The sequence below is a fragment of the Peromyscus eremicus genome, chromosome 20 (genome assembly GCF_949786415.1).
Source record: "Peromyscus eremicus chromosome 20, PerEre_H2_v1, whole genome shotgun sequence".
NCBI classification, from domain to species: Eukaryota; Metazoa; Chordata; class Mammalia; order Rodentia; family Cricetidae; genus Peromyscus; species Peromyscus eremicus.
This window is the reverse complement of record NC_081436.1, coordinates 32680297-32752385: the sequence shown is the minus strand read 5'-3', so window position 1 is coordinate 32752385 and position 72089 is coordinate 32680297. Positions and strand designations below refer to the sequence as shown.

General features: G+C 40.6%; 1 long non-coding RNA gene across 1 annotated transcript; it reads right to left on the bottom strand.

Annotated features, from left to right (window-relative positions):
* Positions 1 to 27490: 27490 nt before the first annotated feature.
* On the bottom strand, positions 27491 to 67702 carry LOC131897046 (uncharacterized). The gene is made up of 3 exons (XR_009375568.1): positions 67492 to 67702; positions 39878 to 39943; positions 27491 to 27989 (listed from the first exon to the last, which is right to left on the bottom strand). It is a non-coding gene; the product is annotated as an uncharacterized LOC131897046 (long non-coding RNA).
* Positions 67703 to 72089: the final 4387 nt, after the last annotated feature.

Genomic DNA, 72089 nt, shown 5'->3' with positions numbered 1-72089 from the left:
TTTGGCAGTGTAATCTGTTCTCAACCTTTCTCTTGGAGAGTGCAAAACTTGTGACAAAGCATTAGCTCAATAAGTCATGAGTTCTTAATTACAAACCTATGTGCATGGTCTTGTGTTCCTTCTACATGCCTGCTTTCTGCTTCCTTCCTAGTCCAATAATATTTATGCTGGCTGGATTTTCTAGGGTCATTTAGGTCATCATAAGGAACTTCAGTTGAGAAAAAAAATGCCTGTAACATATTGACCTGTAGGTGAGCCTTTGGGGAATTTTCTTGATTAAAGACTAATGCAGGAGCATCAAGAGCACTCTGAGAGGTATCACCCTTGAACAGGTGGTCCTAAGTTGTATAAGAATTGCTCAGCCTTGGTGTAGGAAGGAGGGGACTGCACCTGCCTCAACTGAATCTACCAGACTAAGCTGAATCCCCAGGGGAGACCTTGCCTTGGAGGAGGTGGGAATAGGGGGTGGATTGGGGAAAAAGGCTGGGGGGTGGGAGGAGGGAGGACAGGGAAATCCTTGGCTAATATGTAAAATTAAATTAATTATAAAATAAAAATATTTATTAAAAAAAGAAAGGATGAGCAATCTATGGAGAGAAAGCCAATAGATAAGCAGTGTTATTTCATGATCTCTGCTTCAATTCCTGCTTCCACGTTCCTGCCCTGCTCGATTTCCTGCCCTCTGCTTCCTTCAACGATTAGCTGTGATCAGCACATGTAAACCAAATAAACTTTCCCCTCCCAAGTTGTTTTCATTGTTTTATCACAGCAACAGAGAACCAAACTAACAATGTTTGTCTGAGGTTCTCACACCATTTCCATTTCTCCACGGAAACTCTCAGCTGCCGAGCTACCTCAGGTCTTCATGGTTCTCTGCAATGAAATCCTCAATAGCTGTGAATTACGAAGGATGTGCTTTCACAAGACTCACACAGAAGCAGGGCCTGTACCACCTGGACAACTTGAGGTGACTTCCTGAGCTGCACTGGACCTGGGCGTTCTAAAGTTAAATTGCACTGTTAGTTTTTGCTAACTTGAAGCAACGGAGCTCTTGTCATAACAGTTAATGACATGCTGCTGCAAGGCCACAAGATTTTGGTAGAGTTTGCACATGGGAAATGGACCTTCTTTTGAATAAATATTCAGGTGTGAGTGCTTTGGGCAGAAGAAGCTGAAACGGGCCAAGGGATGCTGGGCAGAATACCATAAACCTATACTGTAGCCTCTTACAGTGTAATGCTCCCATGTCCTGCTCAACAAACTGCCTCATCCTCACCATCTCTCTACTGAGCTTAGGAGTCCAGTGGTTCCCCCCTTGTCCAGCTAAGCAATATATCACAACACCCTGAACAAGATCCGTTACATGGGTGGCTCTCCATAAACAGACAGTTTTTAGGCCTGACCTGGACTGTAGGCACTCTTTGAACAGATGAGTGAAAATCATGTCTGTCTACTCTTATCTTGTTAATGCAGCTACAAAAGAACTGTAGTGACATCTGGACCTTTGAGGCCCAGGGAGGCTGTCAGATTAGAAGCAGATGAAATTTGAAGCCTTACAATACAGAATAGTTGCATTTTGGTGTTCCCATTGAATGAAAAATCAGAAGATACACAGTAATGTCTACAGACATGGACACAGATACACACACACACACACACACACACACACACACACACATCCCTTAAAAAAAAATCATAGCTGAGCGTAGTAGCACCGTCCTGTAATCCCAGAGTCTAGAAGCTAAGGTAGGAAAATCTTAAGTTCAAGACCTGCCCTAGATCCTGTTTCAAAAGAAGAAGGAGGAGGAGATGGGAGAAGGGGAGCAGGAAGGAGAGAAGGGGAGGAAAGGAGAGTGAGAGAGTGTATAATGATGAAGTAAGTGGATCAAGACATTTCTTAGGCAGTGACAGTTTCATGACCATCACATAACCAACAGCAGTCAGGAAACTTGCTGACCCAAATAAAGACAAGATGAAATGTGAAACTGTCATGCCAAAGGGATTCACTGAAGTCCTAGGAGACCAAAGGGCAGGGTAGTTCAGAGTACAAAGTCTGTACCTCCCAACCTTTTTGTTGGTACATGCACCCATTCTACAAAATTCTCCTGAGCCTGAGTCCCAGGAGAGCTATTGGAGAGGAGGTTGGGTGGTGCTATGGAAGCACAGAGTGTGGCTTTGGGTTCTTCCACTCCACACCAAGGTCCTTCCCACTCACTCCTTTCCCACGATGTGAGGAAGTAGATGGTTCTGGTAGTCAGAGTGCCTGCCTCAGGTCCTCTTCTCACTAGTCCCCAAATCTTGTTCTGGCCCCAGTTTCTTCATCTCTTGGGAAGTCCCTTTCAGTTGTTCTGGGGAAGAGCTGAGGTTGAGAGTTTGTAAAGATTCCCTGTTGGCTCTGATGTTTGGGCAGGACTGAGAACTACTGATGTAGTTAGTTATGTCTCAGAGACATCTGCACATGTCCTTCCCTCTGCCTGGGTGTAGTGGATAGCTGTTCCAGCTTTGACCTGGAAGTACTACCCCCAGTGAGGCTTCTGGTAACTGCCACGCCTACCTATGACCTGCCCCTGAGGCAGGGCCGAGATGGGAGCCCTTAAGACCTGAGATTAGGATGTGCCGGCTCTCTTGGTTCCTGGTGATTCTGAATGCTGTATGGTAGACTGAGCAGAGTTCTCCAGAGAATACTGCTGGACTGCACTTCACCTCTCTCGGATCCTGTAACCTATCCCTTTACTTGTTGTAAGTTATCCCAAAATAAACCTCCCTTTTAACTACGTGGAGTTGCCTTAATAAATTCCCTAATACCCGGGGTCTCCACAGGCAGATCTTTCCATGTCTAGCTGATTTCATTCAAAGCCTCTGATTATTTGACCCCAGGTGATTCAATTCTAAATTCATGTATCCCTAGGTCTCCTGTGGCTGGCCAGGTTTTAGGGGTCCCACCTCTGCAGTTGCTATGTATTACAGGCACGTATTCAAAAATTCTGTAAGAAGATTCATAGAATGCATGACCTGAGGCATGCAGGATGGAGAGTAGGAAGAAACCCCTTAGGTTCAGACACACAAAGGTCTCCTGGAAAGAGCAGTAATGTCAGCTCTTTTCATCCTTCCCCACTGTCATGATCATAGTTAAGGTGACTGAAGCGGCTCCCAAGCAGAAATCAAGTGCCCACCCCTACCCCATGCTTACGTTGGGGAATAGCTCTTTAGTCATGTGGGTACAGAAGTCCATTTATATCAATAAAACAGTCCTGTAAGCACAATGCAAATTTCATTACTGGTACACCAGGCTGGCTGAAATGCCTCAGTGAATCCTTAAGGGGAGCACCATCATTATGCCTGATTTGTGACTATAGCCATGGAAGATCGGGGCAAGGAGTCAGATTGGCTTTTACAACATTAGCACAGTGGGGGAAAAAAAAAACAGACCTCACCGAACACATTATTGTTTTTTTATGCAAAGCATAATACGGAAAGAAAGCTTTGATCTGTGGGAGCCATGGAGCTAAAGAGAAATAGACCCCGCATTATGTCAGGCGAGCCTGGGGTTAAGGAGCCGCACCCACCCACAGCTCAGGGAGCAGACAGTTGCTGATACAGAAGGGAAACACAGCCTGCAAACAGTTGACTGCCTTTGCCTTTCCCCCTTGCAATTTTCCAAGCTTTGTTTGTTTGCTTTTAATTCCAAGTATTCGCTTGAAATCACCCTAGGATAAGGCTGTGGGATGAGGGACTGACCTGCTTTTAAGAAGCTTAGAAGCCTAGCTAGGCTTGTTTTGTAAAGGGAAGTGCCTGCCTTATAGATTAAGGGAAAAAAAGAAAACTTTTTGGAATGACAAGGTTTACTCTGGGGTCATAGCTAACGTACAGGAAGCTTTTAGAGTGACTGGAGCAGGCCCTGGCTCCCTTTCTTACTGAGCTCATGACTTTAGGCAAGTTAGTTCCCTTCTCTTATCTCAGGTTTTCTTATTTACAGATGCAGGGGCTTTATGTATCCAGTATTCAGTTTCTATCTCGGTGGCACTGTCATCTAGGCACCGTTCAATAGGAAAAAGAGGTGTGGACCTTTGTCCCCAAGCTATCAGCAGATTCGTAGGCAAGATTCTTGCACAGCAGCTCAGGAATGAGGGCATATTCAGTATCTTCTTCAACATGTAAGGTATCTTTCTTTTCAAAATCTTTTCTGTTCTTTTCTTCTTTTAGTGCAGATCTACAATCTTGACTGGACTCTTCAATTAGAGAAGGATTTTAAAACATCTAGATGCACTCCTGGTCCTCTAGGTTAGTTCTTTGAGAGTGAGACTCTGGTAGCAGCTTGTGTAATATTTCCTGTTGATGCCAATGGGTACCTAAAGCTAAGGACTTGATGCTACTCCATGGAAGACACCTGCTTCTCTGTCCTGAACACAAGCCATGTATAATGGCTGAGCGGTGACCAAGGAGGCTCACACATCCTGACCTAAAGGGCTTGCATTGCTCTAATCCAGTGCCCTATAGTGCACTCGCTTGACTTCATCTTTATGGTTGTCTCCTAACCCCCTGCTTTAGCTCCGTGGCACTTCCCATTGTTCTCTGGCACACTAGACTCTGTCTCATCTCAGGAGCCTGGTGGCTGCTCTCTCCTTTGGCTGGAAGTTTCTTCCCTTCAGCAGTAGAACAGCAACTCCTTTTCCTATCCAGTTATCAGCTCAAATTGCCGCCTTTACCCTTTCTTCTCTCTTCCTTCACCTCAACTTCACCTCAAGGTATGCTTACTCAGACATGCCTCAGGTTTTTTGCCTCGTGATACCAGTTGTTCAGTGAAATCACTCATGTCCTCGATGCTGGTCTGCTTTATTGTACAAGAACTTGTGTTCTTTGGGACAAGGTCTTTGTACTCTGTCTGAGAGGGTAGCTCAGGGTTAGGGCCACACTTCTCATAGGTCCTTATAAACAGAGACTAGATGAGTCTTCCATCTTATCACTGAGGCTGAGAGTAAAGTCATTGCCTTTGGTTAATTTCCTTATTGGTCCACAAGGATGTCCCTCTTTGTCCTCTGAAGTGTCTCCCATTGTCCTCCTCTTTAGATATTGTTATGTGCATAGTAGGCATACACCTACTATGATGCATTTTGATAAAGCTGCATTTTCATACACCAAAGGAGGACGCCAGAACATACCCGGCATCTAGATTCTCCCTCTCACAGAAGCAACGGATCCCTTGAAAACATATCCTCTGCTTCCCGTTCCATTAGCAAGTGTGAGGGAAGACTGCACAAAAATGTTTCAGTCATGAGCTGTTTATGTGCTCTGCTCCATTTCCTTCCTTGAGGGGGTTTATTAACTAAAATGGGAACTTTCTCTTTGGAAAGAATTTAATGCATTCTCAAAACACACTGGACCTCAGCACGCAGGTCAGCCTGAACTAGTTCCCATCTCTTCTCTCTTTTGCTTGGCCTGAAGCCTTTCCCCAGGCTCCTGAACCAGGTACTCTCCAGAGTCTTGGGCCTGGATTAAAAGCTTGAGGCATCTTGGTCACAAATCAGACAGACATAAAAATACAAGAGGCTGAAAGAAAATTTTTCAGGCCTCAAATCTGGAAAAGGCTGTAAGTAATGAAGGCAGAAGCCCAGCTCTGGACTTCAGTGTAGCAGACATAATTACAGAGAAGTCAATAACATCACTTTTCCTGGGACATCCACCATGCAGAAGCATCCTGAGCCTCAAATGTTTCTTTTCCAGGTATTGAGTTACTTATAAAACTAACTCTCCATCATTTCTCTTTTATAACCTTCAATGATTCATCAGCAAGTTTATTCCCATACCGTAGTGGTTATTTGCTTAGAAATAAGATAATAAAGACCCAGAATGTCTAGGTGACCCACCTATAATCAACTGGATAGTAGATGTATAAACTGGGCTCTGTTCCCACAATTATCAGTCCTGGTGCTGACAGTAACATACATATTGATTTGGATGCATATTGAGTCCTCTGGCACCAGTGTCCTGGTAAAGCAGAGCAGCATGGAATAGAAACTGATAATCATGCTGAGATTCGATTCCCAACCCTGAGCAAACCTTTCCATTCACTAGTAGCTCTTTGGTCTATAAAATGAAAAAGTCAAAGGTGTGTGCTTCTGAGATTCCTTTTGCTTCCCTAGGCATTATCATGAAGTACAAAGAAATATTCTGGAAAGAATGTCTCTGTCATGAGCTGCTTATATGTGCTGTTGCATTTTTTTTCTGTGCCTGACACTTGGCATGATCGGCGTCATTTTTATAGGTGAAAAAGAATTTAATATGACTACATATGGCTACATTGTAGGCAGTTCTTGGTAAGATTTCCTCTGGGTCAGGGACTAACTTCTTCCTGGGCTGTTGCAGAAACACGAAGGAACAGATAACAAAGGAAATGGAACCAGAAGCTTGCAGACTAGTCCTGGCTCCACTTTCACCAGCTGGTACCCGCTCAGCACTGTTTTCTCATCTGTGAGTCACATTTGGGATGGGTATCTTCCATATAGGGTTGTAAAACATTAAATTAAACAATGAGCATGTAGACTTAGCATGGTGACCTCGTTCAATAGGGAACATGCAGGATGTATCTTGCTCCACCAAACTCATTCTTACTTCCATGTTGACTAGACCACTGAATGTGACATTCCTTGATATTTGTTATATCTGTCTCAGTCAAGGGAGTGATTTTTCTATTAGGCATGATCAGCTTAGCTTGGATTTTACTTTCCTTTCACAAACATAAAATATGAGGATAACAGGTTCTGGAGACAGGAAGAGTGTCCTAGGCCACAGTTGGCTGGGACCAGGGACAAGTTGGTTTTGTTCTGTAGATCAGTTGACAGACTCATTTGGCTGTTCCTCTAAGGCATGTCCAACAGTTTAGACCTTTATGTGAATAAAAAAGATGCTATTTTGACCTCCATCTATTCATCTGATTTCTGTTTGTGGAGACCTTGGGTAGAAAGAGGGAGAGTAATTTACTGCCGGCTCTAGTAGCCTGCAGCCAGAGCTCCCACTCGACTAGGTCTTGACTTGCTCCCCAGAATCTGACTTTGCGAAAGACTTTCCATCTCTTCCCCGGTGAGCTTCAGGGGGAACACACGACATGACCTCATCCGTCACTAACTTCAGCATTTCATAACCCTCCTTGACATGCTCTCCTTCCGGAGCTAACCCACATTCTGCCAGCACCATTTATTATGCCCATTCCCTCCAGGCATGTGGCACCAGCCTTATTCAAGGAAAGATGAATACCCCACTCCTAATCACCCCCTCCTTTTACACAAAGTCACCCCTCTGTTTGCCATTGTTTATTATTTAGAGAACTCTCTTACAATGTGACTTTTATTGGGTTTTGGTTCCCAAGTGTGATTGAATTTCAAACTCACAGTTTGCCAGAATTTGAATTGTATGCCAGGCCCATCTCTTCAGACAGTCCTAGCCTCACTCTGAGCAGTGAGCACCAGAAGAGGCTGGTTACCAGTTTTCCCTATTCCTTTGTCTATCATGGCTACAGGCAGATACAAGCTTTGCAACCTACTAGAAATGGTTTTGATAGGCCTATATCCGTGTTGCAAATGCATCAAGTATTCCAGGATCTAACCATATCATAAAACCACACCAGTCATGTGCCTTTCTGGAAGTTGTTGGGAACCATACGTCTTTATGTATGGAGATATTACAGGGTTAATCTGGAGACCAACTCTGAGACAAGGGACCTACATTTAACTCAATCTCAGTTCTTACTTTCATTCATCTACCTTACGATCAGATTTGTTTCTTTTGTTTTCCATTCTCCTGCCCTCCCTTACAATGTCATTCAGGATAAGCTTTGCTGTACTATGATAATGGCAGTCTCAAAGTCTCAGTGTGTTTAATGTGAGTCAGCACAAGTGGGAGGCTCTGCTCACTCTAGGCACTCAGGGCTGGAGTGATGATATGCTCCGTCTGAAGTGGTTTTGAGATGCTTATTTCCATGCTAGAAGGAAAGAGGGAACAAGAAAAATTGTGCATAGTTCCTCAAACCTTAGCATTGGAAGTGGAGCTATGTCAATTCTCACATTTCATGGGCCAAGACTAGTCACTGGGACAAATCTAACTCCACCAACAGCAGAAACAGCTAGACCACCATACATCTGCCAGCAAGGCAAGAATGATCTGGCAAACAGAATTGGATACTTTTACCTCACACCCCACCCCCAGTACTCTTCTTCTTTCCAAAAGGGCCAAAACAATTCTATAAGTCATCCATTAAAATGAGAAGACTACCCAGGCATGTAGTTTAATTTACTCTATAAAAAGAGAAAATTTTGACTTAATGAGGGAAAATGGTTTGCTCGAGATCACACAGGGAGTCAGTAACACACTTTAACAAGAAAACGGGTCTCTTAATATATATATATATTTTTAATTCTTTCTCTCTTGGAGCACAATATCATACAAATGCAGTGTTTTACTGATCTATCTGTGTATTCGTTTGGGTTTCTAAATCAGTAAAGTTGTTAGTGATTTTAGCATGAATAGCTAAGAGGTAGTCATACTATGGTGGATTATCAGCAAAAAAACTACTTAATTTAAAGATTTCTAGGGCTTGGAAAATGAAAAAGAGGAGAGTTTTATTCTTAGGTAGGTACTGAGTCAAGCAGTGATGCTTCCTGTATCCTTATTCAAATGCCGAGCCTCAGAGTTTGAGCCATGTAAACTGACCATCTATCAGCCATACATACGCAACCTTAGTCATGTAACATGGAAACACAGTAAGATAATTAATTTGGACAAATAGCAATAGCTTTGCAAGTCTCCTGACATGAACTGTGTTATTTGTCATGTTTTCATTAACTCTTTAATCTTCGTGCTAATTTTGCAACAGGGAATGGGGCCACAGGACATAGGCAAAAATATTGATTGTAACAGAGGCAGAAAAAAAAGAAACCAACCCAAACCAACCAGCCAACCAATCAACCAACTAATCAACCAACCAAACAAAAAATCCAAGATGGTAAAGCTAGGAAACAGAAGATATTTATTTTATCTTTATTACCATATTTATTTCTTGGATAGAGACTCTTATTATGGTGGCCATTTGTTTATACATTTCAGTCAATCTTTCATAGTAATGATGGACATGACCTGTGAGTGCAGGGCCCTAGGCTATCTAGTCACCATCACACCCACACCTTCACCACTGTTGAGGTGGTAATCATATCATAGATAGAGCATCAATAGAAATTCTCTGTCACTGTAGGTCTGGGTAACCTGGGTTTCAGGAACCAGCCTTCTCATTGGTTTAGCCACTGTGATGGTTCATCATAGTTGTCAATTTGACACGCTTTGGGAGAGGAAGCCTCAACAGAAGAATTTACATCCATCAGATTGGCCTATGGGCACATCTGTAGGGACATTTTCTTGATTGTTCATTGATGTAGGAGAGCCCAGCCCACTGTGAGTGGTACCATCCATAGGTAGGTGTCCCTAGGCTATGAGAGAAAGGTAGCTGAACTTAAGTCCAAGAGTGAGCATTAAGCAGTGTTCATCTGTGGCCTTTGCTTCAGTTCCTTCTTCTGGGTTCCTGCTTGAGCTCCTGTCCTGGCTTCCCTCACTGATTACCTACAACCTGTAAACCAACTAAACCCTCTCTTCTCCTCAGTAGGCTTTTAGTCCTGATGTTTATCACAATGATGGAAATCAAACTAGAATGGCCACTTTGCTTTGGGAACTGGGTTTGATGACCTGTCACCCCTTCCTCCATTTCTGTGGACTGTCTTTAACTCTGTTCACTAAATGCCTTCCTTTCATAGTTTATATCTCTCTTGTTCTTGCCTCCACTGTTCCTCCCTCTCCCTTTCCTCTCTTCAAAGTTTTTCCTTTGTTTGTTGTGATGATAGAGGTATAGGCACCATCTCCTATTTGTAGTGTGGCTCTAATTCTGAAATGAGAACGCACACTTCAGAGGCAGAGCTGAGCCCAGTCTTTGACTGGGTGTCATGCAATCTCATTTACCATCTCCACTCATTAGGGAACTGAAATTTCCCTTAATTATTTCATTCATCCAATTTTAATTTTGTAATTTCACTTTGCAATATAATAATTGGATTTACCATATCCAGACCTTACTGAAAATTGATATAGCGCATAATGTGTTTTTTGGTTTGGGTTGCCTGTGACTTGCCAATGAAGCAGCAATACCATTAATTAAAAAATTTGTTAAGGACATACTGAGTCTCCTCTGTAGCAAGCATTTGGCTAGTTATGGTAATGTGATGAGCAAGACGTGATGTCTTCCAGAAAAAAAAAGCTTGAAGATTAGTAGGGCAGAAAGATATATAAACAGAAAATCACCATGCTTAGGTAACAAGAATGAAGTTGGACCTGTGCCTGAGGACAATGGGAACACAAAGCAGGGTCCAAAATTCTGCCTTTGTGGATTGTAGAAGATAAATTCTGAGATAATGTTAGGGTTAAAATATGAACCATTCTCCCTAAGGTTCGTGGGTGAAAGGATTGGACTCCTGTGGTGGTGGTGCTGATGAGAGGCTACAATCACGAGAGCTTCATCAATGGGCTGGTAGAAGGGCATCTTGTTGTCCTGGTCAGGTTTTTCTTTTCATTTCATCAATGTGACACAAATTGGAGTCATATAGAAAGAAAAATCTCATATGAGACCATGCCTCCATCTGATTGGTCTGTGGGCAAATCTATGGGGCGTTTTCTTGACTGACGATTGATGTGGGAGGGCCCAGCCCCCTGGGGGTGATTCTACTCCTGGACAGGTGTTCTGGGTTGTAAAAGAAACCAGGCTGATTAAGGGTTGGGGAGTAAGCCAGTAAGCATTGTTTCTTTGTGGCCTCTGCTTAAGTTCCTAACTCCAGGTTCCTGCCCTGACTTCCTTCAGTGAAAAGAGTATAACCCAGGAGTTGTAAGCTGAAACAAACCCTTTCTTTCCCAAGTTGTGCTGTGGGATGCTCTGTATGTTAAATGTGTTGCTCTGATTGGTTAATAAATAAAACACCGATTGGCCAGTAGCCAGGCAAGACATATAGGCAGGACAAGGAGAGAGGAGAATTCTGGGAAGTGGAAAGTGGAGTCAGAGAAAGTTTGCCAGCCACCCCAATGAGAAGCAGATGTTAAGATACCGGTAAGCCACGAGCCATGTGGCAACTTCTAAAGATTAATAGAAATGGGTTGATTTAAGATATAAAAACAGTTATCAAGAAGCCTGCCATGGCCATAGAGTTTATAAGAAATATGTCTCTGTGTGTTTACTTGGTTGGGTCTGAGGGGCTGTGGGACTGGAGGGTGAGAGAGATTTGTCCTGACCGTGGGCCAGGCAGGAAAACTCTAGTTACAAAGTTGCTTTTGGTCGTGGTTATCAGAGCAACAGAAGCAACCAGAACACTGTCATAGAGCATTCTCTCCTCTCTCTCCTTCCCTTCCTTTATCTTTTTTCCCCTTCTCCTCCTCCATCTCCCTCTTCTCTCCCTTCTCCTTCTTCTCCCCTCCCCCTTCTCTCTGTCCTTGATTTTCTTCCTCTCTCTTTCTCGTCTTTTCTCCTCCCTGACTGACCTGAGTGATTGTGATTTGATACAGTGTTCTGCTTCAACACAGGCTCAGAAACCAGGGAGCCATTCAGTCACTGATCAAAACCTCGGCAACTGTGAGCCCAAACCATTTTTTTTCCCTCTTAATTCCTATCAGATATTTCTGTCACCATGTCACAAATGATCAACACAGATGTCTCTGAGTGACCTCATCTTTGGCACTCAGCCCCTTGTATAGTCACTTCATAAGGACAATGGGAACATGACTGGTGCCACTTCTGTGTTTACAGAAGATGTAATATGCGTCTTGCTATATAATGCTTTTGGTAAAGCAAGTGTCTGTGCTATGAGCTGCTCTTTGGAGAGCCCACATAGTATGGAAAGGAAGGAGGTCTCCAGCCATCAGCTAGGGAAGCAAATGCTTTGGTTTAATAAGGACCACGGAAGGGATTCTGCAAGCAACCATGGATCCTCCCTGTTTAGGTGTGAAATGAAAACAACTAAGACTTAGAATGCAGCTTTGTTAAGCCATGTAAACATTTCCTGGGCTTGTGACCTGACTCATAGAAACTGAGAAATATCCATCCCTTGATTGAAGCTGCTAAGCCTACAGTACTACAGTAACACAGCAGCAAGGGCATGGCCATGGAAACTGTCCTCTGCTAAAGACAATGGGCAGTAGCTGGCCAAGGACATCAGAGAAGGAGAGGGCACGGCAGAGGGGATGTCATTCCTATGTCTGACTTTAAAACAGCAGCATAGCCTGTGTGTAGATTTGGGGTAAGGAAAACAGTGGTTGATAAGGGTGCTCATGTGGTTTGCCAAAAATGCCCATTTCACTAGGTTTGACCTATTTTATGCAGACTAGTGCTGCTGGACCTTACATGGAAAGAGCCTTGCTGGCACTTACTTTGACTCATCTGATGAAATTTTTAACGTAAAAATAAATTAATACGGCCCATCTTGATGAAATCCTCTTCATTTCCTTCATGAATTTCACTGCATGAATTAAGTGAAAAACGTTAGAATTTCTCCAGGCATATGTGAGCTCCATAGACTTTTCACATTTCACACGGTCATGGTGAAGGAGGGTCACAGGATTACAGGGTACTCTCACATCCTCAGTTCATTTCAAGCTGGAAATGTATCCTTCACATTTGGCAAAGGAGAATGCAGCATCCTGGAGAAACTCTGAGTAGGGTGCCAGGCAAGGATTCTGTCAGCTCCCAACGCCCTACCTACAAAATTCCCTGTATGCTCACCTCACCCCCAGGTCAAGTCATCTTCCCCCTGCAACAAGGCCAATCCCTCTTCTGTGTGTGACCCAGGTCTGTCTGTAGTTCACCACTTGCCAGTCACTTCCTCCCCATGTCCTTGACCTTTTGCCTCCTTCCTGAGGGTTTCTTTGTTCCTTACCAAGTTGACTAAACATTTATAACCCCAAAACATTATTCTCTTTCACACCCACGTTTCTCACGCTCTGCTTTTTACTTTTATTCCTCTACTTGGTTTGCTCAATAGAAGATCTTGGGTAAATGGAGATTTCACTGAGTTCATTTTCTGCTTCTGCACTTCTTGCCCTCGCACCCCAGTGCATTATAGTTGAATGGCCTACAGCTCCATCCTCCCAGACCTCTGTGATTCACTGATAGTGTCTGGCGGGCCATTCAGTGACGTGACTGTTAAGCATTTCCATTTTCCTCTGTGCATTTCTTTGGTTGTCTTCCCATCATCCTCTCTTCCTCTTTTCCTGGATCTCTTGCTCTAGCTCTCTTTTATCTGTCTTGCCTTTCCTTGAATTACTCTTTCCCATAATTCATGTTCCTCAGAGTGCATCCTTCCCATCCCATGTGCTGTGTGGACATTCTCTTTCCCTCAGCTCGGCTTCCTCATGCCTTTCAGATCCATGGACCAGATCTGGTCTTCAGATCTCTATGGACCCACCATGTCAGCCTCACTGCTTGATGTATTTCATAGATAATATGCTTGGTTTTACAAACCCACAAGCACTAGCATGCTTAGACATCTACTTTCCATTCCTGCCTTTTCCCTGGATTACCTCTCCCACTCCTTGTCTAGTTGAGGCCTGCGCATCCTACCAGACTCAGCTAAGGTGTCAGACCCTCACAGATGCCTTCATAAGCCTCTGCGGTATTTGGATAACCTTGGTCTCTTCATTTGTATTTCTATTCCGGTGATATGTCTATCTGTGGCTACCTCTTATATTTCTATGGAATCTTGGATTAAAAAAAAAAAAAAACAATATAAAAGTTAAAACATCCCGGGTTGGTGTGCTGGTTCATGAGACTTTGGAGAATTGTTACCTCATTCATACAGGATGGGCCATGGGTGCTGATGGAGGGAGAGGAGTTGGCTCATGAAGCAATTAGAGAACGGATAGGATAGCTGAGGTAGAAGGAACAGTTGTGTAAGGGCCACAGAGTTGAAAGGAAGCCTGGCTTGCTGGACAAAATGGACGTAGCCCTGAAGTCTGATACGGTTTTTGTGAAGTGGGACCTGCAGAAGGGAGAAAAAGAGATCTTAAGATTCTGGTGATTTTGTGAAGAACAGATGGAGAGGGTCAGAAGGTACCTGGGGAGCCCAGGAGAGCTTTGTACCAACTGAGGTGAGAGATGATGGTTCCCAGTAGCTTCTAATTAAAAGTTTATTGATTTGAGCCAGTGTATTCATCAAAGGTGTGATACATAACAAGTGGCAAAGATGGAGCTTGAAGTCAGGCCTAAATGTAGCTGCCTATCACTGCTGCGTATGGGCATTTGTAACTAAGACACATGGACGGCTCCCTGGAATTAACCAGTGGGTGGTTCCCCCTCAACTGAGGCTGGAGTGAAGTTAGCAGGCATAGTTTTTCTGTCTGGCCTCCCGTATTTGGAATTTACTTTTGCACTGGTTTCGAGTGACCACACCGACTGCAGGCTTTTGCTGACTTTAAGTGACAGAAGAGAACAGATGTCTCTGCTTTGCTTTTCTCAGTTTGCCTTGATCAGAAGCAATCAAGGCAATGGGGCTGCTGCTGGGCTCTGTGGGGAAATCAAGCTTCCGCTGGCCTTCGCGAGCTGCCTGAGCCTAGAAACTGCTGCAATCCTGAAGGCGGTCTGCATCCCAGCTGGCCCAGATGCAGCTTCCTAAGGCAGGCAATAAAGGCCGACACAGCAGGACAATTTACAAGTAAATTTGTCTGTTTCTGGAAGCACAGGCAAAAAACAGAGAGAACATATTTATATGAGGAATTATCTTTTCCTGTGTTTTCTTTCACAAGTTCTGATTTTAAAGTGGTGGGGAACACAGGGGAGGAAATGGATGGGAATTAATGGGAAGTGGGTTTGATCAAAATGTTATATGTATGTATATATGTGTGAAGTTCTCAAACAATTAAAAGCGGGGGGAGGCTTGTTCTGATTTCTGTTTTGTGTGGCTACTGGCCTGCCTACCCAGGCAGGAGGGAACTCTACTGTTCTAATCTGGTGTCATGGAGAGAGAGGGAGACGTAGGCAGAAAATAGCGTTCTACCTTTTTAAAAATAGTACTCTTAAATCTGCGTCTTTCCTCCGTTCATCTCTCCCATGTCTCCTTTTGGTCCCTCATGCCCCAGCTACCTGTGCGCACTGAACAACCCACTAGGCCTCCTCCCTTGCTTTGTGTCTGTGTAGAATGATTGCCCTGCACTTTCTGCCCAGTCACCCAACCCCCAAACCTGAGGTCAATGTCACACATCACCTTTTCATTACTGTTATGTCTTCACAGAAACAGTGTAAGGTAGCTAAGCTTTGTTTTGGTTCAGGGTTTCAGAGAGCTTTCATGCCATCATTGTGGGGAAGGCAGGGAGGAAAAGTTCATACATGGTCTGATTATGACAGAGCCACTTGTTCACATGCAGTAGATGGGAACCAGAGTCCACTCTAGCCATCAAAGCCTAGCCCTTAGTTACCTACTACCTTCAGCCAGACCTCATTTCCTAAGGGCTCCACAGCCCTCAACAAAGGTACTATAAGCTGGGGACTAAGAGCTCAACGTATGAGCTTCAGATTCAAAGCATTTCAGATTCAAAACATAGCAAAGACTTGGATATAGTTCAGAAATGTTTGGGCAAGGACAGACACTGGCAGCCGTTTCTACAAGAGATCCAAGACCTGACTGTTCTGGCTTTAGAGGGTGGAGTGACAGGATGTTCCATAACCCACAGCACAGGGAAAGTGCCCTTTTCATTCAGCATCCTCAGATGTGTGGAGGGCCAGTAGGAAGTACACCTGACTTTTACTTTGACCTTGAAGGAAAGGCTGGGTGGGAAGTTGTAAGATCAGTCTAGCCTGCAGCTGCCCTGGTTCTTGGATGTTAAAGCGGAGAGGTGTCTCATCTGACACATGGAAATGGCCATGGCACTTACCTTCTATTGCACTGAGGATTAGAACAGACAGTGACTGTTAGGGACTGTGTCAGGACCCCGTAAATCAACAACAGATGTCATCAGATATTACTGTCATTCCGTGACACCCTATGAAGACTTTGATAGCTATCACCAAATCTGTAGCTAGTGGTGGAGAGTTTGTGGGGTAGATGAAATTTGAGTATTGGAAAGTGAGTCCAGGAAAGGATATTACTTCTGTCATGAAGTCCAAGAGTCTGTGTGAAGTCAGGAAGGTTGGAGGTTCCTATGGAAACACAGCTATGATGACAGACAGGAATGGGGAAGCTAAGTGGGATAGGAAGCCTTATAGCATGGGAAGATCATGTGACACAGAGCAATAGTAAGCAGACTACCTGGCTTGTAGGGGCAGAACTGGAACGGAGACCTGGAATGCTCTGACAGCAGGATTTCATTGGGGTCACCTCAGTGGTCCTAGAAAACTCTGAGACACACTTCTGTGTCTCAAATGGGAAGCTGACGACAGAGATTTGGGGCAGAGGGGGCTCAGAACAAGGATCCAGGAATAAAATGAAAGAAACGAAAAAAACCTTTTGGTTGATTTTTTTTTCCTCTCTTAAGTTTGAAAAACAAAGTTCTACAGGGCTTTGGGCTAGTGAATTGTGTATGCTTCTTGCTCTCGGGACCTCCCCCAAATGGATCTGCAACACTGTCTTAAATGTCTTTGATTTCTTTTTTTTTTCTTTTTCTTTCTTTTTTTTTTTTTTCAATATAATTCAGTTCTACATATCAGCCACGGATTCCCTTGTTCTCCCCCTCCCGCCCCCCTCACCTTCCCCCCAGCCCGCCCCCCATTCCCATCTCCTCCAGGGCAAAGCCTTCCCCGTAGACTGAGATCAACCTGGTAGACTCAGTCCAGGCAGGTCCAGTCCCCTCCTCCCAGGCCGAGCCAAGCGACCCTGCATAGGCCCCAGGTTTCAAACAGCCGACTCATGCAATGAGCACAGGACCCGGTCCCACTGCCTGGATGCCTCCCAAACAGATCAGGCCAATCAACTGTCTCACCCACTCAGAGGGCCTGATCCAGTTGGGGACCCCTCAGCCATTGATTTCTTGATGAACCTGTGAACTCCTGCATTGAGCAGTTTCAAGCCCCTTGGCCACTCCCTCTCTTCTCTTCTGAGAGAACTGTCAGGCAACAACCTCAGGTCAGGTGGCTGATATATCCAAGCCCCTGCCACACTCCTGGGTCTGCTTTATAGTTTTGTTTGACCTTATCTTTTCACCTTAAATAATCAGTCCCACCAGGGAGAATACATTATTGTTTATGTTTTGCAATTGGCTAAACTCAGCTTTTGAGGGGTCTGGGAGATGGCTTAGCTGTTAAGATCCCTTGCTGATCTGTTAGAGGACTGGGGTTTGGTCCCCAGCTCACAAAAGCCTGTAACACAAGCTCCAGGAGATGCCCTCTTCGGGCCTCAAGAAACACTCGTACACATATGGGCATGCACATGTAGACACACACAAATAAAAATAACAAATATTTAATTGAGAAGAAAGTAAATTGTTTGAATTTTTATTGCCAAATTTTAATCCAAGGTTGTGATAGGTCCTGGGTTAACCATGTTCCCATATGTTGTCTCTTTACTGTGGACCAAATTAAGCACTTTTTCAGTCCTGCCCCTATCTGACCATGAAAGGTAGGAAGGACTAGGAGGTCTCTGAGGGGATCCAGGCCTGGTCTTGGTTGAGGAAGAGGCAGGACTTGAAGTTCATGGTGGTTTCACTTTTCTAGGCTGAGATTAGGGACACTTTCCTCAGTTTTCATTGATCAGAGAAAAAAAATGAGAGGATTTTTGTTGTTGTTATAGACTTTTGCCGCCCACTCCTGTGATCTGTGAACACAGAGAGGGAGCACTTGGAAAGGGTGTCTAGACTTTGGTTGGAGATAACGATGCTCTCCAAAGAACAGGCAGCCTGAGGACTAATCTCTGCAGACTGGATGTCTGAGTTCTGATAAAAGTTGAAAACACCAGGCTGGCAGGGGAGAGACCAGCAAGTTTTGGGGACTCTGGTCCACAGCCCCAGGATACTGTCCTAGTGTGCCACTTCATGTCTTGAAAGCCCCATGGCCCCTGACTTCAAGGCAGAATCAGGATTTTTCTTGGGCCAGCATTTCTGAGGCTTCACACCACACAAACACATGTCCGAGTTTGGGTAAATCTGCACTGCAGTTGACTCTTGACTGTAATGGGATTGGGGTGGATGGGTTCCTGCCTGTGTGTTGCACATGCCAAGTAGAAACACAAGGAAATGCATTACCCACCCAGGGCTGTTTCTATTGCAACTTAAAAAAAAAACCTACAGCCAAAATATCAAAGTAGAAAAAGATGTTTTGGGGTCCCCTGAAGAAAAGTTATGGCATCTGTAAGCTCTAGGCATAGCTTGATACAGATGCTTAAAGTTGCCCCTAGTATTCTGTCCTTCAGATGCTTCTTTACAGACTTTGTGAGACGGGAAAAGAGGAACACCAAGGGCTTCAGGCTGCTCTATTTCTAGGGTCACGTACCTGGGGAGGGAAAGAATGGACATGTTGCTCAATAGCCATGTGAAGGGGGAGGTCGTAGGAGGACTTTGATTAATTGGGTGATGTGTCCATCTTTTAAAGCATTCATAATGTATCTCAGAGATCAGAGAGTATAATTTGATTGCCTAGAACTATCTCGGAGGTTAAAGGGTTGCAGCCACACACACCACAAGAGCAGAATAATGTTCTACTGAATGGTTTCCTGGGAATTGAATTGAATAGACTGATGTACCCCTGCATGTAGAATATGTATAAAGGAGCAAGACTATTGATCATTGGCTGCATGTTAATTCTGCTGTGGTTCTTTTCCTCACCTGTGAGAGATTAATTTGAGTGTTAAATGACATATTAGCTATAAAGTATATCTGAGCACAGTGTGTTGGTCTACTTGGATTTCTGTAACCATGTAACCCAGGTTACTTACCTACCACAGGTTTCACCTCCTATCATTATACTGATGGTTAGATCTCACTCTTTGAACGGTGGGGGCATGCATACATTCAGAACAAAGAATACATGGTAAATATTGGAGGAACATTTGTTTTTTATTCCTGGTGTTTCCTCCCTGGAGAAGGACATTCATTAATTTGGAGAGGGACATTTATTAATGTAACACTCTGGCCTCTCCTACTAGATAGTTAGGCTTGGAGCAAGAATTGCTGGTCTTTAGCTCAATGTATTAATGTTTGTGTTATAATATACTTTTTATTAATCTGAGAATCTCATATAATGTATTTTGATAATATTCACTCCCACTCCTTACCCAGCTCCTCCCAGATTTATCCCTACTTCCCTAACAACTCCTAATTTTGTGTCTTAAAAGAAATAGTCCACTGAGTCTAACTTATGCTGCCTATATACTCATGGATATGGGACCATGCTTGAACCCTTAAAAGAGCTGGTCTCCCCAAGCCCACACCCCGGAAACCATCCACTGCCCATAACTCCTCCATTGGGAGAGTGGCCTCATGAGCCCCCGCCCCCTCTTTGTGCTAGAATGATGACTGGCTTGATCTTGTGCATGTCTGGTGAGTTCTTGAATACAGTGGTCTTGGGATGTGCAGAAGACACTGTCTTGTTCTGGTCTTCCTCTGACTTCTAACTCTTATAATCTTTCCATCCTTTCTGTGATTTCTCTGAGCTGTTCATGGGGGATAATAAGAAGTGCCGCTTGTAATTGATCATTCTATTGGCACTTATGCCTTTATCTATCTATGTATCTATCTATATATCTATGTATTTATCTATGTATCTATCTATGTATATATGTATGTATGTATGTATGTATGTATGTATGTATCTATCTATCTATCTATCTATTTATTTTTGTGAAGGGGTATCATCGTTGTGAGGACAGGAGCTCTGTGATTCCATAGCATTTTTTTTTATAGGAACAGGATAATTGTATAGAAAGAAGATAGATGAATGAACTCTTCTTTTAAAAATTTTTCATTAAAATTTTCCATACAGTATATTTGATCATATGTGTTCCTTTTCCTGGCCTCCTCCTAGATCCTCCCATCCTTCTAACCACCCAACTGCATGTATTCCTTTTCTTTCTTAACAAAAATACAAAATCAAAACAAGCAAGAAAAAAAAAAATTAAAGACACTAGCAACAAAATACCAAAAACAAAACAAAAATCCCACAAAAATCTACCCTGAAGTCTGTTTTGTGTTAGCTAGCTACTCCTGGAAATGAAGCTTGCCCTGGAATGTGATACACTCAGTGGCACTCAATCAGGGAAAACTGATTTTCTCTTTCCCAGCAGATATCAATTACAAATAGATCTTTGGTTAGGTGTGAGACTCCATGTCCACTTTCTCTTCTCAGTGCTTGGATTTTGTCTGGTTTGAGCCTGTACAAGTCTTGTGCCTGCTGTCACAATCTCTGTGAGGACATATGTGAATTGGTCTTGTGTATGGAAGACACCATTTCCTTGGAGTCATCCACAACTTCTGGCTCTTACAATCTTTCCACTTCCTCTTCCACATAGATCCCTGAGCCTGGAAGGGAGGGGTGTAATAAAGACATCTAGGACTGAGTGCTCCAAAGTTCTTTCTAATCTCAGGGTCCATCTTTAGGAATTCTACTTGCTTGAAGAAACTACTAGGTACGTTGTCTATTACTAGCTCTTATGTACAAATGAAGGTGACACTGTGGCCAATGCCCATTTTATAACTTCTTAAGAATTTTGTTTCTGGAATTGAGTAGCAAATTGAAGAGCTGTTTATTAGGCCACTATGTCTTAATTTGGCTTTATAACACCAATAATTACTAATAATCGTTAGTAATTGTTATGACTCTGCACCTACGTTTTTCTCAAAGATTGACACCTTGAAATATCTCCATCAGGTCACATATGGGGTTGAGGTCTGCTCATTAAAATGCAGATTCCTGGGCGTCTTTCCAAATTTAGCATTCTTGAGGAGAACTGGAGGAAGACGCTCAGAACTGTTCATCTTTGACAGTCACTCATGTGTTCTTGAGGAAAGCAGGGTTTGGAAGTCATCGCATTTTTCATTTAATTCCCACTTGAGCTGTACACAGTCACTTTTTTCCTTTTAAATGTAAAGAATTTCAGGTTTAAAGAAGAAAATTAATAATTAGGTACTCAAGGCCACGCAGCCTGTGTTCAGCAGAGTCATGGCATCTGCATATTCTCCTTAAGCATGTGCCCTGACCTCCCTGTACTTAAGATATTCCAATGTCTTTAGGACTATGAAATGCTTCTGTGTCTGAACTCACACTGGTTATAATATAATTTGGGGTAGTAGAGCCAAATGTATGTAATGGGAGAATTTTCAATGTGGGAATGTTAAGGGAAAAAAAATGGGACCACTGGGATGGATTCAGGGGCCATCACAGTAGAGTCTCACTGTGTGGAGGACACAGGTCAAGTTCAAATAGATTGTAAGCAAACGGAAATTTACAGTCAAGAGCAGTACAGTGAGGGGCTAGAAAATGGCCACAAGGCAACAGGGTGATGAGGTTCAGGCTAAACTAACCTAACAAAACTCCTGAGTCCCTAGACATTTCCTTGACTCATCCCCTGGACTCACTGGCAGATGTGTCTAACCTGCAACCATGTGTCTAAGGATAGCTAGGAATACAACCCAAAAGGCGGAACTTAGATACTTCTATGACTTTAGTTGTAACTCAATTACAAAGTTCTCAAGTGTGAAATTTGTGGATGAAATATTATGTTGCAATGTCAAAAGGTTGGAATTGCCTGCTGGAGAGTAGCAGAGGATGAAAGACTTGACCAAAGCGGATGGGTTGCTTCCTATGCACAGATTTTATGAGGAGGTACACACAGGTAGGCCTAGGAACAGACTCAGAAGGCTGAGAAAAGAAAGAAGGCTTAGCAGTTAAGCAGTTAAGAACACTGGCTGCTCTTCCCAAAGACCCAGATTAGAACCCCAGAACACATATGACATCTCACAACTGTCTCTAACTCTATTATCAGTGGATCCAACACCTTTTAGACTCTGTCTGTTGCACAGACATACATGCAGGCAAAACAACCAGGCATGTAAAATTTTAATAATGTTTAACCAGGTAAACTATTTTTTTTTCAGGTGCTAAACAGCAGACAAGTGACCTATGCCAGGGGATATAGGACTTTGGAGTAAGAAACGATTATCTGGGATCAATAGAAACAGAAGTAGAGGTTGAGGAAAAGCAGGGGGGATTTTATATCAATATCTCAGAATAGGTAGGATCTTATCATTGGGAGACACTGGAGATTACTCTGGCCTCAAGGCAGATACAGAGGTTGGCAACTACAAGCAAGCTTTAAAACCTTGCAGCCTGGCACATCAGTCACACAGCTGGCAGGCTGTAATGACTTGGGCCTGGCTTATTAAGCACATTTGAAAATTGGGTGAATTGCTTGATTTGGTAAAAAATTACATGGTACATTTAATCAGGCCTCCTTTAAGGAACAAATGTCATTAAACACCACTTAATTAGCTGCCCCTGCAGCCTGACTGGGTGAAAATTATATCCTTGACAAACTACAAAACATTTTTAAGGTCAAATATGGAGAATAAAAATACTACTGGATGCCCTCGGGTAATAGGCCCATAAAAGCCTGCCTCATTTTCATTCATTGAAAAGATTCATTTTGGATCACAGCTAATCAGAACTTGATGGGGCTTCTTTGGAACGTCATCTTAAGACAGGGCATGTCGGAAAATAAAATAAGCAGGAAAAGAGATACATATACATTCAATAGTACACTGATTTGTCAGCGTAGAAATAAAGATACACACACATTCAATAATACACTTACCAGATTTGTTATAGGAAAAAAAATGTGCCTACTTGCTCTATTAGCCATGAGGAGTGTGGGATGTTGGACTGGTTTGCACTGTGGTTATACATAGGACACTGAGTACAAACAGAGAATATGACACAGGTAGAGAGGGTGGTCTCATTTGTTACCACACTCTGCACTCTGAGAAAACCTCTGACTGATTCTCAGATTTTACACAGAGATGTGTACATATATGTACAGTGTGCTGACTCTTCATATTTGAAAATCATACTGCAATCAGCACTACCAGGTCAAGAACCACAAGTGTCTTTAATAAGTCAAGGTCCCATGATGCTCTTCCACCTGTGGCACCTGGCTTTCTGACTTCTCTTAGCAGAGCCTGGCTCTCCCAGTTCCTATACTTTCTGTGAATGCCACTATTTAATTTCCTATGCCTGGCATCTATCACTTTTCAGTTTGTGAGATTTGACCATGTTGTGTGGACCTCATTCATGCTTTCAGCTGAGGAGTGGTCCAGTGGATGAATACGCCATTACTTATTTACATGTTTTTGGGGTCACATTGAGGTGTTATTTTGCTTAGTTATTAGAGATATCAGCATGGTGAAAATGCTTTTTGTTGAGAGTGTTTGCCACAGAGTCTGGCTGGCTGCAAGATTCCTATGGCTTAATGCCAGTACTTATTCAGAATGTACCTGAATAATTTTCCTTGAGATATGAAAATGTGTAGAAATATCAACATATTTGAAGGGAGAGCTTAGGCTGGTATCCTCCAACTCACTATGTACCTGAGGATGACTTTGAATTTCTGATTTTTCTGCCTTTACTTCCCATATACTGGGATGATAGGAGTACAGTACCATACTCAGTTATGTGGTGATGATGATTTTTCACAGGGCTTTGTCCATATTTGGCACATACTCTACTAATTGTATTGATAGCAATGTGTGTGTGTGTGTGTGTGTGTGTGTGTGTGTGTGTGTGTGTGTGTGTATGATCTTTTAATTTCCCTCAGACTACTACCCAATGATTTCAAAGGTTAGCTTATGTTTTACCAGGATGAATGCAAATACCATTAACAGAGAAGTCGCTCTGTACATTTTAAACAAAGGAGTTAGTAAGCACATAGCTCAGATGGCCTAGATCTGAGGCCTTCAGCTCTTCTGAGCCTCTGTATCTACATAATGGGAAAGACTGCTGACAAAGGGGTTTAGGAATTTAGCTCCCCACCCCAAAGAAATTATCGTTAGTGTTTTATCTCCACCCCCACCTTACTATAGTGTGGGTGAGCTTGATTCTTGTTTTGCGTTAGCTATCTTATCAAAGACAGAGTCTACTTAACCTACATTGGGATGCTGACATGGTATCCCCTTAGCAGATAAAACGTTCTAATTGCAATCAGCAAAATCAAGCCATAATTAAATGCTTGCAAATTGTTGTTAGTGGAAAAAGAAGCATTTTCTATCTCATACGGTCAAGTCATTGCTTTTCCACACTACCTTTCTGCCCCACAAGCATCTATATCGAGCATCTTCCTCATTTCACTGTAATTTTTAGGTATGGACTAGCTGCATTCTTCTATGTATTTAAGATAAACTTTAATTCAAAGAAGCCTATCTAGAAAATGTGATTTCTACAGTTTCTCATTTTAAGAAATTGACTAGAGTTTGAATTACATGCTCATATATTTGAATCTCCCATCCTGTTTCAAATATTAGAAAAATAGGACTTCCATGGTAAGGTTGTTTTGTGAGTTAGATCATAAATCACCTCTTCCAAGATGGACTCAGGAGCATCATGAAGTAGATTCCAACCATCATGTCACATTTAAGGCCAGTCCTTTTCTCTATTAAAATGGACATTTCCCCACTGTGCACTAGTTATGCATGGCTGAGTGGTTCTATACTTTCTTCTATGGAACCGTGATTCCTTACTTACAAAATGAAGATTTTGGTAAAGTTACTTTTAGCTCTTGCGTTATTACCAAAATTTTGGGAATAATTTATAATGGGATAGAAAGGTGAGGTAGTTGACAGAATATGATTGATTACATTCTTATCCTTGATTTCCTACCACTCTCTATATCAGTTGCCTAAAGATCTAGCACTTCCACCACTAAAGATGGAAGATATTGCCCTACCCTACTCACATCAGGGTAGTCTGTGATGTGTCATGGGTTTTTGGAAGGTTTGTGGAAGGGACCAGTCCTATGTCTAGATGGTAAGAGGCTTCTGTGTTTGAAATCTCCCTTGAGCTCCTGCCATATATAGTGCTGTGGAATAGTCCAGTGAATGAATATGCCATGACTTATTTCCAGATCCATTGGTTTACATTTAAGTGTTATTTCACTTAAGAGTTTATTATGGATAGTGGCACTATGAATGCACCCTTTGCTTAGCATGTTTGCTAAGCTTCTATTTGATTGCAAGATTTCCATTGCTTCATGCAATAATAACTTGTTGAGTGTGTGCCTGAATTCATTGCCTTCAGAGATGAACATATGCACAGAGTAAGGATATGGTGTTGGCTATAGCTGTTCATGTCAATTCTGGATCTCAGAACAAACATGCCTGGTGGGACCGTGATCATAAAGTTGTAGAGAGAAAGGAAGATTGTGACTCAGATACCCAGGTCACAGGCATGGCAAGATGTTAGTCTTCACTGGATATCTAGGTGTGCCTCTGTTTTTCTGTGTATTCTATTGATACATTTGGCAATAAAAATAGTTCTGGATGGTTATGTGTAGGCAAATGTGATATGAACATGCTCATAGCTTATTCCTAAGAAGCATTATGTGGGAACCCTGTAGCTTTTTTCTGCTCTTAGAGACTCCTTAGAAGCCATGTGTTCTAAGCACAACATAGAAGCAACCTGTGACTCTGGATGACACTGAGGAGAGCATCATTAGCCTGACAAGCTCTTATATGTGTTGCTTCAGCATACAGTCATAATGTTTCATGTCTGTCTGTCATCTATCATCTGCCTATCATCTATGTATGCATATATGTATTCCTATCTATCTATCTATCTATCTATCTATCTATCTATCTATCTATCTATCTATCTATCTATCTCTCAGTCTGTCTATCTATCTATCTATCTATCTATCTATCTATCTATCTATCTATCTATCTATCTATGATCTATCTGTCATTTGTTCTCATCTATCTATCAATATTTTTTCTTTCTTCATTTCTTCTTTCTTTCTTTGCCTTTAATCTGTAATGAAGACATTTTCCCCACTGTTTCTGTAAGTGAATACCAAAGACATTTGGAATACTTTGCTAATAATTTTAAATGAAGGGAGACAAAAAAGTTATCCCCATGGTTCTAGAATCTTTGTGTATCTCAGAGTCCCACCTATGCTTTATATATTTGTTTTTTATGGCATCTTCAACAAAGTACCTAGATCTTAACACATGCATCAAATGAAAAATAATGCAATAAGGTGTATTGATCCATGAAACAAAAGGTGATAAGCAAGCATTGGAGAAAATATTTGGGGTAATGATGGGAGCCAAGAGCTCGTTCAAGTGAAAAACATACCACTTTAGATTATTTTGATTTCTTTATGACTTTAGTGGCAGTGGTAGCTAGGCATGGGCTTTATTTTAGAAGTTAGGTGCCCGTGTTTGATTGTCAACTGCTGACTCTGAAGATGCAGATTGTAGTTCCCCTTTTCCAGTGGGAGCTGCCTCTAGACAATGCCACTTTTTATTGCTTTGATCTGAAAACTTTATGCCCCTTGGGGAACTAATTCAAGAGAGTGGAAGAAGAGTCTGTTTGAAATAAGCCTTTCTAAAGTCTGTTTACTTCCTCCTTATTCTGGTGACTGTGTAACTACAACCAATTTTGTGCCGCTTGTTCACTAAGCAATACTGCAGAATTTTGAGAAGAGTAATTTCATTGTCTACTGGGAAGTGTATCAGGTCTGAAATCTAAGCAGGCTTGACCATGAAAGTGGGCAGAGAAGGCTGAGCCCAAAGCCTTGTGATCTGAGAGCGTTATGCACAGAGCTTAGCTGACAGAGCTTTCTGGAAAAAACCAAGCATAAGAGATTCTGCACCCACAGAGTCCTAATTTGAGGAGTTGTATGTAGAGGCTACTTGCTGTCATCGAGGAAAACACTAGAGAAGTGTATTTTATAGTTTCCGTGACTTCACAGAAATTGTCATTTCTGTAATTGTAAAAAACATGAAGATTTCCTATCTTCCAGACCCACTATGATGTGACCTCTTGTAATATACAGAAAACAAACAAAACAAAATCGGATACCCTCCCCCCCCAAAAAAAAAACCCTTACAAGTTCTATCTTGCTCATTGTCTTATTGGTGTGAACTTAACTCATCATGTTCTTACTGAATGAAGATCTGAAGATGGTTCTATTGAGAGAAGTCCAAGGACCATTCTGAATTTTTGCCTCTTGAGCCATCACCATAAAGTGCCACAAATAACTATAACCATTATTGTCCTTACCACTATGACTATCACTATTTCTACCAGACAGTCACTATTAGCACCTCACCCAACATTACTATCATCAGTACCACCACCACTACAAAGTACTGTCACTATCACTGTCACAATGAATAAAAACCTTGTTGCTGTGTCTACCACTGCCATCATTACCAGGGTGTCCCTCAATAAGACAACAATGCTGGTGGGTTGGTAAATGGCACAGAGAGAAACCACTCCGTAGACGACTTCAGAGAACAGTGTCTACTTTATTGCACATGAGCAACCACTTATATAGTGGAAGCCTATTGGCTGTGATTGGTTAGTATATTACCTCAGATTGGATAGTGATATCACCAGGGTCCCTATGTAAATTGGATTCCACAAGGGTCTCTGTGTAGAAGAATCCCATTAAATAAGACATGGGCAGACTCATCCATGGGCCAGCTACAGGCTACTCCCACTACTTCAGAATTCAGTGTTCTGACTTCTGGAGCGCGGTCACCCTCATCATCATCACAACATCACCATCCCTTTTCATAACAGCAATAACTTGCCAACATAATCACCACCAGATCTCTGTTGTCTTCTCCTGGGGCTTCCAATGTTGACAATGGGTGTGACAGCAGTGATGGTGATTCTTGTGCATGAGGTAGGACACTTGAGGATGGAATACTGTTCTGTTTGTAATTCCCTCACTCAACTAGAGAAGAGTTGTACTGCTCAAAGGAGGTGTTCATCAGACAACCTACAGAAGGAGAATGATGGTTAATTTTGGGTCTCCTTGAGTAACCACAAGATATCCAGGTACCTGATTAGACATTATTTTGGGGTGTTTTCTGAGGATACTTCTGTATAGAATTTGAATCACAATTAACTTGGTAGACTAAGAAGAGCAGATTATACTTCTTGATCTGAGTGAGCCTTATGTAGGCCCCTGGAAACCTGCATAGAGCAAAAGTATCTATAAGAGAGAACACATGTTCTCTGTTTATTAAAGTTGGGACATAAGGTTTTCTCTTACTTTTGGGTTTGGAATTGGAATGGACCTATTTCCTCAGCCCCCTTGGGTGTCAGGCTTTCATGCTTGAGAAGAAATTTTGCCATAATCTCCCTTGTACTTCCAGCCTCATCTCAAGAGCTGGAGATCTTGGGTTTATCAGTTTCCAAGAACTATGAGAGAGAAGTCCTAATTTTGTGTGTATGCATATATTTATATCTTATTTACCTCTGTTCCTCTAGTAACTTAGATTAATACAAATACAAAGAATTATCTCAGCTCTGTGTGCAATAGTGTGTATTCATCTGAGAGCACACACAAGTCTGTATAAACCCTGGATGTCCACATGAGTAGCTGAACTGTACACATACTTTGACTCAACTCTTTATCCCATAGTATGTAAATATTTATTTATGTATTTATTTATTTTGTCTCCTCCTCTGTTCTATTTTCTATTTCCACTTTAATTACTTATCTGCCTTCTGCATCTATCTTATCTGCCAACGAGGGTGTATAAACCATGTTTTCAGCAAGGGTAATAAGGAGGAAGGAAAACTTGACTTTTTCAGGTATATAAATTCCACTCTACAGGAAAAAAGATTGCTTTTACCTCCCTTTCTGCTCTTAGTATACCATCTCTTTCTTGAAGAAGAACATGTGTAGACTAGTCTATCTCCTTACTATACACAGTGTGTCTTTAGATGTGCAGATCAGCATCACTTGGTGGCTTCTGAGATCGAAGCCAGGACCCTACCACAGACCTTCTGATTGAGAATCCAAACTTTGACAAGATTACTGAGCACAGTATTTGAGAGCCACTGTTCTAGGTGTGTGCTGGACTGAAGGAATAGGTGGGGAAGTAACTATAATGAAAAGGCATTAAATTACCCCAGGACTTCAGAAAAAATTGCCAGAGAGACAATTGAGGGCCAGAGGGGCATGCATGTGCTTCACATCCTGCTGTATGAGAGGTGACACTGAAAAATGAGACTCTGGACATCTGTCACCTAAGCTCAGGTTCTGTTCATTATGGCTTGCTGCCCCTCACTGCTCAGGCTAGAAAATGGTACTAAGCTGTGGAGTCTAGGGCATTTATATAGCCCAAGCAGAAAGAGCATTCTTATGACATCTGGAGCCTGCAGTGCAAGTTCTAGTGGAACAGGATGTTAAAAGAGTCTTAAATAACATTGCTCCCTTCTGATTCCACCACTGTGCAGCATCCAGGTTGTTTATTTGATTACTAGCATGAATCACTGTCTCCCACTATTTGGCTATTTACTTTTTCTCATGGCTGCTGCCATTAAAGACTCTGATTTCACAAGACCACGAGCCTTTACCATCTGCTTGTCACTGTTTCCCTAACCTCACCATACAGAATGCACATTATAGTTATTTGTAGAATATATCCCTGTAAGAAAATTGAAGTCCTGAAAATAGACATAATCGATTAGTATTTCTTACTTAAGTCACAGAAGTGGGGCATTGTCTGCCAAATATGATCCTAGGCACTCTACATTTGCAATTTTTTTTTTTTTTTTTTTTTTTTTGCAGGCTGGTACTCCATGGGATAGAGTCAAGAGTCATTTTCACAGTTACGTAGTGTCATCTCTGTGTTGTGTAGCCGGTTCCTCTGAACTGAAACATTCCCTCCAGAAGCAGTAGGGAGGATCCTAAGCCTCAGGAGGTACACATGGCATGTTTGGGGAAGCAGATACTTGCAGGATTCACAAGGACCCCTCTCCAAAGTCATAGCAAATGACTGAGTGGGGAGACCCCGAGAAGCTCAGATGCTGAGAGATCGTCTCAAGTCTGTGGAGCTGTGTGCAGATTGTGCAGCAGGCTGCAGGCCTGTGCCCCTAGGGTTTCACCTGTCTTGGGGTGGGCTTTTCAGTGATGCAGCTGTTTTTTTTTTTTGGGGGGGGAAGGAATCCCTGCTTCTGTCAGCAACTGTTCTTCCATATTCCTGCTGACTGCAATCAAATCTCTAGTTTACCACATTGGATTTGGGTGTCATCATTAACTTGAGTGTCATAGGTTCCCTTTCTAGGGTGAATAGAGATGTGTGTTGTGTCTCCCCAGGAAAAAGTCTCACAGAACACCCTGTCAGAGCTGAGACTGACTGACTTATTTGAGTCTATTGACCTTATATGACTTCCATATGCTAGAGGATTAAAAGGGGGAAGAATTCATTTATCCCTACTTAGCAAAAGCCATGGGCTAGAAAGAGAGGGGGCATTTTCTGTGCATTATCTTGTGCAATACACATAACCTCACGTACATAGATCTTACCATCTGTGTTTAACGGAGGAGTTCAACAATAAGGTCTTTTTTTTTTTGTTGTTGTTGTTGTTGTTTTGTTTCTAGAGACAAGGTTTCTCTGTAGTTTTTACACCTTTCCTGGATCTCACTCTGTAGACCAGGCTGGCCTCAAACACACAGAGATCTGCCTGGCTCTGCCTCCTGAGTGCTGAGATTAAAGGCATGCACCACCACCACCTGGCTGATAAGGTCTTTTTTGAAAGAAGCTGATAATGAACTATTTTGATTCCAAGTCCTTGTTTTCTCATAGATGCCACTGTGTGTCCTCATTCCTTCTTAGTTAAAGAAACTGCTTCCTATTGCAGAATATTTCATGCAGTGCCCACTGGTGGGGATGAAGCTTGAACATAAGCTTTAAAAAGTAGAAAGCTGATTTTAAGGCTTCATCTTGATTATTTTATGTTTTCCCTTGGGCCCATGTTCACTCAGTATCCTGTACCTTTTTCTGCTAAGTCATCTGTCCTTCATCCTGACACTAGCTGCCCTTTACCTACAAGGTAAATGTACAATGTCTAGTCTTTACTTCCTGAACTAACGTGATTCTGAAAGATTCTCACTGAGGAATGAGATTCAACACAATTCTGGATGAATGGTCATTGAATAAAATCTCTTCTTGAATGAGAGTGAGATAGATGGTCTTACCCCTGAATCCCATCTTGGTCATGCATTAGCCATGACATCTTGAGTAGCAGGCCATTATTGAGAGTCTTTATCTTGTGGAAACCTCTGCGTGGAGGCAGTGTTGAGATGGAAGAACTCTGGTCTGACTGTACCCCTCTCATGCCCATGATATCGAACCAAGGCTTATTAAGATGAAGCTGGATGGTCACTGCACATTCTTTAAGGAAGGAAGCAAAGTAGCCTCTTGAAACTGTTATGTCCTGAGTGCACAAACTGGCACCAGTGTGTGCAGAAGTAGATGATAAAGGCAGATATGAAAGACTTGTCTCTGCCATCGGACAAGATGCTTGCTAACATTTGGAAGAAGAACATTATAAAGAAACAGAAAGTAACTGCCTCCATAGTCACTTATAAATTCTAAGTATAGAAATGCTCCGTAAGTGGGTGAGAAGAACAGGGCTTTTTCTGATGACGCACAGTAAATGCATCTTAATAAATCTTCAGAAGTGTAAGATTGAAATAGTAGAATTCATGGGACTTGATTACATGAAGACAAGTTAGCAGAGATAAGAGCAAAAAAGAAAAAAAAGCTGAAAGGAGAATTCTGAACTGTATTCATACTAATTTGGAGTCTACTTTGTCAAGTAAGAACTTATTTGGATTGGGATAAAGGTTATCCAAGCCTCAACAGTTTGTTAAGCAGAATATAGAACATTAAAAAAGTAGAGGTTAATATGAAAGAGAAACATAATTAAAAAAAAAAAACAAGCTTCCAAGATATGTGAAGTGACATTTACAAGCATTGCTATGCTGGTCATAAACAAAACTTTTGTTTTTATTATAGCCGGTCTAAGCAATGGTATGGAAAAACAGTCTTCAGGTAAACGCAATACTTTTCCCTTTTCCTTTGAAAATGCACAGCTTTTTCACACGCAGCTTTTGCCAATTTACATCTGTTTTCCTGCGTTCTCAGAAGGTGCAGAGGGTATTTCCTGGATTCTAAATGTAACTTCACTAACTCTGGCTCTTTCCCCTGGGCACTCTTAACTAATGAAGTTTTACCCGACTTGTCGCATACTAGTGAATGTATCCATTGGAAAATTAGCAGAAAGACAACCTGGGGCTTTTTAGGAGTAATTAATGTGTTTGGAATTGTAATGGGATCTAATTGCTGGTTATAAAATGCAGTCTTGCTATGTTGTTACTGGGCTGCTGTGGGTTTGGTGTGGGTGCTGGGGAAGGGCAGAGGGAGAATTAGTGCTCATTAATAATCCTGTTACACAGACATCATCCTGCGGGCCGTGTTGACTCACTGTCCCAATGCCATGTGGAAGCCTGCTTTGGACTTATACAGATGATTTATTTTGGCTGAGTTAATATGAGCAAAGTCACAATGCCTAATGACTAGGTAGTCGTGGATGGCGATAAATTACTCTCTTTCTTTGCTCTAGATAATAACATATTATTTTTCAACATGCCCGAGTCTGAATTATGAAGGACAGCTGCTTCTTCAGCTTCCAGTGCTCCTTACCATGGAGAAGGTTGTGTACCTGAGTCTCCCTTTCCAGAAAAGAGGATTTCATTCATGTCTCTCCTCTCCCTCACTTCCCTCCCTACATGTCCTGCTTTCCCTTCCCATTTCTTCCTCCCTCTCTCTCTCCTACCCCCTTCTTCCTATCTAAAGTTATAAGCTTGAATGAATGAACTGTTGTTCCCTAGTATTTATCTGGGCCCTTAGTCTGGTGGGATGTATTAGGAAATCTGAAAGTTTCCCAGCATCTTTCTGTCAACCAGTTTTGAAAATGACTAGAAATTCAATTTTGTCAACTCTCAGTTTTGTGTTTGTCAGTCAAGGAGAACAATATATTTGCCTGTGCTTTAAATTTACTTTAAAGACCAATGAAAATAAGAATAAAAGCCCCGTAAGAGGGAAATTGAATCAGTGCAATGATTGTGTGCGTGCGTGTATGTGTATGTGTGTGTGTGTGTGTGTGTGTGTGTGTGTGTGTGTGTTTATATGTACATGTGTGTATTCTTTTCTGAAGTATCCTTGTAGTGCAAATTCTAATTAGTCTTAATAATAAAAACCCAAAGTCAGACATCAGGATGAAAGCTGAAAGATCAGAGAAACAGAGCAGCCAGCCACTAGAAAGACTTTTTACCTCCAGGAATCCTCAGTCAGAAAAGGTCAAGCCCCTGTCTCCACCCTGCCTTTTCACTTCTTCTTTCCACCCAGCTGTATCACTTCCTGTTTCACTCCTATCACTGTGAGGTGAGAACCGGGGCTGTTACACATGTGGAACTCAAAGCCTCAGGATGGGATTGTCCTTATGAATGGTGTTTGGAGTAGAAGGGCACCATGTACATTCTTACTTTGTGTAGCAGGTCACCCCACAAAGCTGGTACAGCACTCAGCATCCCACTTAAAGCCTCTGGAAATATTTTCGTATGTGTGTCTTTTGTTGCTATTTTTTTTCTACAGCAATAATACAAATTGCTCAACTTAACATGAATTGGTGTGGAATCAGAACATCTGAGATCTTGTCCTCTGGGGCTGTAGCATATTCCCAGAGGACCTTGGCTTGTCTTGCTCTGGTTACCTCACAGCCCCTCAAGCAATTGAAACAGGGACAAGTCACAGTAGAAAGGAGACACTGGATATGCTCTAGGTTTGGGGTCAGTCCAAGGTGAACTATCAATAAGGGAAAGTCATTTTCTGTCAAGAGAGTAAGTGCTCTGTGAGAAAGCTGAGACTGAAAGGGACTGTGGGCAAGAGGCAGATAATTTGAAGAGTTCTCTGAGGTCTCGCATTTTGCACGTTGGTGACATGCTTCTCTGAGTGCTGTTTGCCATTTCTTCTTCACTTAGCTGATGGACAGAGAACCAAGGGAAATGTCAGACCTGGAAAGGGGGGCATTGATCTGGACTAGAGTGTTTTTCCTCATGTAAAGAAAGGAAAATGCTAAGTGGACAGGAATTCACTTCTGTCTGATGATTAGAAAATCTGCGCTGCCCAAGGCATACCGCTGATTGGGACAGAAACAGATCCAGGATTTAAGACAAATGATAAACCTCTAAGCTGTCTGCAAGGATTGTTGTTACATAAAGATAGAGCTCAATTGTGTGTGTGTGGGGTCAGTGGCTGGAGTCAGTGACAATTAAAGAGGGTAAAGTTACTGAAGGAAAGTAAGAGGGCAGATGACCAGGGACCCCCTTGTGACAGAGAAATCCAGTAACCCAGTGGGAGCTGATCCTAAGCTTAGCCCGATAGCCCACTTTCTCTTTTATTACGTATCATTTACCTACCATCTAGGTTCAAGGACTAACTTTATAGCCAAAGTTTGTGCTTCACACCCAGTCTCTACCCTTCAAGTGTCTGCTGTGGAATCTGCCTAGGTGACCTTGTCTCCTGTCTTGTTTCCCTGTCCCAGAGACAAAGGACCCAAGTGTCTCAGAAGAAAAAAAAAAGGAAACTCCTAGGTGGAAAAGTGGGAGGCTCTCAGAGGAGAGGTAGGCAGGGTGGATTGCTTAGAGGCAGTCTGTACTTGTGGAGGGGGAATACTGATAGAGCCTTTCAGCCACTGTTATGTCAATAGGTTAGGAACTTGGTGAGCAGGGAGGGAATAGAGGCAGTAAACTGAACCCTATGGCATTAAGATGGTAGCCAAGTCAACTACTAATGTGAAATGGTTATGAAGTCCATGTAAAGTGCAAAATAAGGTTGAGATGATGCACAAGCACCAACTCCTGAGGTAGATGGGTAAGGACCAAGAGAGCCACCAGGGCCTGGAAAGAGACTGCTAGGAAAGAGCATCTCCCAGAAGCTAAGGAAGGATTCAGAAAGCAATATACAGCTCACAGTTTCCACTGTCTGGCAAGACTAAGGATGGGACTCTGTAGGTGGAGGGAAAGCTATTCTCAGGAGCAGACTCTGGGGAAATTATATCTTATTTTTGGAAATTATATCTTTTGTCCATGTGACTATGGACCCACCTAAGATCAGGGATGCTTTATGTAATGGGAAGAAGAGGAGAATGCAAGTTGAGGTATAGGCAGAAACTCTACCACAACAAGGCCACATTAAAAAAAAAACAAAAACACCTAATATCCACTGGCCTACACAGCCTACCTGTTATTTACAAGATATAGACATGAAGACTACTTCAACATTCTGCCTCCTTTTTTTATAGAAAAAGGAGATCATTTCTTTTAGCCTATTACATTTAGGTTTGTTACAAAGTTCAACTCACATAAAGTCCTTTAACAGAAACCCTAACAGAGATTTGTTTATTAACACTAGTCATGAAGTATTACTATTACAATTAAGCATGCATGTTGAAAACTGTAGTACTTTCATCTGTTGTTACAAAAGTTCACTGTCTTTTGGAGTTCATCAGAGTCACTGATGGCACGGGGTTGTCTTTGTTGATGTCTAAATGAAGTGCATCAAGGAAGAAGGTAATTCTTCTGTTCATTGATTTATTAACATAAATGAGGTTCTTTTCGCTGTTTGCAAAGTTGTCACAATTATACTTAATCTCTTTAGCCAAGATGACCTCTATCACTCTTGTAATTACTATTTGTTCATGCTATTACATGGGTTGAGTGAGAGAGTGAGTATGGGAGGGAGGGAACGAGGAAAGGGAGGAGATGGAGAGAGAGAGAGAACATCACTTTCTAGTCAAAAAAGCAGGTGTACAGGAAGGGCTGTCCTGGTTACTCTCTCAGATTCTTGTATGAGTCTCTTTTGTTCTTATGTGAAAGTCAGTGGTGGTAACCTTCAACAGTCAGGACTGCAAATTTAACTATTGGTCTCTGGTTACTTACAACTGGTAATTATTTTTTTTCTCAATGTTAGAAGATTCATTTCTGTTTTAGTTAAAGGAAGGAATAAAAAATATATGGTTCATTAGAATTTCAACTAACAATGGCTATGTGTTCTTGCCTCTCTTTAACTTCATTCAAGTCATGGAGACTTGAGTGTCATGAATTAGAGGATTACTTACTATGCTTGTATTTCTCGTCTATCAAATGAATTTTGCTTTTCCTGTTCATATTTTAAAGATAATTAGACACATATTTGGTGAATTAAAACCAACATAAACAGAAAACTAAATTTTATTAGCATATGATTATTAGTTTGGCTGATTTTCTGTCATAATTGGGAGCTCGTAGTTCATAAACGAATCTCTCATTAGATCAATGTCAGTAGTGTCAAATGCAGCAAATGCTTAGTTCAAAACAGGTTTGACATGAATAAAATCAGGCTTCAAGGTCAGCTACTTCCCAAGCCTAGCTCTGGCATTTTGTGTTCCTGCCTGCGGTCTCCAGCTCTCCTACTTTCCTTGAGTGTCCTTTCTAATAGATCACGTGGCTTCATCTTGTGCATTTTGGCTGAGTCTGACTTTCTGCAAACACGACATGTCTGCACTTGTGCTTATCTCAGGGCACGGTGGTGTGATTAGCCTGGTGAGTTCATTTGGTGTTTGCAGCCAGCATCAGTCTCAAGGGCTTTCGTTCTACAGGGGCAAATGCAACCTTTGTAGCAAGATTTCTTTTGGGTAGTAAGAGAACCAAGGAAAACACATCCTTGTAACTTCAAAAATAATTTCGTGTCTGCCAGCTAGAAACAGCCTCCTAATGTGCCACATCCCACATGCATTTGGATTTAATTTGTTTGCTTTTTCTCAGTGATTGCTCTTTAATTATTGCAATGTTGAAACAACTTGATCTGTCTCCAAAAATATGCTACAGTAGGTGGGGAAGACGGAGGGGTACAGCACAGGCAGGCTGAAGCAGCCTAGTGTGCTGGGTAATAGCAGTTAAGAAGGGAGTAAACGCTTGGGGAGGTTTGGCATTTGCTCAGGACTTTCCAGTCTCAGCATCCTTCCAAAACTTGGGGTACTGGACACCTGCACTGACCTCTTGATGATCCATGATGGGCTTTTGGAAAACTGCAAAGTCATTTTCACAATGGTGACATGATCTATTTTGAGGCAAGTGATGCTGGCTGGAACAGGTCAGCAGCATCAAAAAAATAAAAATCCTACTTTATCTTCAATCTAAATAAAGAAACTCTCGTGTGTTTTTCTTGCCTCTGTTCTCCCGCGTCTACATCTTTGAAATAAAATGGTGAAAGCTTGAGACGATGCCAGGCTTTTATGCTTTTTGTTAATGATGTGAGAGTGTTTCAGAAATTCAGTACAGGTTGCACACTCTTAATCTAAAAATACAAAACTGGAAACTTTTAAAGCTACCAGGTCATGCTCAAAAAGTTGGAGATTTTGGAGCCTTTTAGATTTTTGAACTAAGACTACTCAACTGATGAAGGCTATACAAAGATTCCCAAATCTGAAACCCTGAATCTAAAACATTTATTGTTCCAAGCATTTAGTATAAAGACACTCAGTTTGTATATCCCTGCAAGAGCTCTGCCTTCCACAACAAGATGGGAGAAGATTCATAGCAACCAATATCATTACACACTCACTGAATGGCTTGTTCTTGCCAGTTTCATTTGGGAGTAAGTTAAGAATTTCCCTAAAGTCACAGAGCTTAGAGCTAGTGTGAACTTAGGCTTAACTGTGTGCAAAGTCTGATGCCTTCCATTAAAATATGATATACTGGCTTCTTTAAAATGTCAATTTAACACAAGGTAGATTTTTCTGAAAGGAGGGAACCTCAATTGAGAAAATGCTTCCATAAGATCTGGCTGGAGGACATTTTCTTAATTAGTGATTGATGGGGAAGGGTCCAGCTCTCTGTTGGTGGTGCCATCCCTGGCCTGCTGATCTTAGGTTCTATAAGAAAGCAGACTGAGAAAGTCAATAAGCAGCACTCCTCAGTGGCCCCTGCACTAGCTTCTGCCTCCAGGTTCCTGTCCTGTTTGAGTTCCTTCAGTGATAGACTATGATGGGGAAATGTAAGAAAAATAAACACCTTTCCTCTCTAAGGTGCTTTTGGTTATGGTGTTTCACCACAGCAATACAAACCCTAACTAAGACATACAAAATATAGTTTGACTTCTTGGTACTGTGGGCTTTGAGTATGGTTAGTTTAAATCAGATGCTTTTAAGAACAACTTTTCTAAAGGAGGATGAGAATATAGGCAGACAGAGAAGAGAGTGAACAGTAAAACAGTTTGAACAGCTAGTCAACTGGAAGCCCTGGAGGTAGTAACGTCTGGAAACTTGTCCAGAAGCCAAGACCAGTTTTTGTCTATGAATGGCCTTTGAGAAGATGAAGCAATGATTTTTAACCAGACATTCAGCTATGAGAACCCAGAAAAATAAGATCCATACCTAGGAGAATGAGTGTTTTGGTACTACCGGGAGTGTGGTGGCATATTCGATTTGGAATACATACTGCAGCACCTTGATCCCTATGATTTACATAGTGTTTGTGTCTTGCTGTAGAAGGCCTCCTTCAGGATACCTGTTGGCTTCTTTTCCACAGAGAAGTTTAAGGAATCCACTCTATCTAGTCTTGAGCAGACATCATGTCTAAACTCTTCTGTTAACTCAGATTCTTAACCTCCAGTAGCCCATCTGACCACTTAGAGACATAGGCTAATACCCACTCCCTCAAGCCTGTGGCTCTTGGTGGCCATGCATTTCTTGTGATGTGGCTGTTGTACTTGCCTATTTACTGTTAAAAATCAGCAGTGTGGATACCAAGAGACTCTCTGGTGTACCGCTTAGGTTCCAAACAATTTTAAATCCTGCTTCCATATATAAGACACGCCCAGTGACTTCTGAGAATCAGAGCCAATTACTTCTGCCAAGATGTTTACTATTTTCTTTGCCTGTTGGACTCCTGGCATTAGGACCTTGAAGTCACTGGGCTATAGCTATAGCTTAAAATTGATTAGAAATCTTGCAATCATGATGCAAACATTTCATCTGTGGTAACTGGACCATTTAGAATAAGTTATCATGACTTTTTTCCAGGGTTCAGAAAACAGTGTCATTGATAGGGATAGTAAGAGACCTCAACCCCTTGTTTTCTGGCTGGATGTATTCTACAGACTGGAAAAACTGCCACATATAAATGCTGTTTTGATTTTCTTTTGCTACCTACCGAATTATCACACATCTAGAATTTGAACCATGACTTCATAAACTTTTTTTACTTGTAACATCTTTCTTTCAAGTTAATCATAAGGAATTTCTTATCTATTACATATACATAAATATATATAAGCTATAATGTTTCATATACGTATATATTTAATAGATATGTAATTCAAACATTTACTGTTAGTGTATCATGAAGAAATTTATTTTCAAACAATTTCTTGCTAAACATATCCTTAATGGATAATTAAAAGGTTCAATTTTCATACTGGAGAGATGGATGGGCTTGTTTATTTTAACGTAATGAATTATGTCTAGGCTGAATATTTGATACTGCGGGACATAGAGCTTTTGCAACATTTTCCAGAGTTGATCAATATTTTGATTTTATAATTGTCAATGCTTAGAATGCTGTTTTGTATAAATACATAGTACAAAATGGCAACAAGTGCACTTAATATCAGAAGTTGCTGAAAATTCTTTCCTAATCCAAAGCAAAAATTCACTTAATGATTTTTTAAAATGAAACTCAAGTCAGCAATGCAAACAACAATTTGTAAAGGCAAATGTTCCAATACAATACAATACAATGCAATAAAAAATGTATTATTTGATACTTACAGACTGAAGGATGATGGCAGGAAAATATTGGAAATTTATGTTTTCCGTAAGTGAGCTGTGATATTTCTGTAAAATAACAGAAAATTTGTACATTAAATGAAAATACTGTTAATTCATCATATACAAGAGCCATGGATGGTTAATGAATAATAAGAGTGTGAATATAATTATAATATTGTCTATATGTATATGAATTTCAAGAAACACTAGGGATTTGACCAAAAGTCTTCTCTGTGTTGCATTGTATCTGTCTACAAAATGGGAATGCTGGTATTGACTTATTGGGGATACTGGAAGTTTAAATAGAATTAATTTTACCTTACTATTTTATTTCATTTATTTAAAAAATACTGCATGAAGATTCTTATTAGTTAGTATTTAATCAGCATGACAGACACCTGAAAGAAATGATTTAAAGGTGAAAAGGTTCACTTTGGCTCATGGGTTTAGTCCATGGGGATTTGATGACTACGGGCCTGTCCTGTGCTGAGACAGAAGTTCATTTTCATCATAGTCATCAGGCTACATAGCCAACATATGTACAAATATCAAACCACATTTTCTGCATGAAAATAGTGGTGTCTCAGAAAATCTACCTAGGCATGTGGTTTTACCCAATAGGAACAGAAAATTAGGTATCAGTAGTGCTTGGAGAGACTTCCGTGTGGGTCATGCATAGGAGGTGTGTTCCCTCATTGTTTTCACCTTGGTGATAAATTTTTATGTCTTCAATGGTTATTTTCCCAGATGCTTTCCTTTGTATAGCCTCTGTCTTTCCAATGATGCTGAGCCTTGGACCTTTTCCATGTTATTGGGCCTGATCCCTGCCAGCAAGAGAAGTCCAGATTCTCTTTTTGCCTCTCCTTATTTACAGAGTTGTGTTTCTGAACTTCTCGACATACTCACCCATCTGGATCTGAGAGTGACTTCTGGAAATATGAAACCTAGAGGTCGATTGGCTTACTCATTTCGGTTCTTGATGATTCATTTTCCGCTTTAATTGTAAAGGCATATGATAGTTGTCTTTGCCTTTCCAACCACACAAGAGTCTGTTTCATAGAATATCAGTTCCTTTCATCTCTTTTCTGCCTTGTGGACAGATACATTTCTAAGTCTTATCTGACTTCTTTCCCTGCTCAGAAAAATGGATCATCATGGACTATATACTTAGAAACTCTCCATACAAAGGCCACTGAATTAGTTATTTTTCATCTGCTAAGACTGTCGAAAAGGTTAAAATAATAGAAATAATGACAATTTCTCTTCACCTCAAGTATTGTTTACATGTCAGTGATTATGACCCATACAGCACACAAATAAAATAAAATCTTAATAATTAAAAGGAGAACCTCTGTCATTCCAAATTACAGATAAGAGTGGGACAGAATAAAGACAGGCAGAAAGAGATCTGTGAAAGGATGATGCACAGGAGTAAGAGCAAAAGCAAAGTAAAATGAAACTGTCTAGAGGAGACACATGGCAGGCTGCAGCATGTAGACTTGCATTTAACTTCTCTGTATACTTTATCTTTGTAAGCAAGGCTCTAAAACTTGAATTTGGAAGAGAAAGAAGCAGACTTGTGGAACTGGGTTTTAAACACAATAATAAAATGCATTTATACTTTGTCTGAATTCTCAGATGCCAATGTTTTGGCAATCTTGGGCAATCAGGCTTATTTGAGTATCCCATCTCCTTCTAGTGTTTAATCTAAGATTACAGAATTGATACGGTTAGCTAATGACCGGAGCTGGCCTAGTATTAGAATTATTTCAAGATTCAGATAGCCTCATTCACTCAACCACTATTCATTGAATGGCTTGTGTGGATCAGGTATAGAACAGGCACTGAGGATGAACAGGAGAACTGGGTGGCGTAGGGCTGTGATGGAGTCCAGCCTGGCTTCATTGTTATCTTTGAGGGAAAGGCAAATGCCCAGAAGAGTGAAGAAGACCCATGGAGCCAGAGGTGTTTGGAAATATAGACAACTGCACTTTCAGAACTGTACTGTGGTGTCAGGTTCACAAATGATGCTTTTTGTTCAGTGTCTGTCATAATCTATGTGAATTGATCTGGATCTGCATGCTTGTTCTTTCTCCACAATTGATACCCATACTTATCCTGAAACCCCTCTACAAAATGAAGACTACTATTTTTACTTAGTTTACAAAGAACAAGGCAACTATTGTCAATGTCTTTTATAGAATACATGTAATGCTACAAACGCAAACGTTTTAGGTGAGGAGCTTAATTGCCTATTAAATAAACTTAGAGTCAGTATGTATCAGTTACCAGGATCTTCTGAGTGGCTATTCCAACCTGTACTTTACAGACAAGAACTGAGCTGTGGAGACAGAAACATTTGGAACAAATGGACAGTTTCCCAGGAGGCAGGAAGAAATTATTGGTCTTGAGAATTCAGGAACTGTGTCCCCAATTTCAAGGTTTCAGCTTCATTTCAAAATACCTAATTAGCCTTGATAACTGGTAAAAAAAAAATTACAAAAAATATTGTAGCCCCAGCTGAAAAACCAGTGTCCATTGTGACACTGTATCAGAAGAAAGCGTGGTGAGAACAATGGCATTTGTTCACTTACCAGGAGCCAGGTTCACTTGGCTTAACCCTCTCACACCCCTATACAGTGGAATTTTTGCACTCCAGGTTACAAACGAGGATGAAAAGGAGAGACCCTTGGATTTATTTTTGGCATAAGGTCACTCAGTTAGTAATTCACAAAGTATGATTGGAGCCCCAGCCATACGTTGCTAGCACACCCCCTCCTTTGAAACGCCTAGGTTCCCAGGCAGCAAAGTCGCCATTGCTGAACCTTTTTATGATGCTCTGCATTTTCTGATTAAAAATGCCCGCTGGGAATATACACTTGGAGGCAATTTAGCCAAATATCCTTTTTAGCAAATGATTTATTTACGGCTGCTAGGACAGCATTTTCCCCTAATCTTTCCCTGGCCTTCTTTGTTGCTTCCTGTCTTTCTTGCTCATTTCTCGCCAAGGATCCTCTTATCTTAGCTGATTTGGGGCCAGTACATCTCCCCACAGTAAATCTGAAGCTAATAGGAGCCCAGAAGAAAAGCAAAGCTTAAGGCCACGCAGAAGCACAACTGTCTCCTCTTGTGATAAATAAGTTATTTTCCCCTTAAATTCCTAAGTGGGATGCTTCCTAATGACCTCTTTCCCTCCCACAAGCCACTTGTTTTCCACATATCCATCCTTCTGCCTGCCAAGGATAGCTGAACAAATTTGGACTATTTTGGGAGTAGGGAAATCATTTTGATAAAAATCAGCATGTTCTTGCTCCTTGCCTAGAGCACTTTGTACAGCTGGCTCTTGTGTCAGTGGGTTCTGCATATGTGGATTCAAGTAACTGTGGACTTAAAACACACAGAAAAAAAATTGCAACTGGCTAGGTATGGGAGCACATACCTGCAGTTCTAGTACTCTGGATGCTGAGGCAGGAGAATTGTGAATTTCAGGCCAGCTTTGGTGATTTAACAGTATTGTCTAGAAAGTATTAAGTAGTTACTAAAATGCATACAATGTTTTCCTTGCTATCATGTACTGAACAATGCAACATATTTAAGGATATAGCATTTAACACCCTAGCAGGTATTATCAGTAATTTAGAGATGACTTAGAGTACAGGTTGATGTAGGTAGATCACATACAAATAATGTACCTTGAATTTTTACTAAAAAAAAATACTTCATTATGGGGTTTTGCATGTATATGTGTATATGAGTGTTGTATGTGTTCGTATCTGTATGCTTGTTTGTGTGTGAGCACACTTGTGTGTGTGCACATGTACAGAGACCAGAGTCTGATCTCCGATGTCTTCTTTGGTTGATCTCCACATTATATAGGGAGGTAGAGTCTCTCACTGAACCCAGAGCCCTCCAACTTCTCTAGTCTAGCTGACCAACTTGTTCTGTGAATTCTGTTTCTGCTTCCTGAGCACTGGGTTTACAGGTGAGCCACTACATCCACCCCATTATTCACATATATATTATTAATTAATTCATATATTTAATGTGTGTATTCCTGAGTGTATGCATGTATACCATATATATATATATATATGAACTCATGGGTCATAAGGAGGCATCAGATTTCCTGGAACTGGAGTTACGGGATGGTTGTGAGCCGCTATACGGGTACTGAGAACTGAACTAAATGCAAAGGCAGCAAGTGCTCCTAACTACTAAGTCATCTCTCCAGCCCCAATACAGACTTTTTATTATAGGCTTAAGACAGGTGGGAGAGGGAGAAGGAAAGGGAGAGGGAGAAAGAAAAAGGGGGTCTGTTTGGATGAATATGGATAACACACATTCAAGGTGTGGCAAAAGTGTTTCAAGAGTCACCACCCTTTTATTTAAGGGATTTCAGTGTGACTAGATGTTGGTTTCCATGTGATTGCCTGGCCCAAATCCATGGGGCATGACTGTATTTGATTAACTGAGAAGTTGCACTAGAGAGAAAGGAGGCCACATGAAAGGTTTATGACAAAGCAAAGACCCAAAGTGGCTTGTATTCAGAGCTTGTGTATCTTATCTTTATGCATTTAAGGACTGTGTAGCTATTCAATAGAAGATAAAATCAAAATTCACAAAATGACGTGAAGGGTTTCTTTTCCATCAAACTGACCCCCAAACTCATAAGGGCTGATAGAAGCTTTATAATTGAACTAGTACAACAAGAGCAATTCACCTCAAGCAGGGACATCTCATGTCCTCATGGCTTACTCCTTCACATCCTTCACATCTTTGTTCCAATATCACTTTCTCATTTTGGTAGTCATCACCTCCCCCATTAAAATCACCCCTTTAACATTCATTTTATTAAGTAGAGGAGGAGAGCTGATTAGCAATATATTTCATATAAATATTTCATATTTCATATGGCCATGGTGGCATGACTATCAACTGAAGTTCTATTTTCTGCTGTAATTTTATTTAGATGTACTTATGTCTGCCCCCTATTCCTGACATTGTCTTATTTTGCTCATCTCTAGGATTGTGCCACTTTTAAAAAAATATTTCATAACAGTCATTTAGTATCTCAGAATTCCATTAATTGCAAACCTTGGTCGATTAAATATGTTCTTTCTAATTCTTGCTGACACTCATTCATGTTTATACCATTTGTTTGTGTTTGTTGATTTTTAATGCTAAAATTATTATTTGCTTTTCATTTATCAATTTACAAAACTCACATAGGGAAACCTTCTTCTGAAATACAGATGTAGCTATTAGCATCTAGGATATGACTATTTGAGACCATTGAATATCCAAGGATAATCATACTACAATCCACAGACCCAGAGAACCTTAGTAATAAGGAGGTCTCAAGGGAGGACACATGAATCTCCCTGGGAAGGGGAAATAGTATAGATATTGAAAGTGGACTGGGGACAGTGGGGTAGGAACAGAAGGGATGGGGCATGGGAGGGGAGAGTTGGTAGATGACTGGACTTAGGAAGCAATTGGGGAGCGATAAGGAAACCTAGTGCAGCGGAAACTCCCTGGAATCTTTGAGAATGACCCTAGTGAAGACTCCTAGTAATGGGGAATATAGGGTCTGAACCATCCATTTTCTATAACCAGACAAGTCTTCCAGCAATGGGACTGGAAAAGCAATTCAGCCATAAAACCTTCGACCTACAATCTGTCCTGCCTCCAAGATGTGCTAGGATAATGGTGGCACAGACCTTGTGGGAGTGGCCAACGAATGACTCGTTCAACTTGAGGCCCATGCCATGAGAGGGAGCCCATGCCCAACATGGTATGAAACTGCCAGGAACCAGGAGCTGGACATTCCAGAGATTCAGAATATAACCTAACACAACTGGGAAAAAATTCAATGAAATGATTACTGGTGATGTTCTGCTGTAGTCACAGATCAATGCTTAGCCCAATTGTCATTAGAGAGGTGTCATTCAGCAGCTGATGGGAGGAGATGCAGAGACCCACAGCTAGATACTCAGTAGAGCCAGGAGAAACCTGAAGAACAGGGAGAAGGATTGCAGGAGCCAAAGGGGTGGAGGACATCATAAGAACACAGTCCACAGAATCAACTAAGCTGGGCTGATAGGGGATCATAGAGATTGAAGAGACAAACTCGGACCCTGTACAGGTCTGAACTAGGTCCTCTGCATATACGTTACAGCTGTGTAGCTGGGTGTTCTTGTGGGACTCCTAGTAGTGGGGAGCGTCTCTGACTCTTTTGTTGGCTCTTAGGACCCCTTTTCTCCTACTGGGTTGCCTCATCTAGTTTTCTCTCTGGATGAGGCAAAACTGGTCCCTAGTTTGGTCCCAGTCTTATTGTAATGTGTTATGCCTTGTTTGGTTGATTTCCCTGGGAAGCCTGTTCTTCTCTCCACTTCTCTTCTTCTCTTCTTCTCTTCTCTTCTCTTCTCTTCTCTTCTCTTCTCTTCTCTTCTCCTCCTCTTCTTCTCTCCTCCTCTCTTCTTTCTTTTTTCTCTTTCTTTCTTCTTTCTTTCTTTCTTTCTTTCTTTCTTTCTTTCTTTCTCTCTTTCTTTCTTTCTTTTTCTTTATTTCTTTGAAGGGAACCAGAGGAGACATGGATCTGGTGGAGAAGGGAGGTGGCGGGGGACTGGAAAAAGCAGAGGGAGGGGAAACTGCACTTGGGATGTAATGGATAAGGGAAGAATAAAAGAGAAAAAAAAGAAGCCCTACCTCAGTTCTGGAGTCAATCACTTTATCCTTCCACTTTGACTTTGACCCTTGGCTGTCTTGTAAATAGCCTGCACCTGGATTCCTTCATCTGTGTGCTTAGTCAGCAAATGTGCATCACTAGCCTGGCTCTGCCTTCCACATTTACCTGCTTGTTCATAGGATAAGGTTTTGTGTGCTGCAGGATCCCAATTTACATTAGATCTTGCAATTATATTTACTGGTTTTCAAGGTTGTATTTTTGTTATTTAATATACTGGATGTACATCAGACAAAAACAATGAAAAGAAATGTGTTTTAATCAGTTTTAGAGTGAATATGGAGCCACTGGAAGAAGAATGTGAATAGAAGGGACATGAATCAGGTCTGCCTTAATGGGAGCAAGATACATGGACATAGAGTGGACTACTGCTTCCCTGACCTGGCTTATACATTTAGTGTATTACTAGATTCACATTTATATCATCCAAATGCCCATGTCCTTGTGGGAAATGTATTCATAAGTCAGTCAGAATATACAAAATATATCACCAGTGGTCTCCTTGGATGAAGGCTGTTCTGATTAGTTTAGGCTGGGATTTGACAGAAATCAATGATGGAGAAGTGCTCACCTGTGGGAAGACTGGTAACATTTTGTTTCCATGAATGATCAAATGGCTGCAGGCAAATTGTAGTAGTGACTGAAATTAGACCTTAGGAGTTTGCTCACATTACAGGCTACTTGAGCCTTTTCACAAGCTTTGTGAGAAGTAGCTGTTTCCCTGTTTTTACTGCTTGAAGTGGCAAGTGACTGGCTCAATGCATCTGACAGACATCTGAATGTGTATCTGCACACGGTCATTATACCCCAAGAAAACATGATGATGTAGTGAAGACGGTCTTCAGACCTGTGAGAGCAAAGTTTCATTCCTGATAAAGCGAAGTGTGGGGGCTCAGGAGCAGACACTCATGTTTAAATTCCAGCCTGCACTATGCTTTATTGTCTTTAGCACACAGAATTTCAGTTTCACCACTGTAGAATAGGAGTAGAGACTTCTCCCTAGCCATGGGGTGGTCCAAATAGGTAATATGCATCAAATTGCTTTGGAAGAGTTTGTGTCCTGGACACAGAAAGCATACACAGAATGAATGCAAATACAGCAGCATTGGGGTATACCAGATGGACTTCTCAGGATTTTCAGTTAACAGAAAAACAGCAGAGAACCATTTGACTTTAAATTCCACAGTAACTTAACAGTGAGCTGAAGTAAAAGATGTTTACCTATATATGTTCTTTACAAATGAGGTTCAACATACAAAGAAAAAAAACAGTTTTCTATTTTGTTACTTTCTGGAGGTATATTTAACTACTGGGAATTTATTCCAAGAACCCTCAGGCTCATGAGAAAATGTGGCTATTTGCATATGGGACTTCAGAGATTTCTTCTATAGCTGCTGTTTTCCTCAGACCCTCAGGGTTGGAAAAGCAAGGTTATTTTGGGCCAAGCAAGTTGTATTTGTTAAAAAACAAGGAATATATAAAAAGTTGAAACAATAAAATCAGTTTAGCTAGATTCTTGCCTTGATGCTGCCTGCCAAAAACCCTGTGGCCTTGGCTCCATCCTTAATGACATCAGAGACCTCAGCACCTGATGGAAGGGACTGAGTTACTTTCTGCTGACCAGACAGTTTCCTAGTTTTCACTCTTCCACTTAGAAATATGTTCTCCTTTCCCAGGTGTCCTGGAGTCTGTCTATCAATATACATGGATCTTCTCAGTCTAGACAATACCTTGATTGCAAAAGTGCCTCTCAGCTGTTCTCTTTCTCTGATTGATCTTTCTGGCTTGATGTTCTGGAGTCTCTCAAGGTATGATCATTTGCATCAGTTTCCAATGGTTTAAAGTGGTGTGTTCCAATCCAATCTTAGTGAGATCCAACTCTAGCTCCACAGATGGATTGTCATATTTCTGATCCAGTTCTGCCTACTTCAATAAATATTCCCCAATGCCTATAGTTGTTAATGGTATCTCACATCTCCAAATTACAACCATGCTTTTTCTTACAGGTAGAACTGTAGCTGGAGTTTTCCTGTGTCCACATGGCTCCTGCAGCCACTCAGACTCAAGTAAACACACAGAAGCTTGTATTACTTATAAATTGCATGGCCGTGGCCGGCTTCTTGCTATCTAGTTCTTATATTTAAATTAACCCACTTCTATTAATCTATAAGTTGCCATGTGGCTTGTGGCCTACCAGTACTTTACATCTTGCTACTCATGGCAGTGGTGGCTGGCAGCATATCCTAACTCAGCCTTCCTGTTGCCAGAATTCTTCTCTCTGCTTTTTCTGCCTATACTATACTTCTTACCTGGCTACTACCAATCAGTGTTTTATTTATCAACCAAATCAGAGCAACACATTTACAGCATACAGAGCAATATCCATAGCATAGAACTTCATACATGTACAGCCTCGCTGTCCCTGCACCACTGTGAATGACGAGATCAATAGCTTGTAGGATTCCTACATATGATTCTCTTTGTATCTTCTCACTACCATTTCACCCTGCCAGCTCTTATCAGATGGCTATAGGCACAGCCCCCTCCAGTGGAACCAAGGCTAGAATCTCTTCTCATTTTCACACTCTGGGCTCATATACATGTTAAAATGTTTCTTTGCAGATGGAAATGGTCTCTAACACCTGAAAATCACAGCCCCACCACTCATGTATCTGTCTTTTATATATTTTGTCCCTTACATGTGATGACAAGAAGCCAATACAGTTCAATATACTGTCCTCATTTGTCACAGCTCTTTAGCCAACATTTTATAAAAAAAAGAAAATGATGTGCCAGTGAGCACCAAACTTGCACTTAAATAATGAATGAATCAATAGCTGTGGGGGTTCACAATTTTCACCAATGACTATGGCACTGTCTTTGAATCTTGGCCACCCAAAGGGTTTGGTTCACTTTGGAAAGCACAACTGAGGTTCATGGACTTTCCCAGCTCCTACAGCTTCCCAATATCAGAAAAAAAACTCTCTCTGCAAGAAAAACAGCAGGCATGTGTCTACAAGCCTGTCTACAAAAGGATCCATTATCCCTGGAGCCAAATGTCACTGCTGGAGAGGCTTCCAAAAACTGCCAAAAAGAACATTATTAAAAACAGTAATGACAATAATAATGATCATAATAACACATATTAAAATTTAATTAATGTGACACCCAAGATCTGTAGCTCTGGGAGGGTGTCACTCTTACAGCAAAAGGGAAAAAATAAAGCAAGGCTTCAGTCCAAGGGGAATATGACACAGCTTGGGCCCAGAGACAAACTTTAAGTGTCTTTGTGGGGGCAGAAACAGAAAAGGACCTCATCTGGCTGCAGACCAAGACAGACTTGGGGTGAGAGTTCTGATTTTCAGGGACACAGCAGAGAGAGGAAGAAATATATGTATTAGCCTTGTTGTCCTCTTCAACATTTGAACTCAAAGAATGTAAAATAGGAAAGCTCAGAAAGAGACAGGGAGGAGACCTCCCCTAAGGCAGTCTGAATATTATACACTGGGATGCTACAAGGAACAGGGGTAGATGGGTGAAAGTCGGGGCTCCAGCTATGTCTACAAGCAATGATCAGACACTTGGGGTGTGAAAAACAACAACAACAAACTGATTGTGTGGACACTTGCACCATTTCCACATATCACAATTCAATGACTCTAAAATGATAATAGCTAAGGAGAGGGATAGCTTTAATTAATTGTGGCAATGTTATGTGGTGTTGGCAGAACTGGCTTTGGAAGTCTGACAGATTGGGTCTGGGTCATGCCTTCGGTGATCACTATGGGAACTTGACTCTGCCTGTAAATTCCCTAAACTTCCATTTCATATTATTAATTGAGAGCAATAATCGAGTATATTAGTCAGGGCTCTCTAGAGAACTAAAACCAATTAGAAGTCGCATGATCTGCCATCTGTAAATTGAAGACCTAGTAAAGCAAGGGGTAGAATTTAGGCAGAGTCCAAAGGCCTAAAAAGCAAGGTCACTGACGTCCATGGATAGGAGAAATAGATGTCTCAGGTCAAACAAAGATTTTCTCATTTCTTCTTCTATGTGTTCTACTCAGGACCCCAGTGGAAGAGATAATGCTTGCCTTCATTGTTCAGGGTGATGTTTTACTTGTTGTACTGACTCAGATGCTGATCTCTTTCAGAAATATTTCCAAAGGTATACCCAGAATACTGCTATCTAGCATAGATAGCATCCCTTTAGTCGGTCAAGCAAGTGCACATTTTTAACCCTCACATAGAGCCTATCCTAATAGAAGATGCTCAGTGGTTTTAGCATCTGTTATTCAACAAAATCTTATCGAGTGGTATAGGATAGTTGACACTTAAAGTCAACTATGCTATATAGAATTCAATAGACCTCCAAATACATAGGAACTGGATTTAATGAACACTTGCAAAGTAGGTCTGTGTAACCATTTTTAAATCGAATGAATCTGTGGGCAAATTGATTTCAAGACTGAGAGCTTGGGAGACAGAGCCTTGCCTGCCTGATATCTGAGGGTGGAATGGGGCTTGGGGAAGTAGCCAGAGGCAGATGATCAATCATTTCAATATTAATCATTGTTTAACCTTCCTCTCAGACCAAAACCTCTCTGAGGCTGAATTCTAATTTTTGGCAACATTTTTTTCTGGGTGTCAATTTTTTTCATTAGCGCAAAAACTTGAATCTATATTCTGATCTTCATCTATAATAGGTAAAGAACATCACTATTTTTTAAAATTAATAATATAATGCATGGCTATGACAAAAAAATCAAAGTATTAAAATGATATACAATTACATTTTCTGTTTTTATCATCAAACATCTAACACCCCTTTCCATTAGCAGCTAATAGTTCTTTTCTTATCCATAATTTTCTCATGTGGTTTAAATATTTGATTTAATTGATGCCACCACACATGTGACAAGCATCTTTGACCATCAAAGTATACTACAGGAGCAATATTCAGTGTGATCAAATGTACATGACATGTTCTTCATTTTCCTGACTACTTTATTATCCTCCATTTACAGTTTTACACATAAAACTTCTTTATGTTCTCTGAAGCATCAGGTATAATGACCACCTGAGCAGGATTGACCACCATGTGTTGTGTGATGTGTGATATCTACTAGTGGCCTAGACAGTGACAGTCTCTTTTAATATATTTTCCTCATCCTAATAACACACTAGTTTGCCCCAATTCTGATCCCTTTATCTTGCATCATACAAATGCAAAGATCTTTGGTGTTTGAACATTTGGGTTTATTTATTTTTGAAAAATGAAATTGGTGTGCATTAAATGAGAATAATTATCTTGTGTTTTATGAACACATAGCTATTCAAGTTTTTCATCACTCCAAACACTAAGTGGGGATCTTTTTTTTTTTAACTACTTTATTCTCTTTATTAAAAATCACCTTTAATGTTTCCATATCTACAGCCACAAATAAGAAAAGCTAACCCACAATTTTGATTTGTTCAATGATTCTCCAATTAAAGTGTAATAAAATCCTGCTTGGGTATTTCTTCTTCTCTAAACTATGGTGATATGTGACAGAAGTAAACGCAAATATCCAACTCAGAGTCAGTGGTATTTGGACTTGAAACAACAGCGTATGGTCCACCGGCTAGTCCTCTACAGTATAAGTAGTTATTTCCCCATCATGCCATTGTGAGTCTGGCAAATTATATTTTGGCTTTAAGACCCTATTATAAAAACTCTTAAAATTACAAATTCAATAGATATTATATATCTTCCGTATTCTACGGAAACCAGATATTATACCAAAGGAAGGAGCAAGTTACTGGGTCAGGTAGGCTGATCCATGACACCCAGACTCAGCATTTGTGTTGTTCTGTCTGTAGGCTGGTGTTCTCCAGACACACAAAGAGAAAGGAAAACTATTTCAAGCAGGGGAAAAACTTCTGTAAAGGCATGGAAACATGAAACAGAATGCTCCCATTGAAGAACTCTAAGGGCTGAGCACTTCACAGGCACTTACCCTCTTTCCCTTCGACTAGGTATGATGTCTTTATTAACAGGTGTCCCCTGCAACAAGGAGCTTCTCTGACCAGGACTGAGACTGTATTACTGTATGAGTAAAGAGATAGGTATTTAGGAGACAGCTCAATGCCATCTGTACTTAGCACAATGATAGTAGCATGTTCTATCTAACTGAGGGAATATTGGCAGGTGAAAAATGATAGGTGAAGGAGAGTCAGTTGTTTTTAGAGGTGTGGCTCATGGTAGATCACGGCCATACCCCAGAGGGTGGCCCCACACTGCTATGTATACAGTCTTAGTCAGATTCAGTGGGTTAAAAGAAAAAGAAGAGACACAAAGTTGGGAAGGGGATATGGAGATTCAGGAATAGTTGGGGGGGGGGGTAGATGTGATCCAACTACATTCTATACATGTATAAAATTCTCAAATAATACATAAAAATGTGCTTTACAAAAGAACTCCAAGGGGTTCTGCTGGAATCTTAGCATCCTGCTGGGGAGTCTCCAAACTCATTCTAAAGAACTGGGTCTAACCTGGTAGTAACTGAGTATGACTGACATATTTGGAAATAGGGAAGTGACAGCATTAGTTTATATTTTACTAAGTTGATTTTTCTACATCTATTGAGTACATACATCAGATACATATTTAAATAATTAGATAAACTAATATTATCAAGAATTGGGAAATAACTTAAGGTCAATTTGAACTAAGATAACTCGGCAAGGAACAAGCTGAAGGCATTGGAGGCTTGTTACAAGAATTCTGAAGTAGCTGGTATGCATAATAATAAATAACTAGAAGGCACTAGTGGGATTGAGGGCAAAACAGGGAGGACCAGTCAGCAGATATCCTTAATGTGAAGAGTTGAACCCCAAATAATTAAAATGACTCTGTCTAGAGAGCTAGTTTAAGGAAACAAAACGGGTAGGAATGATGGATCAACCACAGTGGATGGTGAAGGTTTGGCAGAATGTTAGCAATCTTACAAGGGTAACTTAGAGAACATGAGACTCAGCAAGGTAAGAAGAGGCATTGAGATAAATGTTATTTGGAAACAGGCAAAAGTAGACTGAAATAAAGTGGACCATGGAGTCTGGGGAATATGTATATTTGTTAAAATAAAGTTGCTTGATACTGGGCAAGTGATCATCATGGGTCCTACATGGCTTATAATGCATCACATGTATTTATTTATTTATGTTTCCATGATAAATTTCTGAGGTAGGTACAATATTAAATCCATTTCACAGAGTAGGGAATTAAGTAAGAGAGAAGTTAATAATTACTCATTAGATATATAGATTCAAAATCAGACTCAGGCACTCTAGTTCCTAAGGTTTGCTTATAATCATTCTTCTTATATATTCTTGTTATAAACAGGAGCCTTGCCCATGTTTAGAATTTAGTATATATCAGTTACATTGATAAATAATCTACTATTTACTAAGCCAACAAGAAACCAAACTAATAATGGCATGCAATAATGGCACTCTTGATTAGTTGTTTACACATCTTATTCCTCATGCTCACATATTTTGCACATATTTTGAAATGGATACACTGTTGAGGTCATAATGAATTGAGTAACACAAGTCACACTGATATCTGGGACTCCTTAAGCCTTCATTCCATCTTGATTATCACCCAGAGAACAAATTTATTATGTGGCATTATGTTGCTAACTTTTTACTCTATGACTGACAGAAATACCAATGGCCCATGAATACACAAAAACGTCCAGCATCATTAACTGTAACGGAGATGCAAATCAAAACTACTTTGAGGTGCCATCAAATCTTAGAAGTGTGATCAAGGAAACAAAATATGACAAATACTGGTGAGGATGTGTTGGGCAATAGGGAGATGAATCCTAATACTTTCTTGGTAAGAATATAAATTAATCTCACTGCTATGAAAAATAAGTATGGTTGTGCCTTAGAAAACAGAAACAAAAAGGACCATAGGATCCAGCAATGTTGCCTTCTTCTGTACCCCAAGAAATTAAAATGAGTGCATCAGAGAAATCTATACACAATTGTGTTTACTGTGCTGCTATTTGTGATAGCTATGTGATCCACCTAGGCACCCCTCAACAGATGGATGAATAAAGAAAATGTGGCAATATTCAGCCATAAAGAAAAATAAAATCACGTAATTTGGAATGAAATAGATGAAACTGGAGGTCATTGAGTTAGGCAAAACAAACTAGACTCAGAAAGATAAATTATTAGGGGTTTTTCTCATATATAGAGTCCATAAAAAAACAAAATACATGAATGCAGAAGCAGGGGTATTAGAGAAGAGGATGGAGTTCAGGGAGTTAGAAATGGTAATGAGCAGGTGAATATTATCAAAGTAGCTAGTCATCATGGAAGAAAACACCATGGTGAAACTCATTGTTTGGTGCAGTTAATATATGCTAATGATATATATGGGGGTAAAGAAAGGTTGTCTCTGTGCCTTGGATATAGGGCTTATTGATTGATTTAACTTACATACATGCACTCACTCAAGATTAACGTAGTTAACTGGCTTACTAAAAATCAGTATTCAATTTTTATATTTTTGATATATTGAGTTTCTGAGAGAAAAATTCCAAAATCTTCTGCTGTCTGCATTTATCATTTATTGTTATTGCTCCTTTTTTCTCTTTCAAATTTATTTTGTGGCTAAATGGTTTGATGGATAGAGATTTAAAATTGTTTTCTGATCTTGATGAATTGGCCCTTTATCATAAATTCCTTGGTTCTTTATTTATTTTATATATTTTTGATAAGTATTAATGCATCTGTGCCAAATATCATTTGATTAATATTTTCTTACTGTATGTTCATTCTCTTACTTAAAACCTTCACATATATTTTATTAAATATGCTCAATGAACTGTACACAGCGAAACCTGTGGAGAGCTCCCAACCATACATACAAAATCCAAAATTCTTACCATGGATTACAAGTTTTGAATACGTGCCCTGGCTAGCTCTTAGGTGCTCTTTCCCACTGATCTCTTTCTTGCTGTGTCCAATCATTCCCAGTGATCTAATTGTTGCTTATAAACATGCCAGAAATGTTTACCCACAGGTCTTTCACTTGGCCATCCTTTCCTTTACTGTCCAGAGTTCCAACTATCATGTAATGCTCCTGCCTATGTGACAAGCCATCGATGAGTTTCTATCTACCGTAAGGACTCTACAGTTTTTCACTATAGCTTTCTGAGGCTCTGTTTTTCAAAAAGACATTTTGTTTGTTTCCCAATCACAACCACGTTCTGTTAAATAAAGTAATTTATTTTCTCACAATTCTCTAGTTATAAGTCCAAAATCAAGTTGCTGTCAGAGATGATTTCCCTAAAAAAGCTCTGTGGAGGAATGAATTCCTCTGTCTTCAGCTTCAGGAGGTTACTAGGAGTCATTTATGGTTCTTGGCATCATACCTTAGCTGCATTATGTGGAGAGCCTATTTCAAAATAAACATACTATGAGTTTCTGGGTAGATGGAAATTATGTAGGGACCCTATACAACCCACTAAAAACTTATTTATACTGAATATTATGTACTTTTTTTTTAACCACGGCTTCATTCTACTAAGGTTCAATTCTATAGTCATGTAAACTGATCTCTTCTGTTCCCTGGTATATGCATACTGCTTTACAGATTATTATTTACTTATTTTTAATTTTAAGGATGGAAAGTATAAACAAAATATTTAAAATAATTCTGGTGATACTTTTTGTGATTACTCAGGTTTTTAGAGCTATTTCTGCACTTTATTTTGAATTTTCTATTTAATGTCTTTTTCAAGCATTTAAACAATATCTATCTATCTATCTATCTATCTATCTATCTATCTATCTATCTATTATCTATTCATTGTGTGTGTGTATAGGCACCATGTGTGTGCAGTGCCTGTGGGAGCCAGAAGAGGGAGTAAGATACCTTGGAACCAGAGTTACAAGCAGTTGTGAGCCAGCCACCTAATGTGGATGTTGGAAACCAAACACAGATGTTCTTCAAAAACAGCAAGCGTTCGTAACAGCTGATCTATCCCTGTAATCCTTGTTCAATGTTTTTATTGCTTGACTGTCATCCTCCTTCCATCTTCTGCTAGAAAGACTTAGTGTTCTCCAACTCAGTTTCCCTTTCCTGGTTTTGAAGTGAAATACTACTCATCATGATTAATTCATGGCTGCTTTTAGCCGCAGTAGACTTACTTGCAGTCTAATATTGACCAGCAACTCTTGTCTTTCCTTACAACACAATCTGCTATGTAAGTTCTGCATTGTGTTTAAACCAGTTGAAATTGATACCACCACAATTTTTATTTTACAATTAGTAGTAAAAATATCATTGTCTGATATGGAAAATGGAGATTCTGAGAATGTATTTTTGAAAGACAAAGAAAAAAGATGAAATATTTCTAGGTCAACAAATTTAAGCCAAGATTAAAATCTCTTCTTCAAGATGAGAAAATGAAAAAATGTCTAAATTCAAATTGTCACTAGTAAACAGATAGTTAGGCTTAAATAGAATAAATTTAACTTAAAGGTTAAAAGGCATTTCAACATGAAACATCTTCATACTGGGAGATCTCATGGCTCATGTCATAGCTGAACAATTATATTTCATAGCACTACAGACAGAACATATGTGGTATGTATTACAAGAGTCATTCTGATTAAGACAATTAGTGGTTTTATTTGTTTGTGATTATTCTTTTATTTGGCCTTGACATCTTTTTTCTGCAAGACATTTTTAAATGTAGCACTTTTGAGTGAGAGCTTATGAAAATTGATTGAAAAATATCTCAATGTTGCTCTTACTTTTGAATGATAATTTATTTGTCTCTAGAATTCCAAGTTAACAGTTACTTTCCTCAATTCTTCAAAGATAATATTTTGTTGTTTTCTGGCATCTATGACTGATGGCATAAAGCTCAGCGACAGTCCATTTGTTCTTTCTGGAATTAGTCTGAGTGGTTTTTTTTCTCATTTGTCTTTGGTTCTCTATGAGAAATTTTTTTCAGGGCAATATTAGAATTTCTTTGTACTTGAATCGCTAAGAATTTTCACCCATCATGTAGAAGATTCCTGTTTTTTTTCTTTTTTTTCAATGCTAAAATCCCCTGCACTCAGGCTTCTTCAACTATAAGCTCCTAAACTCACTCCCTCTTCTTTTAATTCTTCCTCGATGCACAGTGCTCAATCTGTGGGTCACAACCCCTTTGAGGTTTGAAAGACCCTTTCACAGTGGTCACCTAAGGCCATTGGAGAACATAGATATATACATTATGATTCATAATAGTAGCAAAATCGCAGTTATGAAATATCAACAAAGATAATTTTATGGTTGGGGGGGTCACCACAACATGAGTAACTGTACTAATGCCTCACAGCATTAGGAAGATTGAGAACCTCTATCTTATATGTATGTTGGACTTTCTTGATCTCTGCTTCTCTCTCTTTGTGCTGCTCACTTCTTTCTACCATCCATAGTAGTGTCCTAAGTTCTGGCATGAAGATCATGTTGTGATATCTTTTAACTATAATATCTAATTTTGATTAAATTTATTCTCTCTAAACTTAAGTAATTATTAGTGAAAATTTTATTTTTGACCTTTTCAATTTTACCATTGCTTCCTAGAATATAGTATTAGCTTTATGTTTCCACTTTAATCTTCTTTATCTTTTAAATATATCTATTTAACATTTTTAGGTTTCTAAGATTGATTTGAATTTTGTGTTGACATTAATTCTCCTATTCTTTGTTTCTTATGACCTCTCTATGGTAGTTTGTTTCTTTGTGTGGTTGCAATAGTCTTAATTAAAAAAAAGCCCAACTTTTAAACTTCCTGTGAGAGCTACTGGGCGAATTTCCTAATTGTTTCTAGAGGATCCTGAGTTTTCTAAGATGATAATTGACTCATTTTCATATGGATGTATGAAGCTTAGTAGTTCAGTGTATGACTTCAGCTTTTCACTGGTGCCCATTTGCATGCACACCATCTTTGATGGAGTCAAGCTTCCTATACTAGTGAGAGATTCAGGAAGGACTCATCTGTTCAGGAATGTGCTATTCCTGCAAAGGTGCTGCTTTCATAGACCTAACTGAATTTCTTGTGTCTCCCAGAACCTTGCATTTCCCAGGTGTGAACAAAATGATGTTAGATCCCAATTTTTCCCTTATATCATTAACAGATGAGATTTCTTTTGCATTTAATTGTCCATTCCTCATGCAAGAATTTGTTTTTGAAGAGGAGTTTTTAAGGATACAGAGGTGGTTTCCTCTGAAAGGGTTGACCTCTGAGGGTAAATGGGCAGCCATGCTGGGTGGGTCAGAGTCTGGGTTTCAGCCATGATTGGCTTTGTTCTCAACACATGCCTTGGGGTGTCACCATGAACAGTGGTTCTGTCTTCCTTTTTCTTACCTACCCACAGTTCATCAATACTATTTGAAGGACTGGGAACAAACAAGGCATTCTTTTTAATCCAATCAAAATGTATTGGGAAATTAGTATGAAATGGTTAAAGCATTTCTCTATGGACAAGGAAAGCTTGAGCTGGCTCATCTGGAGGAGAAGGGGTCTAGAATGTCCTTTCTCTAAGGTCAAAACAGTTCTCACACAGTATCATCATTTTATAAATAAGAACAGAAAGGGAACAAGGGAATGGAGAGCATAACTCCTGAGAAATGCAGTTAGTACATTCTTCATGCACCAAGGTTTTGTGTACCAAGGTGATACTCAAGCTGCTTGCTCCAAGGGCCCTACAATTGATGATCTTCTTGAGATGACAAGTTGTATCCCATTTCTTGTCCTCAGTGGCTCTGATATTTGGCCCTGACTCTTGATTCTTGTATTAAATTTGCAATCATGTATGACCAGAACATTTAATCAAATGTGGATGTTTTCTGAATAAAACTTCATTATTCCCCCATGAAGCCTGGCATAACAAAGCATTATGTTCTGGTAAATACTGGGTAAGGAATGTGTGATTGCAGGGAGGTTTTCAAATGGTAGTTTGTTCATCTTGGGCTCTGAAGTAGAAACTATGCGCTAAGGGTGATAAAGCAGTAAGGTGGAAGGTCCCTGGTTGCTTCCAAGCTCAACAATTCCCTTACTTCTCTTCTGCTGGTGATGCTCTTCCCTCTTTCATGCATCTTGTTTAAGTGTTGGTTTATATACTCTGTAATTTTTGGATCTTTCATTGTGTGACTCTTCTTGAAGAGACATGAAGAAATGTTTGTTCATCTCAGCTAGGGAGCAAAGAAAAAGTTCCACCTGAGTCTGTCTTAGCAAATCTATGGCAGAATCTTTGGTGGAACTACTTGAAAGTCATGCAGGGAGACCCGGAGATGCAGTGCTTATGAGTTATCACCTATGGCTGGGTAGTGCTTTTAGTAATAAAACTGCTTGAGAATTACCCATATTCCCATAAGTATTCCCAGTAACCTCAGTGGTCTGACAAGCTAGATGGGTAGAAGCATTCCTTTGGTCTGTCATTGGTCCCCTATTTGGGAAGAATAGACATGTGTTCATATCACTGCAGGAAAAGTTATGTGACAGCTTTGTATTGCTATCCTCCATCATTTAACAGAATTGGCAACACACAATGGCTAAGAAATGAAGTCAGTCTAGGTCCCCATTAGTAGTTAAGGGGGTAAATGGGTGACATACATATGTTTGTATGCAATGGAATGTTATCCAGCCATTAAGAAGAATGAAATCCTGTTACTCTAAAAAAACTGGTAGGAGTCAGACATGACTATAGATAAAACAAGTCAAACACAGAAAAGTCAGTAGGGTATATCAAATGTGAGATATGCTGAGAAGCCAAAAGAAGTCCATCTAATTGTAAAGTAGTGATTGACAGAGGTTGGGAAGGCTGTGGTGGGTGGATAAAGGAAGACCAAATTTGATCAATATGTACTCTATGAATATAGAGAGACATTGAATTGAATCTTACAGGTACCCATCAATATGTCTTAGAGAAAAACGAAAGATCAAAGAAAGCCACAACTCACAAACTGTCCATCTAAAAAAGACAGGAAGGCATTCCTGCAACTGTGCTCTCCAGTGCCCAAGCCTCAGTGGTAGGGACTTCAGAGTGCTGGAGATCTTTCAGTGTGAAAGTTGCAGTGGGATCATTAGGCAGTCCCTGAACATAGACATGGTACAGTTTTTCTTCCTTTGCCTTCCTGATTACTTTTTTTTTAAAAAAAGTATCAAGACCTAATTAAGTTGGAATAACACAAATTTAAAGTATGCACTCTATTAATGGGGACTAGGTTGCAATGCAAATTTTATAACTAATTTAAAAAGAATGCCATTTCAAGACCAATTTGTGCTCCCCCCCTTCGAATCAGACTAGGGAAAACTAGTGCTTTAATTACAAACTAGACAAATACAGTCTGTGAAGTCCTGCTTAGTGGGTTCAGATATAATGAGCTTTCAGAAGGCAATGAGAAGGAAAATGATTATTATTTTTTTTGTGTGTGGGTTTGCTTTCTGGCACGTTGCTTGAATTTGTTTGGTGTACTTTTCTATCAAGATGTGAAGTCACTGTTTCAAGTATAAGGCTGAAGAACAGCCAGTCTCAATGTAGAGTACTTCGAGCCCTGGGCTGGATAGACTGAATCTTTATAATGAGTAATCCAGAGCACAGCAAAGCCCAAGCCCTCCAGTTCTTCCTCCGTACTGAGTGGCGAAGCCCTCTTGTCAACAGCAGTCAGTGTATTTCCTGTTCATCTGGAAATATGGTTTGTCCATATACATAACTGTGACATCCCTCACTCTGACCTCCTTTTATATTGTATTGTGGTGATATTTTATTCATGTTGAAATATGGTGATATTTTATTTGTATGTTAATAAATAAAGTTTGCCTGGAGATCAGAGGAAATAGCAAGCTATTTTAAGTAAACACAAAAGTCAGGCAATGGTAGCACACTCCTTTAATCTGAACACTTGGCAGGCAGGGTCTCTGTGTGTTTAAGGCCATACTAGGGGGCAGAGCCAAGCATGGTGACACATGCCTTTAATTCTATCACTTTATAACCATAGAGACCTGGAGGTCTGTACAGACAGGCAGTGACAAGGAAGTGAGGTAGCTGGGCTAAGAGCCAATGAGAGGGCAGAACAGCAAGGCAATAAAGGCACCGTTAGACAGGAAGTAGCTCACTTTGGAAGCTGCTGTGTGGTGAGGTAAGGTTAGCTGGTGGCTATCCCTGTTTCCCTGATTTCTAAGGCTTTCACCCCTATATTTGGTTCTAAGTTTTTTTTTTTTTTTATTTAATAAGACCGCTTAGAAATTTGTCTACATTGTATCTTGTTCAGTTCTCTGGGCATTTTTAATTCCCCATGAACTGAACACAGGACAAGGACATTTAGAGGACGGTGGTGCAAAAGTTGTGTTTCCATCTGTCATCAAGGTGGCTGACTGTGGAAATCCTGTGGGCCAGCAGCTCTTAGTCCAGTTTACTGGTATGCTGACTCTCTTCCCTTCCTGACTTCATGTTCTAAGAAGTCAGACCCCAGCATTGCTGCCTCAGCTCCCAGTACAAGCTCACACATAGAAACGGTTCAAAAGACATTTGCCAAAATAACAAACAACACTTTTTTCGTCAGAGTCAAATCCAGACTCTTCTGCACAGCATTCAAGAAACTTCAAAACCTGACTTTAACCTTTGGTACTCTCTTTATTTCCTCCTGTTCCCTGACAATTGCCTAGCAACCATACTAAAGCTATCATAATGTCCAAAGCAGACATGGGCTCTTTTTCTCTGTGCTCTTGCTGGGGGTGCTAAAGGTAAATCTTTAAGGTACATCTCTACTGGCATCTCTGGGATACCCTCCTCTAGCCAAGTAACTGCTAGGGAATGAATTTAATAACAAACAATTATGGATCGACTACTCTTTTCCAAGAAGAGCACAATGGTGCATGAAGAGTGCTTTTAGGTGGGGAACATGAGGCTGGAACAAAGGAACAGGGCACATCACAGTAGCCTGAGGGCAGCCAAGTCGGTCTTAGAAACACTGCCTATGGTATGTCTCAGGAAGAAAGGGTGAGCTTGTGGAATAGAGAATCAATAGATCTAAAAGCTAGCTGTTTCATTCAACAAGGACTACCTAGTCCTCATTCCTCTTTGTGATTTTTCTGGGCTCCACCAGCAGCAACTGTTGTGTGTTCCTTGTGTGACCTCTGTGCAAGGCTGGTACTCCACCTCTTCAGCTTCTGTGAGCCCTTTCTCTGTACCTGCTGGGGCAATTTCTACCTGATGTTCAAGAATTCACTGAGGAGTCCCCTTCTGGTAAGCTTTGTTGATGACACTCCACCTTGTTCACATGCCTATCGCTGCTCTTGCCATTTTCAATTATCTATCTATAAGTCAAATTCCCCCTATATCTAACAGCCAGATGAGAATTTCATTGAAAATGTCTGTGCTATAGAACCAGAGCCTTTAAGAGTGACATTGAGGTTTGCTAACTTCTCCAGATGATGTCATATATACTGAAAATCTTTTTTTTTTTCTTGGAGTCTCGGTTTCCTAAAACTAAGAGAATTTCCTAAGAGAATCTTTCCTAATCATCACAAGCTTTGTTGAGTGACTTACATTTTGGAGACAGACAATTCCTGACTATGAACTGAATTAAAAAAAGACAATGCTTCAAGGGGATAGTGTGGTAATATTTTATTTGTGCTTTAATAAATGAAGTTTGTCTGGAGATCAGAGGAAATAGCAAGTCATTTTAAGTAAACAGAGAAGTCAGGCAGGGTAGCACACGCCCTTAATCCTATCACTTAGCAAGCAGGATCTCTGTGTGTTCAAGGCCACACTAGGGAACAGAGCCAAGTGTGGTGACATACGCCTTTAATCCCAGTACCAACCATAGAATTCTGGAGGCCTGTACAGACAGGAAATGACAGAGCTGGCCAGGAATAGGAAGTGATGTAGCTAGACAGAGAGCAAATCAGATGGCAGAACCATACAAGCCTGGGTAGACAGGAAGTCGCTCTCTTGGAAGCTGTGGAGTTGGTAAGGTAAGGTTGGCTGGTGGTTTTCCCTATTTCCCTGATCTCTCTAAGGCTTTTACCCCTATATTTGGCTCTGTGTTTTTTATTTAATAAGACTATTTAAAAATTCGTCTACAGGGTAGGCTGGCCAGATTGTCTGACCTCCTCCTGTCTGCCCCACATGCTATCTTCAACTCTCAAACCAGATCCATCTGGTCTAACTTCTCAATTCCTGCCTTTCCAGCTGTATTTGCATTCTATGTTTATCCTGACTTAGTCTAGACCATCCTGGGAATTTATCTCTTGTATCTTTGATATTATAACAAGGGATTTATTTTATTTATTGGGTTCACTGTCTTTTAACAGTCTTCTGCCACCAGATTATAAGCAGTACCAGCACAGAGATCCTTATCAACTTTGTTAATTGATAAATTTGTATTTCTGTTACTCAGAATGGTGCCTGGCACTTGACAAATGCTCAATGAATGAATGAATGAATGAATTATTTTCTGATATTAGTATATTTTGTTCACTTTGTACTTTGGAATTTAATTCATGCATTGGTGCTCTCTCTCGTGTTTACGGATTTCAACTAAATAGTCCTATCGCAATATTATCTACCGACCAGCCATCTTTGCTAGCTGCCCCAGCTATCAGTCTCTTGTTAGACTACTGTTTCAGATGTACCCAGAACTAGTTCCTCCTTATAGCCTCAAAATATCATTGGCTATTCCTAATCTCTGAGTGATTAGGGAAGTACTGCTTGTTTTAAAAGATCATTTTGATGGAAGCCCAGTTCTTAGTCCTGTCTGATTTATTGTAATGCTGGGCAAGGAAACCTCTGCTTCTTGCCTGAAAAACATGGAGCTCCCCTGGGAAATCAAGATGACATGCATTGGAGGCATGGCCACAGATGGCCCTCATCACTATGTCTTCCTAAATGGTTGTCATTTGGGCAGCCAGTTGGGGGAGAGTTGCTGGCTTCAGAGGCTTTCTGGCTTACTAACAAGCTACTTGGCTGAATCTTTTTACCTTGAGGTCACTGGTTTGTAAATAGCCCAGATTCCTGGTGATAAAAAGTGCTTCTGTTTGACAGATGGGCTATAGCATGTCTGACAAATGATATGTTTTCAGGACAGGGTTTAGTGAAGGACTGCTTCTTGTTCTTATGTGAAAAAGAATCACACTGGCCTGACCTTTCCTTGTCTGTGGATGTGATCTCTGAGGTGGGTTGTAGGAGTCAGCCATTTTGAGGGTAGCCTGACAGCAAAGATATGGTAGATCTAAGGATGCCTGTACAAGATGGAGACCTTACGAACATAAAGAAGCAGGGCGGTAGTGGCACATGCCTTTAATCCCAGCACTCGGGAGGCAGAGGCAGACAGATCTCTGTGAGTTTGAGGTGGCCAGCCTGGTCTACAGAGTGAGTTCCAAGACAGCTAGGGTTGTTACACAGAGTGACCCTATCCTGAAAAATCAAACCAAACCAACCAAACAACCAAACAACCAAACAACCAAACAACAACAACAATAAAAAAAAAAACTTAAGAAGCCAAGGTGGAGGAGGCAGGCAGGAGCATGGTAAAGAGGAGTGAGGAGTAGACAGGAGATTGGGCTTCATAGCTCTTTACATATGCATTGTTTCAAACTGCCAGGAGATTCTTGGGTTAGTTAAGAAATTAAATTTCAGACCCTATTTTCATAATCTTTAAAAACAGACAATACTGTCTTCACTGTCGGAATTGACCTTCAGGGATGCCAGTTGTATATGAACTGTGAAGCACTAGAGAAATGGATACTAGATTGCCCACTAATTGAGTTCCTTCCTTCTTGTTTAAGGATCATGCTTTCTTGTTTAACCTGAATTTTACTTTAAAAGGCAAATCAGCTCTGCTCTCTTTGACTTAGACAGAATAGAGAGGTTGTAACTAGAGGTCATCTCTTGTCTAACTGATGGGCATCATGAAACCTCCACGTACAGATGTCATCTGACTTATTTACTCCAGATGCTCTGTGCTCAACCTGGAACAGAGCTTGTACACATGCAGCTGGTGCATGGAAGAAGTGGATTGCCCTTCCAGGTCTTTTGGAGTCTAAAGAGTGTGGTTTTCCCCATCTGCACTGGGATGCATGCTGGGTAGGGGTCTAGGAGCAGACAGGGAAAGTCAAACATACTTGGGTCAAATGTTAGGATAGACTACACTGCAGTGTTCCACTGAAGTAATTCTCTTCCCAGCAGACTTAGCAAACATAAGAAGTTCTCTGCAGTCACATTCCATTCCATTTATTCATTCAATTATTTGAAAATTATTAAGTATCCTCTGGTATCTATTAGCTAATGTTTTTCTACTAGAGCATGAGAACTCAATATGAACTAGTCAAGTTTGCTACATTTGTATAGAAATATTAGGGAAATAGCAAAGGATTATCTTGGCACAGTTGTGCCTATGTTACATGAGATTGAACCCTTATTGTGAGGGTTATGCTCAGCACGAATGATTTTAGAACTTTTAATAATAATTTTATTGCCTTCATTTTCTGACAATTTCGTACATGTATTTAATGCTTTCTGGTTATGTTCACCACCACCTTCTCCTCTTTTCTGCTTACCCTTGTGAGCTTCTATAATTCTAAGGAATTTCTACAAAAACATGCAGTTTGCACGAATTTCACTTCCAAGAATACTTTTCACGATATCTATATTAATAAGAAAGTAGAGAGGTAACTAATCATCTATTAACAAGAAAAATTTAATTCATAGCATATCCTTTGACAGGTAACCATTGTGCATTCTGATCCCCATCTCATGAAAAAAAAAGTGATGTTGCTTTGGGGCTGGTCAGATGATTCAGTAGGTAGGTGTGCTTGCCTCACAAGCATACAGACTCAAACCCTCAGCACCCATGTGCAAAACCCAACATAGCTGCCTGAGTCTATAACCCAGGCACTGAGGGAATGAGGTGGGCAGTGACAGGAAGAATGTTGGGGCTTGCTAGCCCAGTCTAGCTCCAGATTCAGTTAGAGACTTTGACTCTACAATAGAATAAAGTTCAGAGTGATAGAGCCAGACACCAGACATCCTCCTCTAGACTCTCCATGTATTTTGGGGTGAATTCTCTCTCACACACAGGAATGCACACCACACACATGTTCGTCATACATATAGAGGAAATTTAAGCAAAACATGGAGGCCCATAGATTAATTTAGAAAGGAAAGTTATATTAAGACATATTAGTTCCAAGTTATTAGAAAGTTGTGTTGTCCTTCTTGGGCAATGGTAAGTGCTTGGGTTTTGATCCTGAGCCTCCCTTCTAAAATAGAAATAAAGGTGACCTTGCAGGGTCATTGTGAATTTTAAATGAAGTAATGTATATTAAAGTGTATGTAGCAAATAGTACCTGGTCCAAAATTAGAAATTAATAATGATTTGTTTATCTATATTATATTCTAATGTGTCTATAATTAATATGTATTACTTCATTAATCAGAGAAAGTCCAATCAATATTACAAAAAGAAAGGGGGTAATAGTGCGCAGGCTAGTTCTCTGACAAGCAAGACATCAAATGCCAGTACTGCGTGTCTTCTCCACCACTGGCTAATAAATATTAGCTTAACCACAAAGCAATGGCCATGGGAGAATGAATTGTTGCAGGAGGTTTCATTTTTCTTCATAAGGGTCTTCAGAAGAGACTTGTGCATAAATCAGAAAGTCCTCATGTCCTAGAGAGACTGGAATTAGAGGGCAGAGCTCCACTCGTGTGTGGACTGTCAGACCTGTTCAGGAAAGGGCACTGTCATGGGTACTGGTGATTTCCCAGCAGAGTGGAGGTCATCTAGCTAGGGGTTGGAGCTCACCTCTTTATCAGCTTGTAGGAGATTTCCTGCATGGGGTGAAGGTTGGCTTGATCTCCTTCTCCCCTCCTAGGCTTTGAGTCCATGAAACACAGAAGGGGTTTCTCTCTCTTCATGTCTTCCTAGGAACTGCCACAAACCAACTGTTCTTCCCAAATTTCAAATTAGATGCTTGGTTTTGTACCTTGAATTCGTTTCCAGACCCACCCACAGAGGTGTGGTGATCTCATACAGCCCCAGAACATTGCACCTGGGCGGATTCCGTGGCTCTGCTTCTTCCTTGGGATCGTTGGCTGCTTTGGTCCATGAGGGTGGAGTGGGCAGGAGTGGGGAACAGGGTTCAGACATCTGTGGGTACAACAGAGACAGCTCTCCTGGAGACAACTTCAGTGAATCAGCTCAACTTCATTCCAGACTATAAGAAATATATAGGAATGGGGAACCTGGGGACAAACCCTAATCTGCATTAAGTGGCACAGTCCTATTACAAGGCTCCTAGCACAAGTCTTAGTTATCATATGTGCAGCAGGGGAGGCTTGTATAGAGCAAGAATCTGTACCAAGGCTCAAGCTAAAGATAAATCAAGCATCTGGCTTAAAACCAGCTTTCGGATATGGTCAATTCTCCTGGTCCAGGGACATTCTCCAGATAAGGGCATGTAGAGAGCAGGAAGTTTCACTGGGAGGTAGGGAGTCTCCATGTCCTGGAGCTTTTGGAAAAAACTGCCATGATAGACTGCATCCTCTGACCAGCCATCAAGACCTCCAACAGATTCCTCAGAGGTCTTGATGAAAACAGAAAGCAACTGCCTTGACTTTACAATGGGAAGTACCACACTGATACTTGACCACTGGTCACAGAGTTTTGTCATCACTAAATAGGAATGAAGAATCATCTATTATGTTCTTGGTAGGAGAACGAAATGAAGACTAATGAAGAAACATGTCTGCCTTATGCATTAATGATTATTTTTCTTTTACCTTGTCCATGTTCTCTTTATTCTTGATGCCTGACCACAACAGTCTTCCTTAAGTTTTTCTTGTGTTTTATTCATCTATTTTTTTCTTAAAGAAAACTTATTTTAATACCTGGGTGCTTTAAATTTTTATAAATGTCCTTATGTCTTCTTCTTATGTTAGATTTTACCCAAACCCAAAGCAAGTTTGTGAAGAGTACAGGGTTGAAAGGGAAAGAGAAAGAATAAAAAAAGAGAGAGAGAGAAAGAAAAACCCTGCTTCCTATTATGGTCATCCAGAGCTCCTTTCCAGACCCCACCATGGTCCATTTTCTTCTATATTCAGATACTTTATGTTATAGACTAAAATCTACATGTTCAAAGCTAAGATCCACAAACAAGAGAGAACATGCTGTCTTTGCCTTTCTGGGTCTGGGTTGCTTCACTTAGTGTAGTATTTTCAAGTCCCATTCATTTACCTGTAAGTTTCACATTTTATCAGCCCTAGATACATGTAAATAAATGGACTCAGAAGAGATAATGAATTTTGGAGGGAGAGTGGGGGACCATAAAGGAAATGGAGAGGAGGGAAGAGGGGTGGGGGAGCTGTAGATGAAGAATTCACACATGAAGTTCTCAAAAAGATTCAATTATATGTGTATATATTGAATTCTTTTTTTTTTTTGAAACAGGGTTTCTCTGGGTAGTTTTGGTGCCTGTCCTGGATCTTGCTCTGTAGACCAGACTGGGCTCGAACTCATAGAGATCCGCCTGGCTTTGCCTCGTGAGTGCTAGGATTAAAGGTATGCTGACACTACCGCCCTGCTCAATTCTATTTTAAAAAGAAAGACAAAAGCAAATATGGAAGCAAGCATGGCTCTTGTGAGGTGCTTAGTTGGACTTGTGTGTTTGGAAGCTGAGAGTGAGGGATAAGAAACTTTCTTTGAAGATGATGATAGGAAGAAGTGAAATCTGGGCTTGTAGTAACTTATAACAAATAAGTGATGTCCTTATTTGACCCATTTTCCCTAAATTAAGATAAGAAAAATATGACATCTAAAAATGGGTTCTGCTTATAAATTTCTGTGTTGAAAACAGAAAAATATCTATACTTTTTTTATATGTTATTATTTGAGGAAATAGTGAAGAACTAAATTTGTTGATCTTTGGATGTTAGACTGAGACCAAATGGCCTTTCTCTGTGCTGGCCTGCCCAATTATTGTGGCAGTTGGGGAGTGCTCTCGTAGGAAACCAAATAGAAGCTGGCCAGATGCATTGGCAAAGAGTGCCTGGAAGGCTTCTCTATTAACATAAATCATAGTGATTGAGACATCCTAGGGACTGAGGTCTTGATGGCAGCAGAAAGGATGTGCCAGTGTGTTGTGACAGGCTGCTGTCTTATTGTGGGGAGCACAAAAAGTGTATACCCCTCCTTATGCCCCACCCCCAGAGCTTCAGAAAAGACAGGAAATATGTCCTCACCACCAGGCTGGCTGAGCCATGGGCAAAGTATTATGCATTTGGCGTTGGACCAGGCAGCAATTTGATTATGATTTGGCAGGTACCAAGAATCCAAAGTAATTTTGATCCTGCCCCAATCACAAGTGAGTATGAAGTCATAAAATGAGAGAGCTGGAATGGCAACCATTCCAACCCCTCTACTTTATAGATGGACCAGACACATGGGCACATAGGAATAGCAGGATTTGGAGTGAATTGTGCTAAGTTGGGATTTCTAGCTGTTCACTTGCTGGTCATGTGGCCTTGAGCACTGTCCCTCAGTGGCCCTGAGCCCTAATCTGCTCATGAGTAACATGATCATAGCACTTTCAACTTCACAGAATTGAGGAGCCTTGACCTCTTGATGTAAAGTCCTAAGCAGGCCATCTGGCACAGAGACCCATGGCATATATCATGGTGAGAGCAACATGCGCCCAGAGACACACAGCTGGGAAATGGCAGAGCCAAAGTTTGGGTTAAATAAGTGTTCTTACCTTGAAGTCTCCTTACTGCATAAATAAAAATGAACATATATACTCTGACCTACTAGCATGGCTTGGAGAGAGAGAGAGAGAGAGAGAGAGAGAGAGAGAGAGAGAGAGAGAGAGAGAGAGAGAGAGAGAGAAAACGCTGTGGCTAAGAAAAGGAAGGCCATCAGAATATTATTATGCACTGGGCCAAAAAGAGTCTCTCAGATGTTCATTTCAGCCTTTCATCAACAAGCTAAGAAAAATGACCTCAAGTCATCACATCCATATCTTCCTAAACCAGGTTGCTTGGAAGGGAAAGACTACTGCTTCTTCCCCTCCCCCCTGCCCCCCAATGTTTTGATTAATTATAGTGTGACCTTTCTGGAGATGGGAGTGGGTTGCTTTTTAACTTGGTCCTGACTTTAAGCTGAAAGACTCTAACAGTGTCTACTAGTTTTAACCAATTAGTAGGATCATATATCTGAGAACATTGAGCTCTGTATCTAATAATTAGCTGCCTTGCTCATTCCTGATAAGTTTCCAGAATCTATGATCCCTTCTTAGCACCCACCAGCTCTAAGAATTCATTCATTGGATCACTTACTCACTTTACTGAATTAGCATTCATTGAGGTTCTATGTATAGCAGTAGACCCAAGACAGAACTATTAAATCTCTCCAGCTGAGTTGTTTTGTGCTGTGAAAGTGTTAGTTCTAGCACCCATGGGCTTGGAAGATCATTTCTCATGCTCTGAGGATCTTAGAAGAGCAATAGTAGAGAGGTGAAAAGGGCATGAACCCCAACAAGGGGTTCCCAAGTGGCTTCTGAGCAAGGTACTTCAGATATAAAGCACCTGTACAAAGCTACCAAGTTGGGAAACTCACAGCACTGTGTGCTTAGGGGTTTCATTAAATTGGAGGATGTATTGATAGGATACAGGAAAGATGACAATACTAAGTCATGAGAATCCAAGAGACAGGCAGTACAGTAGACTTTGAGTGATACCTTTGGAATTGTTCATCTTTATAACTGAAGGAAATATGACATTTCCCTATGCTTAAGAACATCTGTTTATGTTCAAATGACAGACTGCTGTGAGATAAACTGTAGTGTAGATGTTAAGAACAAGCAGTAGGAGATGGACTAATTGGGATTACAGCTTAGTGGAGAAAAATGACTCAAGTACTCTGTCTTGATTTTCTTATCTGTAAGGTGGGAATAATGGAAATATCCATTTTATAGGGTTTGTTGGAGAAATTTGTTAATTGAGTTATGTAAAACACGTAGAACAATGATTTTAACCTCCTGTGGCTATTTTGGTATTGTTACCTCATCATCATTTTTATTATTTGTATATATTTAGCAGGAGGAAAGATCAGGCAGATAGTTTTCTATAATGATGAGGAAGAGGGATTAAAAAGGATGGGGAAGAAAACAGGGAGACAATAATCAGTTTTATTGGACTGGAGAGATGGCTCAGCAGGTAAGAACACTTGCTAATTTATTAGAGGAGTGGGAATTGGTTTACAGAACCTACATATACATCACAATTATTTGTAACTCCAGTTACTGGGTATCTAATATATTCTTCTGGCTTCCATGGGCACCAAACATGTATGTTACCTACATACATATATACAAGCAAACCCCTAAAGAGTGGATTGAGGGTTGGACA